The 72,089-nt window shown below is 47.4% G+C and overlaps 3 protein-coding genes across 6 annotated transcripts; 1 reads left to right on the forward strand and 2 right to left on the reverse strand.

The window, feature by feature from the left end:
* Positions 1–1,728: 1,728 nt before the first annotated feature.
* Positions 1,729–6,643, reverse strand: LOC138740811 (cystatin-like). 3 transcript variants are annotated; one of them, XR_011343171.1, is made up of 3 exons: positions 6,336–6,643; positions 3,155–3,265; positions 1,729–2,216 (listed from the first exon to the last, which is right to left on the reverse strand). XR_011343171.1 is itself a non-coding variant. In XM_069893951.1 (3 exons), the coding sequence occupies exons 1-3, from the start codon at positions 5,089–5,091 to the stop codon at positions 2,169–2,171; spliced, it is 417 nt and encodes a 138-aa protein (XP_069750052.1). In that variant the 5' UTR covers positions 5,092–5,154; the 3' UTR covers positions 1,729–2,168. The 3 variants fall into 3 exon arrangements, 2 of the variants coding, with proteins under 2 accessions (XP_069750052.1, XP_069750051.1); XM_069893951.1 differs by lacking the exon at positions 6,336–6,643 and adding an exon at positions 4,834–5,154; XM_069893950.1 differs by lacking the exons at positions 1,729–2,216; positions 6,336–6,643 and adding exons at positions 2,246–3,046; positions 4,834–5,168.
* Positions 6,644–13,660: 7,017 nt separating this feature from the next.
* Positions 13,661–32,066, reverse strand: LOC138740813 (dr1-associated corepressor-like). The gene is given in 8 exon segments (XM_069893954.1): positions 13,661–14,267; positions 14,986–15,065; positions 16,089–16,185; positions 19,684–19,732; positions 19,735–19,802; positions 21,093–21,186; positions 22,671–22,743; positions 31,617–32,066. Coding segments are annotated over 8 exon segments (645 nt in total). The 5' UTR covers positions 31,659–32,066; the 3' UTR covers positions 13,661–14,125.
* Positions 31,625–39,737, forward strand: c8h11orf68 (chromosome 8 C11orf68 homolog). 2 transcript variants are annotated; one of them, XM_069893952.1, is made up of 3 exons: positions 31,625–31,878; positions 32,608–32,731; positions 37,573–39,737. In XM_069893952.1, the coding sequence occupies exon 3, from the start codon at positions 37,589–37,591 to the stop codon at positions 38,318–38,320; it is 732 nt and encodes a 243-aa protein (XP_069750053.1). In that variant the 5' UTR covers positions 31,625–31,878; positions 32,608–32,731; positions 37,573–37,588; the 3' UTR covers positions 38,321–39,737. The 2 variants fall into 2 exon arrangements, with proteins under 2 accessions (XP_069750053.1, XP_069750054.1); XM_069893953.1 differs by having other exon boundaries at positions 31,625–31,867.
* The last annotated feature ends 32,352 nt before the right edge of the window (positions 39,738–72,089 follow it).

The following is a 72,089-nucleotide window of genomic DNA, read 5'->3' on the forward strand; positions in this document are numbered from 1 at the left end:
AATAGTTGTATATACCATCTCTAAGAACACTTTCCATTAATTTACCCACCACCGACGTCAGACTCACATGCCCATAATTACCAGGTCAATCTTTGGATCCTTTTTTGAACAGTGGAACAACATGAGCCACCCTCCTGTCCTCCGGCACTTCCCATGTGGCTGGTGACATTTTAAATATTTCCATCAATGCCCCACCAACCTCCCTTGGGGTCCTAGGGAATATTTTGTCAGAACCTGGAGATTTGTCCACTTTGATCTTTTTCAATATAGCCAACATGACCTCCTCATTAATCCTTATATTATCCATGAGCTCCCGACCAGATTTCTTTACTTCATCTGGCACAAGATTCATTTCCTTAGTGAATACTAAAAAATTTAAAATTTCATCCATCTCCTCTGGCTTCTCACGGAGCTGACCTCCCTAATCACCAAGGGATCCAATTTTATCCCTCACTAATCTTTTACTTTTAATGTACCGAAAGAAACCCTTTGGATTATTTTTAACTTTTTTTTTTGCCAAAGCAGCTTTGTATCTCCTTTTAGCCATTCTAATTTCTTTCTAAAGGTTTCTGTTACTCCTTATATTCCTTAGGCAGTTCATTCCTTCCCTGCTGTTTCTACCTGTTGTACACATCCTCCGAACAGTTGTTCCCAATATCTTTTGAAAACCAAGGTTCCCTACAGTTTCTAACCTTACCTTTAATCCTCACGGGGACAGACCGACTCTCAGAACTTCTCCTTTGAATATCCTCCATTTATCTGCTGCGGTCTTCCCTGAAAATATCTTATCCCAATCCACACCCTCCAAATCTTTTCTCACCCCCTCGAAATTTGCTTTCTTCTAATCAAGAATCTCAACCTTCGGCCCACCTCTATTCTCTTCTGTTACTAGCCCCAAAACTAATGGCATTGTGATCACTCACCCCAAAGTGTTCCCCAACGCTAACCTCTACCACCCGACCTATCTTGTTCCCTAATAGGAGATCCAAAACTGCCCCTTCGCGAGTTGGCATTTTCCTCCATCTTCCAGCTGCTCCTGTCGGGGGGGGGGGGGGGGGGGGGGTGGGGGGAGAGATGCGGGAAGATCAGTGCAGGAAGATCAGGGCCAGTGCCACCAGGCTGGGGAACAGCCTCTTCCCCCACAGCCAGTGAGAACTTTGAGTGACTGTAGGAAAGGCTCTCACAGCTGACTCTCGTGTGCACAAAGCAATCTTTATTTATTTATGTTTATCAATTAAAATTCTTGTTCTGCTTGTGTATTGTTTGTCTGTCTGCATCATGTCTGGTTGTGGGTCTACCGCTTTGCACCGAGGACCCCCACAGAACATTGTTTCGTTGGGTTGTACTTGTACAATCAGATGACAATAGACTAAATTCCTTTCCTAGTTGGTCACCGGGTACAGCGAAAAGGGTTAGTCTGCTAGCAGCATGAACCTATACAGAATTGTACAAGGTAGAAGGACATACGAGAGTGTGGTTGTGGGGCTCATTCAGGAGCTTGATGGCTGCAGGAAAGAAACTTTCTGAAGACATTGCTAGGCGATTTTCCATTTTCCTGATGGGAGGAGGGAAGGGGTGGCCGGGGTGGGATGGATCTTAGTGGGTCCAACCCGGAGATCCTTTTTTGCTGTGGGTGAGGCAGAATGACCACTTGTTGGCAAGGCAAAAAAAACTGTATCCAACATGTTAACAAACTGACTGTAAATAAAGAGGAAAAAAACCAAGTGCAAAAGTAAGGGTCCTTTAATGAGTCTCTGGTTGAGTTTGTCATTGAGGAGTCTGGTGATGGAAGGGTAGCCGCTGTTCCTGAACCTGGTGGCGCGAGTCTTGTGGCACCTGTACCTCTTCCCTGATGGCAGCAGCAAGAATAGCGTGTGTGCTGGGTGGCGCGGATCCTCGATAATTGCTGCTGCTTTCTGTCAGCAGCGTTCCCCGTCGATGGTGGGGAGGGGCTTTGCCTGTGATGCCCTGGGCTGCGTCCACTCCCTTTTGCAGGACCTTGCGCCCCATCCAGCTCCTGGGGATTTACCCATCTAAGCGCGCTTTCAGACCACCAGCTCCTCCTCTTCTGTACCGTGGACTGGTTCCGATACATCACCATTCATTGGCCGTAGCTCCTTAGCATCGCTGACCCTCTGCAAAACTCACACCTCGTGTGTAAACCCACCTCAAGGGAGGATCTGGCGCACTGGTAGCACTCCCCTTTCTTGACTCACCTTGCACAAATGTCAAACACAGACCAATCAAAAATGCAAGAACTTTACTAGGTAGTCAGTTCATAAAGATTTGCTGCTGAGTTAGCAATATTAGTACAGCAGGTCAGGAAGAGACCAACTACAATGACTGTTGAGGTTTCAGGAGTTCCAACATAATCAGCTGGGTGGGTGGGTGGATTTGAGTGAGTGCGGGTGTGTGACTGTGTGGGCATATGTGTGAGCGAATGTACGGGGGTGCGTTTGTATGGGGTGTAAGTGTGAGCACGTGTGACTGTGGGTGTGTGTATTTGTGTGTGAGCATGTGGAGGGGTGCTTGAGTGAGTGTGTGTGGTATACGTGTGTGTGAGCAGGTGTGACCGTGGGGGGGGGTGTGTGTGAGCATGTCAGGGGGGTGTTTGTGTGTGTGAGAGAGCAGGTGTGGGAGGTGTAGGTGGGTGTGAATGTGCAGGGGTACATATGGGGGTGCTTGTGTCTTGGGGTGAATGTGGGTGGGTGAGTAGGTGTGTGTGTGTGTGTGTGTGTGTGTGTGTGTGTGTGTGTGTGTGTGTGTGTGTGTGTGTGTGTGTGTGTGTGTGTGTGTGTGTGTGTGTGTGGAGAGCTGCTGATGGTGGTGTCAGGGCTGAGACAAGGTGCAAAACAAGATCAGTTCTACAATGATTCAACAGAGGTCGCAAATGGCCTTTTCAGCAGTTTTGTGGTACGGGGGGGCGGATCATCCCCCCCCCGCCGATGCGCGCACGTGTCTGGGAATCCCTCATTGCTCACTCGGTTTCCAGGGAACATCTCTCCATCGTCACCTGTGGGAGACCTACCCTGGGTGGGTACCAGACCTTAAAGAGACAGGTTTGAGAAACAGATCACTCCGACACTTTGGTGATGTCGATGACATCCAGACCCCACTCTCCCATCAGCCACGCAGAGATCAGAGTGTCACCCACCTTGGTGAGGCAAGAATTCTGGATGTTGCACCTCTGAGAGGTGGCGCTGGACTTCCTGCAATCCGTTCTCCCCAGCTCCAGACGCAGGTGGTACATTAACCCGGCCACGACCTGGCCAGGGAGAGAAAATATTCACAGGGGCACAAGCGGACTGTATCCGGGTCTCTGGGGATGGGAGGGGGGGTTCATTCTCCACCCCCACCTCCAAATCCTCTCCATCTACCCTCTGTCATCTTCATATCCCACCATTCCCTTCCCATACCCATCTCCCCTCCACTCACCCCTCTCTCCACTCCCATTACCTCACCTTCTTCATCGCACTCCTTTTCTCCCTACTGCCCTCCCTCCCCATCACCTTCAATCTTCCTCTCTCTCCCACTCTCCTCCTATATAACTTTCTTCCCCTCCTGACCTCCACCCCTCCCCTTTCTCAGGCCAATCCCCCATCTGTTTGAACACCTCCACCACCCCACTGCTTCCCCCCATCTCCACCACCTCTCTCATTCCTCCGCTCCCACCCAGGCCTCCCAACCCTTCCTCCCCCCATCTGTTTGGATGCTGCAACCACCACCCCCTCCACCTTCTTCCCCCAACCATTTCCCCCCCAACTGTTTAAACGTCTCCACCTCTCCCCCCACCTGCTCGGACTAGTTCCCTCCCCCACCTCTATCACCCCCTCCCCCTAGCTCAACCACCCCCTCCCCCACTCCCTTTCCACCCACCCCACCAGCCCCTCTACCTTTCCCCACCCACCTGTTTGGACGCCAGCACTCACATCCCATCCCACCATATCTCACCTCCTCCCACCCACAAGGCCCACCCACCTGCCTGGACTCCCCTCCCCCACCTGTTTGGATGCCGCCACTGCCCCTCCCGCCAACTGTTTGGACACCCCGTGCCACCAGGCTCCTCCCCCACCTGTTTGGACACACCTTCCCCCACCTATTTGGACACCACCACCACTCCTCCTCAGGCCCCTTCCTCACTTGTTTGGATGCCCCTCCCCCCCAGGGCACACCTGTTTGGACGCCCCTCCCTCAACCCACCTGTTTTTCGATACCCCTCCCCAAAGACCCCACCCCCATCAGTTTGGCCACCCCTCCCCCAGGCTCCACCCCTACCTGTTTGGACGGCCCACCTTCCAGGCCCCACCCCCACTTGTTTGGACGGCCCACCTTCCAGGCCCCACCCCCACCTGTTTGCACGGCCCACATTCCAGGCCCCACCCCCACCTGTTTGGACGGCCCACCTTCCAGGCCCCACCCCTACCTGCGTGGACGCCCCTCCCTCAGGCCCCACCCCACTTGTTTGGACGCCCCTCCCCCAGGCTCCACCCCTACCTGTTTGGACGGCCCACCTTCCAGGCCCCACCCCCACTTGTTTGGACGGCCCACCTTCCAGGCCCCACCCCTACCTGTTTGGACGGCCCACATTCCAGGCCCCACCCCCACCTGTTTGGACGGCCCACCTTCCAGGCCCCACCCCTACCTGCGTGGACGCCCCTCCCTCAGGCCCCACCCCCAGACCCCACCCCACTTGTTTGGACGCCCCTCTCCCAGGCCCCACCCCCACCTGTGTGGACGCCCCTCCCTCAGACCCCACCCCACTTGTTTGGACGCCCCTCTCCCAGGCCCCACCCCCACCTGTGTCGACGCCCCTCCCCCAGACCCCACCCCCACCTGTTTGTACGCCGTCACCACCCGGGCCACGACTTGGTAATATTTATCGTTCGACCTCTGGTTGTAGTCTTTCTCCGCCGCAAGCGACGCATTCACTAAGTCGTCCGCGTTCGCGGGGACGGGGACCAGGCCCCCGGGCATGGGCCCGGACCCCGGCCAGGAGCGAGGCCAGCACCAGCAACCACCCAGACGCCGCCATTGCTGTGACGTACCTTCGCTTCCGCTCGCGTCTCTTCCGCCCCGCACACCCGCCGCCATCTTTGTGCGGGGCCGGGGCGGAAGATGACAAGTTTATTGTCTGACTGCACAATGCAGGACACCTCTGACTGCACAACAATTGCAGAACAAGAGACCATGGACAGAAACGACAGCAAGGAAAGGAGATGGAGGAATTGAAATGGGGGGGTAGGGGGGCACTGGGAGGTTCCCACTATTGTGGTGCTTAGAGCTCAGGCGTTCAACGGAGCGGTCAACCCGTCTCTCCGATGTACAAGGGGATGCAGAAGGTGAAGGCGGCACACTTGGCCGCCACGCCTTCACGGTGCTACCGATTGGCTTCGAATCCGGCGCTCAGATTCACCGGTGAAACGACACTACACTTAAATCGAGCTGAGGGAAGAGGTGTGGACAGAAGCAGGGGGGGCTCTCTTCCCACCATCGTCAGCACTCGATGCAAGCGCAAGGCAATAAACATTGTGAAGGATCCCTCACACAAACTATTCTCCCTTCTGCCATCTGTAGCTCAGGCCCTTACGCCCAGATTAGGCCACAGTTTTCCCCGCCCACTGCCCCCACCATGAGGCTCCTGAATTCGCAAAACATTTGGGGGATAGGATACCATGGTCCGTGACTGCATACATCGAAATATTTTAATCTGTTTAACTTCAAATATGTTCGGTGATCCTGGAGACTCCATCTCGTCTTTTCCGTGCATGAGCGTTAAATAAAGATGGCTCGACTTGGTCTCCTGGGACTACAGGAGTAGTTACTAAGGGGGCGAGAGGTGCGGAGGGTGAGGGGGACAAGAGAATCACGGAGGGAGCGGCCACTGTAAAAATCGGAGAGGGGAATGTGCGGCTGACAGTAATTCCGTCTCCCAGACTGCTGGAAGGCTGCAGCACTGAGATTCAGAGAAGTTGATGAGGGCTGTGAGTGAGGAAACAGGTTTGGTAGGTCTCAAAGGCAAGGACTCTGAACATAGGCTTTTGTAATGAAGGATTGGTACTGAACAACGCGGAGAGTTTATTGGCGACCGAGGGGAAAGTCGGGACTGAACAACGTGGACATTTTATCGGCGACGGTTTATGGGGGAAAAGTTGGTAATTGATTAAACACTTGCAGGCAACTAATAACGAACATGGGAACAAACTGCACACACTCACAAACAATCAAGGGAAAAGTCAAATACAATTCCTACCACCCCTTGACTCTGTGCAGGCTCGGCTCTATGTTATTTACGGACAATGATCAACGCTCCCAACCCTATTTAGTGCACTGCTCACCAAGTTTCTCCAGAGCTGTTCCTCGCTCCTCAGCCAGGAGTAAAGTCGGTCCCTTGTGGATAGCAGAAGAGAAAACAGAGAGCACTTGGCACCTTTATAGCGCTGGAGGGTGCAGCCCAAGCTGTTAGCAGAGTCAAATGGCTTAGTGCCAGGGTTAATCCAATTACAATGGCCCTAAGCCAAGAACAGGCAGGCTGGAGAGTCCAGTCCAGATAATTTATATGGCTCCCAACAGCAAGTTGTGCACTAATGGGTGGGGCAGAACCAAACCTTGATTGACAGCTGGCATGTATTCCGACGAGGTGGGGGGTGTCAGTGAAATCACGTGACGGCCATGACTCTTCCAAAACATTAAGCCATCTGGAAACCAAAGGCAATGGGATGGAGTTTGAGGGGCCAGGATGTCTATGCGTTTCGTCACACACTCCCCCCACCTCCATAATTTCCATGAACAGCGTCTGGCTATGTGTCACTCTCCACACCCGGACTCTCATTCCAGGGAAATCTCCTGCCTCGGTCTCTCGAGACCCAGGTCCCATTGCGATCTTCGTCAACATGTGTGCGGATATTAGCACGCTCCTTTGTGGGTTTCCCACCTTCGGCTTCCTGGGTCGTCAGGTCCAATTTCTTTTCATCTGATTGCACATGTACAACCTGACGAGACAACATTCTCCGGTCCTCGGTACACAACAACCACCTTCACACAACCAGACATAATAGATTGGGAGATCACTCCATCTGCTACAGTGACAGTGACCCTCCAGTAGTTAACAATTTCAGTTTTGTGTCACATTCCCATGTCTTTCCATGGTCTCATGTACTGTCCCACCAACACCACCCTCACTTTGGAGGAACAACACCTGATTTTTCCAACCCGATGGCATTGATGTCGACTTTTCATCCAACTGGCCTGCTCTCCTCTCCCACCCCCCCAACCCATTCCAGTTCACTCAGCCAACCGTCCTTCCCTTGATCACTGGTGTCCCCTCTCTCTCCCTTTGCGACCTTACTCTTCTGCTTGGATGCCTGCCGACATTCTCCCATACCTTGATGAAGGGCTCAAGCCCGAAACGTCGGTTATGTATTTTTTACCTTTGCTGTATAAAGGGCATTGTTTGACCTGCTGAGTTTCTCCAGCGCTGTGATTTTTGTACATGTAGGACAAGACAAATACATCACTAAATATAATTTCATGAACACGAGAGTCTCGAAGGGTCAGCGTGAGTAGTTCCTTTTGATCGTTCACAGTTCTCGCTGCCCATGGGAAGAAGCTGTTCCTCAGCCTGGTGGTGATGACTCTGATCCTCCTGAATCTCTTCCCCTGACAGGAGCAGCTGGAAGATGCGCGCCCTCTTCAGACAATGATCATGTCGATGGGGAGGAGGGAGGCTCCAATGATCCTCTCTGCCGCTCTTATGGTCCTGTGCATGGACCGCTGATCCATTTCTCTGCAGCGACCATGCCCACATGGTGATGCAGCCAGCCAGGGCGCTCTCAAAAGAGGGTCCTGTCGAAGGTGGACATAATGGCTGCTGGTAGCCTTGCCACTTCAGGAGGTACAGTCGCTGTTGTGCCTTCTTGACATGTGAGGTGATGAGTGTCCACGATAGGTTATGAGCCCAGAGGACCCCAAAACCCAGCAGGAATAGATATTCACCAAGACAAATGGTTACTAAAACAAAAGTTGCTTTTAATTATCTTTAAACATGAAAATGGATTCAAACTTTAACTTAACTAACCTAACTTAACCCCTTTCTAATTCTAAGTGCACGTGTATGTAATGTGTGTGTAAGTTCGGAAAAGTTCTTTGATTCACAGTCCAATTTCAATTCATTCCTCCAAGTTCACTGGTTGCAGACAATTCTTACACTGCGCACAAGAATTTGACATTTATAAAGTTCACCAGGCTTTGGTGCTTGAAAGGTAAATGGTTACCACTCAGGAAGGTTTTGTCGGTTTTCAGAGAGAGATTTGTGGTTCCTTTTAATTCCCTCAGCCACTCCAGTGTCTTGCCAAAGAAACTTGTCCCATCAGGGTTCTCCAGATTATAACATCTTTCTTTCAGGTCACCACAGAGTTCCTTCTTGTTTCTCTTATTCCAAGTGAAACATTAAGACAGCCAGTTCTCTTCTCTTGCATGAACCACACAGGCTTTGACCAGGCCGTCTTCCAAAATGGGGCTTTCCACAAGCTTGCCAGCTTGTCCTGTTCCAGTCCCAGCTGCTTCTGCTGGCTGTAACACTGACACAAGATCTTTGTGTCTTTCTCTCTCACACAAAGCCTGTTTGACTCTCTTAGAATACCTCCAGACAGAAGGCGGCTTCGAGATGCTCTTTCATCTGTTGCCTTTTGTAAACAACAATCCATTAGTGAAGTCTATTGAGCACTCTCCAAAGCTCTTGCAAAAGCTCTGAGGCCCTGATATGTCTAGCATGGGGCAAGGCTCCAGTATTTCAAATAAGATCTATTTTAAAGTGTTTGTATGCGACCTATTGTAACAAACCTTTCCCAATTTATCACCCAAAAACATATCTATATACTTGATCCCAACTCCAAGAAACTTAGTACTCTCCACTCCCTCTACAACAGAGTTGTTGATGTGTTGTGAAGGGTGGTGGTTCCTGGTCCCCCTGAAATCCACGATCATCTCCTTCGTCTTGTCCACATTGAGAGTTGGGTTGTTATGCTCGCACCATTTCCTGAGAGTTCCCACCTCTTCTCTATCGCGTGACTCATCGCTGTGGCTGACGATGCCAACATCTGTGGCATCCTCTGCAAACCTGATGATGTCATTGGAGCTGGACCTGGCAACGTTGTGGGTCAGTGGTGTGAGGTGCACCAGCGATCGACATTCTGCCACCAACCCAGACCGTGGTCTTTCCAATAGGAATCCCAGGATCCAGTTACAGAGAAGGTGGGGGAGGGTCGAGTCACAGTGAGGATTCTGGGGCATGATCGTATTAAACACCAAGCTGAAATCAATGGACAACAACCAGGCGTTATTCTCTAGGTGGGTCAGGATGGAGTGAAATGACAAGGCTATAGCATCTTCTGTGGAATGGTTTCTTCTATAGGCAAAGTGGCAAACACATTGCAAATCAGCCAAAGAAACTCTTTTGTTAGCTTAAATGCAGCAGGTTCCCAAAATAATAAGTGGTGAGCAGGGATCGTTTACTGGGCCCACAATTGTTCATGATATACATTTATATTCGGGAAGGGGGACAGTGTGTCATGTATCTAAGTTCGCTGATGGCAACAAATCAAGTGGAAAAGCAAACTGTGCAGAGGGTATAGAGAGTATGCAGGGAAATATGGATAAGTTCAGTGAGTGGGCAGATGGAGCACAATGCTGGTAAACGTGAGGTTATCCACTTTGGAAGGAAAAATGGAAGATCAGAATATTATTTAAACGTCAAGTATGCAGAAGGACTTGGGCACGCTTGTGCACAAATCGCAAACTGTTGGTTTGCAGGTGAGCAAGAAGACAAGTGAGACCTCGCGCAAGATACACTAACGGTTAATCTCCAGGTGAAGAAGGCAAATTCAATGTTGGTGTTCATATCTAAAGGATACAAGAGCAGGGATGCGATGTTGAGGCTTGATAAGGCTCTGGAGTACGGAGTACAGTTTTTGAAGGATGTGCGGGCATTGGAGAGGGATTAACACGAGGACTGTTTGGACTGTACTCCTTGGAGTTCAGAGAATGGGGTGGGGGGGGGGGATGAACTTCGTACAACCATTTTGAATGTTGAAAGGCCTGGACTGAATAGGTGCAGCAAAGTTGTTCTCCCCCACCACCACCCCGGTAGAGGAGTCAAGGACTAGAGGGCACAACTTCAGGATTGAAGGGCGCCCATTTAAATTTACTTAGCCAGAGTCTCTGGAATTTGATGTCGCGGGCAGCCAAGTCATTGGGGTGCATTACAGGCAGATTGATGGGTGTCAGGGGTAATGGGGAGAAGGCAGGGGCTGAGTGGGAGAATGGATCAGCTGATGAATGGTGGAGCAGTCTCAATGGACCGAATAGTCTTCTGCTCCTCCAGATTATGGAATGTTGGGCTTCATTGTTTCATTCTCACCTTGATGAAGGGTTCAAGCCCAAAAGGTTGCTTATGTGTCTTTATTTTTGCTGTATAAAATGCCACTCCTGGACCTGCTGATTGACAGCACCACTGTGTTTTCACTTTTTGCACGGCCTCGGTGCAGGTGCTACGCAAATGTTGTCTTTGGCCCTGGGCATGCTTAGTCAGGATAGATGCAGATAGGCTATAAAAGCATCTCACACATCCAGATGCTGTGCATTACATTGATAGAGATCGAACGCACATGTTCTTCAGGCAATAGCGTAGTGAGTGTACTTAACCATAACTTTTATTGTCTTTCGGAAGATTCAATCCAGCGGATAAGTCTCACCAACGTCGCGACAGCTGCAACATGTTCTGCACCATCTGCGGCGAGCTCACGCTTAAGGCTCAAAGACACTGCATGACTGCACTTATTGAGAAAGCATGTGACAGAGTATATAGATATGGTTTTGGGAGATAAATTGGGGCAGGGTTTGTTTGTTACACACATTTTAAAACCAAAATTATTTAAAATACTGGAGCTCTGCTCATGCTGGACATGTCGGGGCCTCAGAGCCTTTGCAAGAGCTTCAGAGAGTGCCCAAGAGACTTCACTAATGGATTACTGTTAACAAAAAGGCAACAGATGAAAGAGCTTGTCGGTGCCGGATTCCGACTGCAGTGGAATTTGCTGTTCTAAGAGGGTCATGTGCTTTTTCAAGCAGAGAGACAAACAGGCTTTCACTCAGAGAGAGAGAGAGAGACACACACACACACACAGATTACTTCTAGTGTTACAGCCAGCAACAACAGCTGGGACCAGAACAAGACAAGCTGACAAGCTTGTGGAAAATCCCATTTTTGAAGACAGACTGTGAGTTCTTAGTTCAGCCTGTTCAAAGCCCTTGTGGTTCATGCAAGAGAAGAGGACTGGCTGTCTAATGTTTCACTGGGAATAAGAGAAACAAGAAGGAACTCCGTGGTGACCTAAAAGAAAGAGGTTATCATCTGGAGAATCCTGAAGGGGCAAGTTTCATCGCCAAGACACTAAAGTGGCTGGGTGACCAACGTGCAACAAATCTCTCTCTGAAAATTGACAAGAACCTTCCTGAGCGGTAACTATTTATCTTTTGAGCACCAAAGCCTGGTGAAGATTCATAAATGTTAAATTCTGTGCACAGTATAAGAATTGCCTACAGGAGTGAGATTGGACTGAGAAGCAAAGAGTTTTTCTGAACTTTCACACACATTATATACACATGTGCTTAAGTTAGGTTAGTTAAGCCAATAGTGATAAGTTAAAGTGTGATTCTGTTTTCATGTTTAAAGATAATTAAAAGCAAATTTTGTTTAAGTGACCATTTTTCTTGGCTAATATCTATTGCTGCTTGGTTTTGGGGACCTCTGTAGAATTGGTGACCAAGACAAACCCTGGGCTCCACACATTGGTTGCCAACATGGGCCATCAACCTGAGAGCTTGGCTCAGGACATAAAAGTTTCTCCAACTTTCTGCATGATACAGCAGATCTGAAGTTATCTTTGTGTTCAGCTTGAAGTTGTCTCTCATCATCCCCAATTTTTCTTTCAGGAAGCAAACCTTTTGAAAAATCTGGAGGTTGAAGATAGCAGTGCCTGTGCTGGCTGCGGCCTCAAGGAGCCACAGTCTCCAGGGAAGCAGAGCACCAAAAAAATGGGAAGACCACCCCCACCCCCCATTTGAAAGGAACAAGCAGAGGAGACGACTCAACGGGACGGTGACACCGGCGGCTGACCAGTGTGGTGGTGGTGGGGGAGCCTGCCCTGCGACTGAAGAATGCACAGGCTGTTTCCGGCCCAAGGCGAGGAACCCCACGCAGGCAACTGCAGTCAACACTGTGGCAGACCGCTAGAGAATGGCTGAAGGGGTACCGTGTATCGGAGCTGGGATGCAAGAGGGCATCAAGCACGCCAAAGGTTTGGATCTGGAGCTCAGTTTGCCGAGGGTTTGGACTGAAGTCTGTGGGAGCACCGAAGGTAAATCCGTGGACACTCAGTGACTCTGGCGGGGGGTGGGATCCCTCTTTGCTTCTCTTTCTCTGATGTATGGGGCACCAGGAAATATCTTCTGATGGAGAATGTCTGCTTTACAGTTGGCAAAGGATATTACACGAATATAAAACAGCTAAAATGTCTGGAGAGCAACCTGTTTGAAGGTTGAGGCATCTCTTGCACTGGTTTTCTTGAAAAAGCACTTAGCAATTCTTCCCTTTAAAGCAGCAGGTTATGCCTGTGGCACGCCCAACCCCCTCCCCCTCCCCACTCTGAAGGGGCAGGATTCCCTCTGTCATAGCTGGCTTGCAGCCGAAAGAACATGCAGGTTGCTGGGGACGGGCTTGTGGGAACCAGGATCTGAGAGGGCACTGAGGACAAGAAGAGGCTGCCGTCAGGTCTCGGGCGCTGAAGGCTTCCTGATCCTGAAGTTTGGACCTGGAGCCTGGGCTGCCAATGGCTTGAACTGAAGTCTGTGCGGCTGGCTGCAGAAGTGCTGGAGGCAAATCCATGGACACTAAAGTGTCCCTGAAGGGACTCTCTTTCTCCTATGGTTGGGGCGCTCACGGTAACTTTCTTTGCCTTGCAGCAGACAAAATTTGGTGCATGTACAGTAAATTACATTTTTTAATGCATTATTACGGCCAGCATGGTTAGCGCAAAGGTGTTTCAGCACCGGAGCCCGGAGTTCAAATCCAGCGTTGTCTGTAAGGAGTTTGTACACTCTCCCAGTGTTTGCGTGGGTTACCTCCAAGTACTCCGGTTTCCTCCCACCGTTCCAAATGTATTGGGCTCCTTCCCACAGGCTGTGAGACTGCTGAAGCATATCCTGTAACTGTGACCAACGTCCCAAATATTTCTGTATGTTTATTTTGATTATTTGTGATCGTGTGCGCGCCGCGGTCTGGAGAGCACGATTGGAGACGCGCAATCAGATGATGATGAACTTGAACTCCTGCAATTAATGTGCACTCAGGAAAAATGTTGGACAGGCCCTTTCTGCTTGCCACCCAATTGACCTCCAATCCCCGGTACATTTTTCCATCGGTGGCAGGGTGGGGGAATGACCGGAGACCCCCCCACCGGGAAAACCCACAGGGACAAGGTACAAACTCCTCACGGACTGCGTGGGATTCGAACCCTGGCTGGCGTTGTGACAGCGTTGGGCCAACCGCTGCGCCCTTTTGTGGGGGGAAGTGAAAAAACTCTTAAAATCAATGAGGGGAAAATGATTTAGGAGGTTACTTTCTTCCAAACTTTATTTTGCACAATATTTAAAGTTAAAAATGAAGAAAAAAAGTGGCCAACTTAATGCGAGGGCCGATGCCTTTGTATCAAGGCCCAGTTTTGTTCCTTCCCCTTCTCATCTGTCTCGACCTCTTTTTTATTTTTAAGAAGGACTATTTATTGGGGAGGGATAGGCAATTTCCGCGATAATGGCAAGGGGATAAAACCGATTTAAGAACCGTACTTCAGGGCGGTCAATAAAACGAGTGTAATGGGAGGTCAAAAGAGAGAGAGTGTGAATCCAAAACCAATCACAGAGGAAATAATATGAAAATAAAATCTTTTGGGGGTGGGGGGGGAAAAGAAGGGTTTGTGGGGAACTGGAAGTTCACGCATGTACACGCACTCTCGCTCGCGCTGGGGATAAAAATCCTGGCCACCCACCGGGCGAAACGCAACTGAGCCCTGAGCTAAGAGTCGTAGTCCTCGTCCTCGCCATCTTGGGCGTGGGTCACCAGGACGCGGGCAGGCATGGACAGGGCGTTCGTTGCCGGCGGGAACATGGGGATCGGCAACGTCGACGGCGGCGGACTGCTGAAGGCAGACTCGGGGCTGGAGGAAAGAAAAGGAAGGTTCAGAGCTTCGGGTGCATAAAACACAGGAACAGGTGCGTCTATTTATTCTTCACTGGCCGCAGACTGGGAGATGGTTGAGCACCTTTGCTCTATTCGCTAAACCAATGGGGGCATCGCATAACCCTGAGAAGAACCTTTGACGGGGATCTGCCAGCGGTCAACCACCTCGATTCCACGCCCCACTCCATCGCCACAAGACCATGAAGGCAGAGATCGACAGGTTCTTGATCAGCCAGGATATTTAAGGTTATGGGGAAATGGATCAGCTCATGATTAAATGGCGGGGCAGGCTCGATGGGCTGAATGGCCGTTACGCCTCGTGGTCTTCTGATTTATAAACCCACCACTCCCTCAACCGCCGATGTTCTGGAGAGGGTTTCTTCGAACGAGCCTCCCAGTCTCGGTGACGTTGCGCATTTTCTGCACACACTCCCATTTATCCTCGCCGTCAAGCTTTTCCTTGGAGAGATGGTGGGGAATGAGTGGAGAGACAGCAATGGGCGCCTGCCCGCTCGGCCGGACTGGAATATAGTCTGAGTGGACTGGAGCCCGAGTGTACAATGGTTTGAGCGGACCAGACTGGATCCCAGTGTGACTGGACCGGACCGGATCCTGGTCCGAGCGGAACAGAGCGCAGTCTGACCAGACCGCATCGCGGCCCGAACCGGGCAGATTTCCCCCCCGTGGCCACTAACCTCTGGATCTGGTCGCCAGCTTTGTCTGTGCTGGAGCGAGAAGCCACCTCCTCGTCTGTCTCGCTGTCTTCAGATTCGTCCTGTTGGGTGGGTGGGTGGGGGGGAAGGGGAGAGTGGGAAGGGATGAGATTCTGCTCACTTCTGCCTGGAGTCAGCCAGCGCTCCTCCACCGCGCGAGGCATCAAGTGGGGCCTGTCGACCTCGGTGTTCACCCAGAGTGGGCATCGCAGCCACGTTACCTACTCACGGTGGTGGGGGAAGGAGAAGTGGGACAGGGCTCTGCAGCTGCACCCTTCACCTGAGGCCAATGAGCTGCTGCAGGGAAGTCCAGGGGCATCTCCGCTGAGATGAACAAACCCTTCGCCGGCCCTTCTCAATTGGTTTCACAGGGTTGTGTTCAGGGAAAGAACATCGAGTGAATGGAGGAGGACAGGCCAGGACCGGCTCATGTATGGACTGGACTAAACTCCAAGTGACCAGAGGGGGGACAGACCAGGACTGGATCCCGTGTGGACTGAACTCCAAGTGACCAGAGGGGGGACGGACCAGAACTGGATCCTTTGTGGACTGGACTCCTCAGTGACCAGAGGGGTATGGACCAGGACCAGATACCGTGTGGACTGGACTGAACTCCGAGTGACCAGATGGGGGACGGACCAGGACCGGATACCATGTGGACTGAATTCCAAGTGACCGGAGGGGGACGGACCAAGACCAGATCCTGTGTGGACTGGACTGAACTCCTAGTGACCAGAGGGGGGACAGACCAGGACCGGATCCCATGTGGACTGAACTCCGAGTAACCAGAGGGGAACGGACCAGGACTTGATCCCATGTGGAGTGGATTGAAATCTCAGTGGCAGGAGTCTGAATGGAACACATTGGCCATGTCTAATAGGACCATATTTGACTGGACCAGACTGCATCCAATTCCAATGGGACTGGACGGTAGATTGAGTGGTCCAGCCCCTAATAGCCTGTGGATTGGACTAGACCCAAATCTGATGGGACCGGACTGGATTTAAGTCCACTGGAGCTGCCTGAGCGGACTGGATTTGGAGCTGGAGCAGACCAGACCGACTGGATTGCAGAACCACCCTCACCTCCTGCTCCGACTCCGTACTGGACTGCTTCTTGTCCTTGCCTTTCGCCCCTGCCCCTCCGTTGGCATTCCTGCGGCCCGGTCCGGCTTTCCTACCCCTGGAGTGACAGGAAATCAAGTTTGGGCGTGAGCTCAGGCGCGGATACCACCCCGTTTGCCCCATGCGACTGCTCCCACCCCGCTGTCCCTACAGCCTTCCGGCAGAGCCCCACCGATGACTCCCTTCGGTGGGGAGAGCACCCACTCATGTCCATCTTGTCAGCAGGACACATACAGACCTGTGAATCAGCCCACAAGCCTCGGAGATACCGCGTGCCCAACTCCCCCAAGACCATTATCCACTGCTCAACAGCATTGCTAAAAGCAGCGGTTTGGTGCATCGTTGCAATGTGGCTCCTGAGAACTTACAACTTCAGATTTATTGTCAAAGTGCATACATGACATCCCATATAACGCGGAGATCCTTTTTCCTGCTGGTGCGGCAGAATTGGCAGAGCAAAAAACTCAACACACACATGCAAACAAACTGACTGTGCAAATACAGAGTTTTTAAAAAAAAACACAATAAAGTGCACAAGTAAGACTTTAAATGAGTCCCTGATTGAGTTTGTATTTGAGGAGTCTGATGGTGGATGGGTAGCCGCTGTTCCTGAACCTGGTGGTGCGAGTCTCATGGCCCTACATCTCTTTCTTGAGGGCAGCAGTGAGAACAGAAAGTGTGCCGGGGGGGGGGGGGGGGGGAAGGAAGTGTGAGTCCTCGATGATCACTGCTGCTCTCCGATGGCAGGACCGTCGTTCTCGACGGCGGGGAGGGATTTTCCCGTGACATCCTGGGCTGTGTCCACTACTTTTTGCAGGGCTTTGCGCTCCGGGGTATCGGTGTTCCCCCCCCACATACCAGGCCGTGATGCAGCTGGTCAGCGCACTTTCTACTGCACCGCTGGAGATTTGCCGGAGTGTTCGACATCATACTGCGCCTCCGCAAACTCTCGAGGGAGTATAGAGACACATTTTCTTCATGGTGCCATTGGGGTGATGGGTCTAGGAAACGTCTTCTGAGATAGTGACTCCCGAGAACTTAAAATTTGCTCGCCCTCTCCATCCCCAATGATCACTGCAGAAAAGGAAACCTGCCTCCGTCCCTTTTCTAATCGGCCACACAGATCTTCGAGGGATCTGTTAACTGGAGGATTATCTAACAGATCAGACAGGAAACTGCTCCGAAGAGGATATTCCATGTGCTTACAGCTGGAGGATCATCTGACCAAGCAGGTTGAGTCATTTCCCCATGTCAATCAAGCGTAGCCAGTCCACAATTAAGCACACACCTTTCTATTGGCTCCTACTCCCTTCATCCACTTTTGTCCATACCTGACCTGCCCCCTCCAGCCAGCCTTGTGGAGCAGGTGGCTCTCATTCCCCAACCACCCCTTTGAGAAGGAATCCAAGCACCACTCTAGGCTGGAGACTCAGTGTTAAGGTGTGTGCTAGTCAGTACATGCCTGTAGGACTGTTGTAATTTATCCATTTGTGATTGACGAACCAGGGGATCAAAGAATCTTTGTCGTAAATACACCCAATGACCTGGCCTCCACGACTGCTTGCGGCAACAAATTCCACACATTCACCCCTCCCCCCCACCCCCACCGGCTGAAGAAATTCTTCCACATCTCTGTTCCAAGCGGATACCCTTCGCTCTTGAAGTTGGGCCCACCATGGGAAATATTCTTCCTACATCTACTCTGTTCATGTTTGAAATGTTTCAATGAGATCCCAACCCCTCATTCTCCTAAATTCCAACCAGTATAGGCCAAGAGAGAGAGCTGTCAAATGCTCCTCATTCCTGGAATCACCTTCAAGTTTGGCACATCTTTTCTTAAATGAGGAGCCCAAGATGACTCACAATACTCCAAGCAAAGTCTCATCGGTTCCTTATAAGGCCTCAGCGTCACATCCCTGCTCTTGAAGTTGGAAAGGGGGCCGAAATGATTCATGAGAACGGAGTTATAAGGAGAAACTTACAGGCCAGGACTTTTGTCCCTGGAGTGTTCAACAGTGAGGGTGGTGGGGGGAAGCGACTTGACGGAGGTTTATCAAATCACCAGGGGCATGACTCAGATTAGATGATTGGGGCAGAGGTTTTAGGTGAGAGGGCCAAGATGAGAAAGGGTTTTGAGGGGCCCCTTTCTGAGCACAGATGGCGGTGGGTTGTGTGGAAGGAGCTGCCAGGGGAATTGGTGGGTCAATTCCAATGTTGTGAAGACAGTTAGCCCCCTTTCACACCGCCCAACCCTCATAGGAAGCGGGAGAACCTACCAGGCATGCTGGAGCCTTTCCCACTGCACCATGGTTTATCTAGTTAATCAGGACGGGGGGGGGGGGGGGGTGGGGGTGCGCTCCCCTGCCTCCAGTGGTGACAATGCAAGAGCAGGTTGTGTTTTCACATGGCTAGAAGGCAATTAGTGAGTTAGCTCAGCCAGGGTCTGACATTTGCCCCGACCAAATGTCAGAATTGAACTTGCCCTGCCAGGTTGGGAGGTTCCCCCCCCCACCCCCCCCCCACGCAATTACCGGGTACGAGCCCAGTAAATTACCTGGTTCGACCCATGTGTAATCAGCAGTGTGAATAGGAAAATGGTTGCATATAGAGGAAAGGTTGGGAGGCTTATGGGCTATGTCCAGGCTAGATCAGGTAGGCACTGGATTACGTGGAGGCAAGCGCCTGAACAAAGTCATGTAATCTGAGCAATGCGCTAATAGTTTGTTTGACATTTTTTTAGTAAGTTTCCCCCAGCCTGAAGTCCCCCCATTCAGGTGACATGCCAAAAAGTGCCTGAGGAAAAGGGAACCTGGTTATGTGATTGGTTCACATTTAATTTAAACATACAGCACAGTAACAGGCCCTCCTACCAGCCCATGCCTCCCAATGAACCCACAATCATTCCCACCCACCCCCAACCACACCCCGGAGTGTTTTGAAGGGTGTGAGGAAACTGAAGTGCCTGGAGGAAACCTATACAGACACAGGGAGAACGTATAAACTCCTCGCAGAGTACAGGATTCGAACGCCGGTCCCGATCACCGGCGCTCTAACAGCATCGTGCCACGATGCAATTAGCTTGTCATTTAATGCTGATAGGGTACTACTTGTCACATGGGAGACTTTTTTTTTGGATTTGTCAAGTCAGATTGCGGGAGGGGTACACAAACCGATGTAATTGTACGCTCGGAGAGCTCCTGGCTCCCCTATTGGGGGGGAGAGGGGGACGGACAGACCTCACGTCAAGCTTGCATGTAATAACGGAGTACTTTAGTGTCCGAGTCCTCCATTCCTTTCGATACGTTTGCTGAAGAATAGAGCGTTGCCCTGGACCTGGACGAGGCGGGGGGGGTCGAAAAAATTACCATCCCTGGTCAACATGGATGAGTCGGGCCAAAGGGCCAGTCCCCCCCCCCCCCCCCCCCCCCCCCATCCCGGGCTTTACCTCACCTGAACCTCTGGTGGAGGAGTGGGTGGGGATAAAGCCTCTTCCCTTGGCCCCCCCCAGTGGGAACGTCAGGGAGCAGATGACCCATGGCGACTCCTCGGGACTAACCTGCGAGGAGCCTTGTCCCCTTCCGTGTGGATATCCTCATTTTCCCCTGCATATCTGGCACGGCAGCCACCAAATCCTTTAGGAAATCGAATTGCTGCTCCAGCTCGATGCACTGCTTCCTGGTTACAAGTGCAGGGTCAGATTTATTGTCAGAGTCCATACATGACATCACATACAACCCTGAGATTTTTCCTGCAGGCCAGGCAGAATCACCACTTACTGGTAACTGTAAATTGTACACAAGACAAAATATACATACACCGTCCTCTATAATGGGTCCATCCCATCACAAACCAGACATGGAGTGAAGCCTTACCCCCCTCCCCACCCCAACAATGTCCTGTCACACATGCCCAGGACAAGGATTAGACACAGAGTGAAGCTCCCCCTACACCATGCCCTCACACAAGCACAGGGCGGGGATTAGACTCGACACGGAGTGAAGCTTCCCCCTACACCATTCCATCACACACCCCAAGATGGGGTCCAGACATGGAGTGAAGCTCCCTCTACACTGTCTGGTCATAAACCAGGTATTAGCCATGGAATTAAGCTCCCCCTACACCATTCTGTCACACATCTCTGGTGATAAATTAAACACAGAGTAACCTTTCCCCTTGTCGTTCTGTCACACACCCCCGGGGAGGGATGAGACACAGAGTAAACTCCCCCAAAATCATCCTGTCACACACCCAGTGGAGGGATTAGACACAAAGTTACATTCCGTCACAAACCAGGGATTAGACACAGAGCAAAGCTCCCCTACTCCATTCCATCACACACCCCGGGGAGGGTCCAGACATGGAGTGAAGCTCCCTCTACATCATCTGGTCATAAACCAGGCATTCGACATGGAGTGAACCTCCCCCTACTCCATTCTGACACACACCCACGGGAGGGATTAGATGCAGAGTAGCATCTTCCAAAATTGTTCCGTCACACACCCCTGGGGAAGGATCAGACACAGAGTGAAACTCCCTCTACACCATCCCGTCACACACTCCTAGGCAGGGGCTCAAAGCTCCTCCTCCACGGTCCTGACACACTCCCCCAGGGCAGAGATTAGATATGGAGTTACACCGTCCTGTCACACACCCCGGTTGACGGATTAGACACTGAATGAAGCTCCCTTGTGCACCGTCCCATCACAAACCATGAATTAGTCATGGAGTGAAGGTCTCCTTGCACCATCCCATCACACACCCCTGGGCAGGGATTAGACACAGAGTAACCTCTCCCTACTATCCCATCTCCCACTAACTGCAACTGTGAATATTTATTTAAATATCTTTTACATTTCCTTTCCTGTCCTGGCACATTGTAGTAATTTTTAATGCTGCAGTGAGGAAGAATTTCCCTGCACCTGTATGTTGTACTTGTGTGTATGACAATAAACTCTCAGTACTCACAGGTGCGATGTTGTCATGGTCTTGGCATTCCTCGACTGGGTTACGTGACAAGCCTTGGTTAGCAGCGAGTCCAGGAACAGCTCCAATGCTCGGGCTGGCCGATCTACGTTAAGGAAATCCTCCCTGGCACCCGGTCTGCGTGCGCCGAACGTGTCGACTGCGGCCTATCAAGGAGCAACAATGGCGTGCGTTCTCCCAACCTGCCCGGAGGGAGCGGTGGACTGTGTCCATGGGAGGCCGCGGACTGCTGGCTACGGAGGCATGTTGCTCGACTTGTTCCCTAACGCCTTGCAAATAGAACAGGCAAACGGCCATTTGGCCTGTTGAACCCACACTAACCATCAAGTACCCACTTTTAAATTTAAGCGTTCAGCACTGTGACAGGCCCTTCCAGCCTACAAGCCCGTGCCACCCAAATACACCAATTAACCTACAACTCTCGTACATTTCGAAGGGTGGGAGGAAACCCTCGCAGACGCAGGGAGAACGTACAAACTCCCTACAGTCAGTGCTAGATTTGGACCCAGGTCACTGTCACTTGTAACATTCATGTTGATCCATTTTATTCTCTCACCTTTCCCCTCGCCGCCCACCAGCTCCACAATTCTATACCTCCCCTCACCCACACACTGAGGGGCACTTAACGAGGGCTCAGGGAATCATCAAGGACCCTTACCAGCTGGCCCGCAGTATCTTTGAGACCCTACCTTCAAGGAAGAGGTGCTGGAGCATTAAAATAACCAGGAACGTCAGGCTGGGAAACAGCTTCTCCCCGCAGGTTGTGTGACTGATGAACAATCTTAGAAACCCGTGAATTATTTTTATAAAGATTTACTTTGGATCACTATGTATATACGTTGTTTGTGTGTGGGGTGCACTGTATGTGGTGAGTGGTGGAGGCTGGTACAATAGAGACGTTCAAAAGCCACTTTTGGATATGTGAAAAATAGAGGGCCATGGGTCAGAGGGAGAGAAAACATACCATAAATACTCATGTAATTGTCACCCCTCCACCCCCCATTTTTGACCAAAAAAAAAAAAATCGGGTGTTTTTGTGTGACCCATGTAAAATTTGACCTCATCTGCCCGAAGCCCCAATGGAGGACCTTTGGCCTGTCGCCTGCCTACCGAGCTCCCGAAGCTTCAGTCACTCGCCTATCTGAGCTCCTGGCCTGCCCCGTCCAAGCCCTGAGTGTGGACTTGCAAGCCGTCCGAGCCCCCGGCGCCTTGATCGATGCAGGTACTTAATGAGGTCAAAATCCGTGTCGAAGTTACCCCCACCCCCTCCTTTCTTTGGCCTGAAAAAGTGGTCCAAATCATTCAACAATTACACGGGATGATACAGTAGATTGCAGTGGAGTATTATACGTAGGCTGGCACAGCATCGTGGGCAGAAGGGCCTGTAGTGTGCTGGCATGTCCTGTGCTCAAACACCCACACACAGTTTCCTGCTCGGACTATGATCTCATCTGGGGTTCAGTGTGGGTGATGGAGAATGACCCTTGGGGAAGGGGAATCCAGGACCCTGATCCCAGCCGGGGCCTTCTCTCCACCCAATGGGGCTCGTCGGGAGGATACAGATTATTACGGGAACAGCAGCAGCAACTTTTCCGATCTCTTCATCCGTTTGCATGATCTTCTTTATCCTGGCCTGGACCACGAGCAGAGTTTACAATCAGGGTCAATAACCCAACACAAAGAAATGGACCCAGACTCCCTCACCCAGATTAGACTCTGGGCGGCATGGTTGGCCTAGTGTTGAGCGCAATGCTGTTACGGGGCCAGCATTCAAATCTGGTGCTGTCTGTAAGGAGTTTTTACCTTCTGCCCATGTCTGCGAGGACTGGGATACTGTTTTAAATTTGATTAATTAATCCTCTTTCTGCACGTGACACTGTTTATTTCAGTTCAAAATGGTGCATAGAGCACATATGACAAAACTTTTATGCTGATATTGATTAACCATATAATAATCACAGCACAGAAGCAGGCCAGTTCTGCCCTTCTAGTCCATGCCAAACACCTTCTCTCCCCTAGTCCCATTGACCCGCACCCAGCCCGCAATCTTCCGCACCTCTCTCGTCGCATCATGATGCGAAAAATGTAAAATTTTCGAGGCTTTGTAGATACACAAGTTCTGGACTTGCCTTGGATTTCTGGATAAAATTATTTTCAAACTTCACCAGTTTTTTTTGGGGGTCAAATTAGAACCAAGATCCATGCCCCTTAGTTGGTCTATTTGGATTTTCTCAAGACAAGGATATAGTACTGACCTCGTCTCAGGAACGAATTTTAGCGTTCACCTCATTGATACCTAGATGGGAATTCTGATGAAATGGAAAGACAGCGCCCCACCTACTCATACTCAATGGCTGCAGGAGGTCATGTCCTTGCAAAGTTTAGAAAAAAAATGAGATCATGTTAAAGATCTTAAAAATGAATATATTTACAAGACGTTGGGCGCATTCATGTAACAAAGCACGACGTTGTCTTCGAACGTCATCTTTTGTTTCCTAAGTATTTCAGATACACAAGCAAGCCTTGTTTAGAGGAAGGGTTTGATTAATGGGGGGGGGGGGGGGGGGGGGGGAGGGGGGAGGGGGAGAGAGAGAGTTTCTTGATCCCTTTCTTCTATTTTTAAACTTTTTCTGAGATATTTTTTATAAAAGAGGTTTGATCAAGAGGAGTAATAATCTGTATTATTTCAGTATTTTTGGACCAGTACAAATTGTTTGTCTCTTATTAATCTTTCAATATATGTATTGGATCAATATGTGTAATTTTTTTATAATTAAACTCAACAAAGATATTTTAAAAGAAGAAAAATATAATTTAAACACTCTTGATAGTGGGGATTCCCGGAGACAGGAACAATAAGGGACACACTGGTCTCAATCAAATGTTGCCTGACCACTGCTGTCTGACCTGCTGAGTCCTTTCGAGGTTCTTGCTGTTTGCGAGAGATTGGTGATTGACTTTGTTCAGAGGAAATCACGTCTCCTGGATTTTTAAAAAAAATGTAGCCACCCGGCACGGTAACAGGTGTACAAACTCCTTATGGACAGCACTGGATTCGAACCCGGGAAGCTGGTGCTGAAGTTGGCTTGAGGTTTTTTTTTGAAGAGGTGACCAAGTGGACTTTAGCAAGGGATTTTGACAAGCTCTCACATGATAGCCTGGACCGAAAATTAGATCCCTGGGAAGCTTGCGAATTGGCTTGGTGAGAGAACTCAGGGAGTGATGATTTTCTGGTCACCCAGCCACGGGAAGAATGCCATTCAGAAAGGATACAGGGACAAGGGGGCAGGAGTTATTTAAAAAAAATGTATTTACAACTTGGGAGAAGCCAATTCTGGCCATTTAAACCGGCATTGCGCAATTACACCCAATTCACCGACAATAACTGTACGTTTTGAAGGGTCGGGGGGGGGGGGGGGGAACCTGCGCAGGTCACGGGGAGAACATACAGGCTCCTTAATAGACAGCGCTGGATTCAAACCCAGTTCGCTGGCGCTAAAACAGCGTTGCACTAACCATGCTGCTCCATTTTGGCCCAGCGCCCTGCCCCAAAAACACCCATGTGACCAATTAACTATCAACCCTGTAGTTCAGATGTATTGTCAAGAGTTCATCCAGCGTTTAATACACGGCAAACCTTTGTGTTTCACTCCAAGTGTGATCTAAGCAGAGTTCCATAGAACAGCAACATTACCTCACGATTACATTTACCTACGCTGGGAAACAGTCCATCTTTACCCAAGTGGCAATATGAGGTCCCCCCTTGGCTTCTAACCCTCTCCAGTCTTTCCCTAGTCTATTCACCCCATCGTCAGATTTTAGATTTATCGTCAGAGTAAGCACATGACATCACATACAACCCTGAGATTCCTTTTCCCTGCACACGTGGCAGAATTGCCACTAATTGGTGGTGCAAAAGATAAACTGGACACAGCATAAAACATGTAAACAAATGAAACTGTAAACAGATAACAAATGTAAACAAACTGATTGTGCAATACAGAGGTCACAGAGGGAACATACAAACTCCTTACAGACATTTGAACCCAGTTCACTGGCACTGTAAAAACATCGTACTGAAAGCTATGCTGACCGTATAAAGAGAGGCTGGGACTATTTCTTTCTTGGAGTGAAGAGGGCTGAGGGGTGGCTGAAGAGGTGGGTAGAATTATGATGTTTATTTGCTGTTTGTTTATATATTATATAAATATAAGCTGCCACGTCCCAGCTTGCTTGGCCACGGCACACGAACCATGGGTGTAAAGGGTGGGGCCAGTACTGCGCGCACTGCACTCCACCTAAAAGCTCCTTTGCGCAGGCCCGAGGACAGGTCCACGTTCTCCCCCTCCACGTCCTCCCCCTCCACGTCCTCCCCCTCCACGTCCTCCCCCTCAAAAGATGCTCACAAACTCAAGCTAGCATGCTGGAACATCAGAACCATGCTAGACAAGGCTGACAGCCACCGACCTGAACGTCGGTCTGCCCTCATTGCACATGAACTCCTCAGACTTGACATCGACATAGCCGCTCTCAGTGAAGTCCGCCTGGCAGATGTAGGCAGCCTCCAAGAACGCGGCGCGGGCTACACACTCTACTGGTCTGGCAAGCCTTCGGATGAACGACGCCTATCTGGAGTAGGCTTCATGGTCAAGAGCTTCATTGCCTCCAAACTCGAAAACCTTCCGACAGGCCTCTCGGACCGAATCATGTCCATGCGACTCCCACTTCAAAACAAGCGTCACATCACCCTCATCAGTGTCTATGCTCCAACCCTCCAGGCGGAACCAGCAGAAAAGAACAAGTTCTACACCGACCTGCGCAACCTCATCCAACGTACCCCTACAGCCGACAAGGTTGTCATCCTGGGCGACTTCAACGCTCGTGTCGGCAAAGACTCAGAAACCTGGCCAGGAATCCTGGGCAAGCATGGCGTCGGCAAGTGCAACGACAATGGGCGCCTCCTGTTGGAGCTCTGCGCAGAACAGCGACTTGTCATTACAAACACCCTTTTTCAGCAGAGGGACAGCCTTAAGACCACCTGGATGCATCCCCGATCCAAACACTGGCACCTCCTGGACTACATCCTGGTGCGAGAAAGTGACAAACAAGATGTGCTCCACACCAGGGTCATGCCTAGCGCGGAATGCCACACTGACCACCGGCTGGTTCGCTGCAAGCTCAACCTTCACTTCAAGCCAAAGCCCAGGAACAATAAAGCCCCCAGAAAGAGGTTCAATGTTGGAAACCTGCAGTCAGACGAAGCGAGAGGAAACTTCCAGGCAAACCTCAAAGCAAAGCTCGACGTTGCAACCCGCCTCACGGACCCGTCCCCTGAAACCCTCTGGGATCAGTTGAAGACTACCATACTGCAATCCACTGAAGAGGTACTGGGCTTCTACTCCAGGAAAAACAAGGACTGGTTTGACGAAAACAGCCAGGAAATCCAGGAGCTGCTGGCAAAGAAGCGAGCTGCCCACCAGGCTCACCTTACAAAGCTGTCCTGTCCAGAGAAGAAACAAGCCTTCCGTCGCGCATGCAGCCATCTTCAGCGCAAACTCCGGGAGATCCAAAATGAGTGGTGGACTAGCCTCGCCAAACGAACACAGCTCAGCGCGGACATTGGCGACTTCAGGGGTTTCTACGAGGCTCTAAAGGCTGTGTACGGCCCCTCACCCCAAGTCCAAAGCCCGCTGCGCAGCTCAGACGGCAAAATCCTCCTCAGCGACAAGATCTCCATCCTCAACCGATGGTCAGAACACTTCCAATCTCTTTTCAGTGCCAACCGCTCAGTCCAAGATTCCGCCCTGCTCCAGCTCCCTCAACAGCCCCTAAGGCTAGAGCTGGATGAGGTTCCCACCCTGGATGAGACATATAAGGCAATCGAACAACTGAAAAGTGGCAAAGCAGCAGGTATGGATGGAATCCCCCCAGAAGTCTGGAAGGCTGGTGGCAAAACTCTGCATGCCAAACTGCATGAGTTTTTCAAGCTTTGTTGGGACCAAGGTAAACTGCCTCAGGATCTTCGTGATGCCACCATCATCACCCTGTACAAAAACAAAGGCGAGAAATCAGACTGCACAAACTACAGGGGAATCACGTTGCTCTCCATTGCAGGCAAAATCTTCGCTAGGATTCTACTAAATAGAATAATACCTAGTGTCGCCGAGAATATTCTCCCAGAATCACAGTGCGGCTTTCGCGCAAACAGAGGAACCACTGACATGGTCTTTGCCCTCAGACAGCTCCAAGAAAAGTGCAGAGAACAAAACAAAGGACTCTACATCACCTTTGTTGACCTCACCAAAGCCTTCGACACTGTGAGCAGGAAAGGGCTTTGGCAAATACTAGAGCGCATCGGATGTCCCCCAAAGTTCCTCAACATGATTATCCAACTGCACGAAAACCAACAAGGTCGGGTCAGATACAGCAATGAGCTCTCTGAACCCTTCTCCATTAACAATGGCGTGAAGCAAGGCTGTGTTCTCGCACCAACCCTCTTTTCAATCTTCTTCAGCATGATGCTGAACCAAGCCATGAAAGACCCCAACAATGAAGACGCTTTTTACATCCGGTACCGCACGGATGGCAGTCTCTTCAATCTGAGGCGCCTGCAAGCTCACACCAAGACACAAGAGAAATTTGTCCGTGAACTACTCTTTGCAGATGATGCCGCTTTAGTTGCCCATTTAGAGCCAGCTCTTCAGCGCTTGACGTCCTGCTTTGCGGAAACTGCTAAAATGTTTGGCCTGGAAGTCAGCCTGAAGAAAACTGAGGTCCTCCATCAGCCAGCTCCCCACCATGACTACCAGCCCCCCCACATCTCCATCGGGCACACAAAACTCAAAACGGTCAACCAGTTTACCTATCTCGGCTGCACCATTTCATCAGATGCAAGGATCGACAATGAGATAGACAACAGACTCGCCAAGGCAAATAGCGCCTTTGGAAGACTACACAAAAGAGTCTGGAAAAACAACCAACTGAAAAACCTCACAAAGATAAGCGTATACAGAGCCGTTGTCATACCCACACTCCTGTTCGGCTCCGAATCATGGGTCCTCTACCGGCATCACCTACGGCTCCTAGAACGCTTCCACCAGCGTTGTCTCCGCTCCATCCTCAACATCCATTGGAGCGCTTACACCCCTAACGTCGAAGTACTCGAGATGGCAGAGGTCGACAGTATCGAGTCCACGCTGCTGAAGATCCAGCTGCGCTGGATGGGTCACGTCTCCAGAATGGAGGACCATCGCCTTCCCAAGATCGTGTTATATGGCGAGCTCTCCACTGGCCACCGTGACAGAGGTGCACCAAAGAAAAGGTACAAGGACTGCCTAAAGAAATCTCTTGGTGCCTGCCACATTGACCACCGCCAGTGGGCTGATAACGCCTCAAACCGTGCATCTTGGCGCCTCACAGTTTGGCGGGCAGCAACCTCCTTTGAAGAAGACCGCAGAGCCCACCTCACTGACAAAAGGCAAAGGAGGAAAAACCCAACACCCAACCCCAACCAACCAATTTTCCCTTGCAACCGCTGCAATCGTGTCTGCCTGTCCCGCATCGGACTTGTCAGCCACAAACGAGCCTGCAGCTGACGTGGACTTTTTACCCCCTCCATAAATCTTCGTCCGCGAAGCCAAGCCAAAGAAGAAGATATATTATATAACCATTTATGGAGTGGAAACAGGCCATGTTGGCCTTTTGAGTCCACACCGGTTCACTAGAACAATTCCACTAGCTCAAACCTCCCACTCACTGCCAATAACCCTCCAACCCCCTTACCTCCATGTACACATCCAACCTTCCCTTAAATGACAGAAGGGACCCTGATGCAACTATCTAATTCGGAAGTTCATTCCATTCTGCCACCACTCGCTGAGTGAAAAAGCCACCTCTAATATTTCTCCTAAAGTGTTGCCCCCTTACCTTTAACTCATGGCCTCTTGTTCCAACCTCCCCTGCCCAAAGGGCAGTCTAGTCTTTAGTCTAGTCTATCTATTCCTTTCATAATTTTAAATACCTCTATCAAGTCCTCTCTCAGTTGTCTACGTTCCAATGAATAAAGTCCCAGTCTCCTAATCTCTCCCTGTATTCCAGATGCTGTAAGCCAGGCAACATCCTTGTAAACCTTCTCTGCACCCTCTCCACCTTACCTATATCCTTTCTATAATTTGGAGACCAAAACTGAGCACAGTACTCCAAACCTGGCCTCACCAATGCCTTAAACAGCTGCAGCATCACCTCCCTGCTCCTATATGCTACACTATTGTCTGTCTGTATGTATGTGTGCTATGTCTGGTCGTGTGTCTGCGCATTTTGCACCGAGGACCGGAGAACGTGGTTTCATTGGGTTGTACTTGTACAACCAGATGACAGTAAACTTGACTTGACTTTTAGACTGGTGCACAGAGGGGAAAGGTTTGGAGAGTTATGGATGATCTAATGCAGGCAAATAGGATGAGTTCAGGCTGGCAAACTTGTTTTGCTGAGGATTAGAATGTAAAAGTAGGGATCCGAAGTTGAGGTTTTATAAGGCACTGGTGAGACCTCGCGTGAAGAATTGTGAGCAGTTTTGGGCTCCTCATTTAAGACTGGAGAGAGCTCAGAGGAGGTTCACTGGAATGATTCTGGGAATGAAAGGGTTATCACATGAGGAGCGTTTTACAGCTCTGGGGCTGTACTCTTTGGAATTTAGGAGAATAAAGAAGGATCTCATTGAAACATTTCAAATGTGGACAGAATAGATGTGGAAAGGTTGTTTCCCCATGGTGGGAGAGTCCAGGGAAAGAGGGCACAACTTCAAGATTGCAGATGTCCAGAGATGTGGAGGAATTTCTTCAGCCGGAGGGCTGTGAACCTGTGGAATCTGATGCCACAGGCGGTTATGGAGGCCAGGTCATTGGTGTATTCAAGGCAGAGATTGATAGGTTCTTGATGAGCCAGGACATCAAAGGATACAGGGAGAAAGCTGGGCAGTGGGGCTGAGTGGGGAAAATGGATCAGCTCATGATTAAATGGCAGGGCAGACTTGCTGGGCCGAGGAGCCGATTTCTGCTACGGTCTTTCACTGTGACTCTCCACGTGGAATTTTATACACAAATCACCCTACTGACGATTAAATTCTAGCTTTGCCTCTTTGTTGGATATTTCATGTTATAGATAGAGAATTTAGGTTAAAAAGGGCTTAAGTTAAAATGTGATAATTAATCATAAAAGGGGAAGCCAGAATAGACAGGGAGCTTACCATAAAAGTTTAGCTGGACAATGTTATAACAAACAGAGATCTTTCATGGTCACAGAGAGACATGTAGGAGCCAAAGATTGATAAAAGAGTGAAAAACAGAATTTAGTGTGTGTAGAGTTCGTAGTGTACGTGACTAACATGATAATTACAAATGCAAGTGTACTTAGAATGATTTTGCAAAAACTAACCAATTAAAACAGTGTTAAAGAGGAGGGGAAGGACAAGCAAAAAAGGTATAAAAATCAATGCATTGTATGTATCAGGGCTTGACTTGGCGAGAAGCCAGTTGAGTCCAACTCTGCAGACTTGTAAATAAAGCTTGTCGTGTCACCAACTTTAAAGAGACTCATGTGTGAGAATTTGTACTTCTGACATTTCACACCATATCTCTACTTCCATCAAGATCCTGCCTCTTACAATATGGTGGTATCCTATATTTTCAACACAAGCTTCCTAAAGTCCTTCGATTCCATTCAAGAACCTTGATGAAGGTATATCTGAAGGGATCCTCTTTTGCTTCTCTTTCTACTATTGTTAGGGGCGCTGGGCAATCTCACGGCAATTCTTTGTTTGCCTTATGGCAGGGAAAGGTTGAAGACTATCATGTATGTTACATTTTTAATGTATTATTACGTGACAATAAGAAGAACCTTGGGCCCATCACCCATGACTGTTCATCCAGGGACTTGTCACTCACCCAGTATCTGCCTTCCAGCTTTTCACACCCCACTCCTTGACCAGCCTCCCCTCCCCCTCACCACCCCTACCTTTCCACCCTCCCCCGACCAGCCTCACCGCCCCTACCTCTCCACCCTTCCCCGACCAGCCTCACCGCCCCTACCTCTCCACCCGCCCCCTCACCAGATTCACCATCCCCCTACCTCTCCACCCGCCCCCTCACCAGCCTCCCCACCCCAATAAGCAAACCCTGCCTGACCAGCCCACCTCCCAACACTCCCTCCCACCCCCCCTTATCCCCGTGCTCCAACCCAGTCTCTGCCCTCCCCTCAGACCCATCCTTGCACTTCTGCAAGATCGCCACCGCCAACACCACCACCTGGAGCATCCCAGATCTCGGGCTCCGATACCCCACCCCACCCACCCCTTCCTTGAGCCCGGGCCCTGGGCCCCAGACCCCGGCCTATCCCGGACCCCAGACCCCGACCCGGACCCCGAGCCGCCTCAACCTGTCCTGAGGCCCAAGACCCGCCCCAGAATCCAGACCCCCTCCGGTCTGTCCCGGACCCTGGGCCCCCACTCACCGGCGGGAAGCGGGCGTTGTATTTCTTCTTCTTCGACGGCATCTCGGCCCTGAGGAGGCGGTGGCAGTGGACGGGGGAGACGGGCTGTGACGACACGGCGGGAGCGCCGCCGGCAGGGTCTTCCGGCGGGTGCGGGCGCGCGGGGGCGGGTGATGCAAGGCGGCCAGCGCGCTGCCTGGCTCGGACGCCTCCCTTCCTCCCCCACTCCTGACTGCGGCCGACTCCGAGCGGGGCCGCGGGCCCGACGCCGGGTGAGGCGGAGGTGAGGGGCAGACGGAGCGAGGGGCGGGCGCTGCGGCGAGGCTCGGGGAATGGCGATACCTGGCCGGGGTGGGGGGGGGGGGAACCCACCCGACGGTTGCTAGGGCGACGAGCCCTCTCCACCCATCGTGACGGTTGCTAGGGAGACGACCCCTCCACCCATAGTGATAGTTGCTAGGTAGACGATCCCTCCACCCATAGTGAGGATTGCTAGGGAAATGCCCCTCCTCTCGTGTATTGGTTGCTATGGAGACGACCCCTCCACTCGTTACAGTTGCTAGGGAGACGACCTTCCTACCATGGTTACGGTTGCTAGGGAGGCGACCACTCCATCATGGTTACGGTTGCTAGGGAGACGCTCCCTCTCCCGTGGATTGGTTGCTGGGGAGGCGATCCCTTCATCATGGTGACGGTTGCTAGGGAGATGCTCCCTTCTCCCATGGATTGGATACTAGGGAGACACCCACTCCCTTCAGATCCTGAAGTTCCAGCAACATCCTAGTAAATCTTCTCTGCCCTCTTTCTATCTTATCGATAATCTTCCTGCAGTTCGGTGACCAAAATTGTGCACAATCCTCCAAATCTGGCCTCCCCAACGACTTGTATGACTGCACCTGTTCAAACTGTGTTTCGTTAATCAGCACCTGGTTTGGGGTGGGTTTGAATGTCGCTCGGGGTGTTGGCCATGGTGCCGCTGGCTGTGCACGTGATCCATGTCACTTCCCTCCAGGTGAAGATCGACCCCAGACCTCTGCTATCCTTCTGCTGACCTTCCGCCTTCAGGGAGTGGAACCTGCAAGGGTCTCCTGGCCACAACAGAGGACTTGGCCCCAGAAGCAGCCAGCCAATTAGTGGTGAGTCGAGGTTTTAAAAAACCCCCTCCCCCCCCACCCACTCTCCTTCCACATTAGAGTAGATCTTTGAACACTTGACAAATGGACACAAATTATACATTTAACCGCATTTTTAAAAATGCATCATCCCCTCAAAATTGATCATCAAACTCCAATACATGGGACTTAACACCTCATTGTGTAATTGGATCCTGGATTTCCTCATCTCCAGGCAACAATCAGTGGGAATATCTCCTCCACAATCTCTGGAGCATGTTCTTAAACCATCCTGCTCTACTCACTTTACACCTATGACTGTGTGGCTCAGAATGACAACACCACCATCGACAAATTAGCTGAGGTTCCCACGGTGGAGGGTTGTATAAAAAGGGGGGATGAATCAGCGTACAGGAAGGAGGTTGAAAACTTGGCCAGACGGTGCACCAACAGCAACCTTGCACTCAGTGTCACCAAAACCAAGGAGCTGATTGTTGACATCAGGAAGGGAAAATCAGAGGTGGATGATCCAGTGATCATTGGGGGGATCAGAGGTGGAGAGGGTGAGCAAATTTAAATTCTTTGGAGTCACTATCTCGGAGAATCTTTCCTGGACCCAATACGCCAATGACATCATGAAGAAAGCCCAACAGCGGCTCGACTTCCTCAGGAGTTTGCGGAGGTTTGGTATGACATTGGAAACCTTGGAGAATTTCTACAGAGGTGCAGTGCAAAGTGCACTGACCAGCTTCATAGTGGTCTGGTATGGGGACACCAACACCCTTGAGTGGAAAGCCCCGCAAAAGGTAGTGGACACAGCCAAGAACATCCCAGACAAACCCCACCCACCACCACTATCAAGAATGTCTACAGGGAACGCTGCATCAGAGAGCAGCAGCGATCATCAAGGATCCTCATCACTCAGCACACGTTCTGTTTTTGCTGCTGCCATCAGGAAAGAGGTATTGGTGCCACAAGACTCGCACCACCAGGTTCAGGAATAGCTGCTACCCCCCTGCCATCAGAATCCTCAATGACAAATTCAATCAGGGACTTGTTTAAGGGCCCTTATTTTTGCACCTTATTGATTTTTTTTCTCTCCTCTGCATTGCACAGTCAGTTTGTTTAATTTGTTTATTTGGTTACATTTGTGCAGTCTTTTTTGCACTGCCAATAATTCTACCTACCGACAGGGGAAAAAAAAGATCTCCGGGATTGTATGTGATGTATATACTCTAACAATAAATCTGAAAGACAGCTTCCAAGTGCCTTACTGTTGCTTTGCAAAACATGAGAACATAATTACAGCAAGAGGCATGGCCACCTACAGTTATTCTGGCACAAGGGAATCTGCCTCACTTCCAGTTTACCAATTCATTCAAACAGGATTTTCTATACATGTTGGTAAATGTGATGTTATCCACTTTGGAAGGAAGCATTTATTCTGTCTCTGCCCCTCATAATTTTAAATATCTCTATCAAATCTCCCCTCGTTCTTCTACGCTCCAGGGAATGAAGTCTTAACCTGTTTAACCTTTCCCTGTAACGCAGTTCCTGAAGACCCAGCAACATCCCAGTGCAACATCTCTGCACTCTTTCAATCTTATTGATACCTTTCCTCTAGGTAGGTGACTGAAACTACAGACAACACTCCAACTTTACCCTCACCACTGTCTTAGTGGGAATCTCCTAATTGGCAAGTGATTGAATCCTGTTGCCGTGCAAAAGGACTTGGGAGAGCTTGTGCATGAGGTGGGTTTACAGGTATTGAGAAGGAAAATGGAATGTTGACCTTCATTGCTGGAGGCATTGAATTTCGGAGCAGGGAGGTCATGCTGAGACAAGTGAGGGGTATAGGTGAGGCCGCATCTGGAGAAATTATGTGCAGTTCTGGTCTCCTGACTCGAGGGAGGATGGACCGGCTTTGGAGTTGGTGCAGAGGGGTTCACCAGGTGGATTCCAGGGATGAGAGGATTGGCCTATGAAGAGAGATTGAGTCGTCTGGAGCTGGACTCGCTGGAATTTAGAAGAAAGAGAGGGGATCTTATAGAAACGTATAAAATTATGAAAGGCAAGATAGTGGGGGAGTCTAGAGCTAGGGGACATCGCCTCAAGATTCAGGGTAGTAGTTTTAGGATGAGCGATGAGGAGGGTGGATGAACCTGTGGATTTTACTGCCCATTGAAGTAGCGGAGGCGACCTCAGTAAATATCTTTAAGACAAGGTTGGATAGATTTTTACAGAGTAGGGGAATTAATGGATATGGGGAAAAGGCAGGTGGTGGGAGATGAGCCGATCATCAGATCAGCCGTGATCTCATTGAACGGGGGAGCAGGCACGACGGGCCGGATGGCTGACTCCTGCCCCTGTTTATATGTTCTTGTGCTCACATCATAGGGTGAGAGGCCTGTACTGTGGTTGATTATTCTATGCTCTGTACTGGGGGTGGGGGGGGAAGAAAACCCTTGAATGTAACACCAAGGTAAGTGGAGCAGCAGATAGTGAAGAAGGAATGGAAAGGCTGTAAACTTACATAGATTAGGGAAAAGAAGTGGCAAATGAAAATACAACCTTGGAAAGTGCTCGGTCATGCACTTTAGTAGAAAGAAATAAAAAGGGGCGACTATTGTATGGATGGGGAGAAAATTCAAAATTCTTTGGTGCAAAAAGATTTGGGAGTCCTTGTGCGGGATACTTTAAAGCAGAGGTTCTCAACCGTTTTCTTTCCACTCACATCCCACTTTAAGTAATCCCTCTGCCATCGGGGCTCTGTGATTAGTAAGGGGTTGCTTAAGGTGGGATGTGGATAGGAAGGGAAGGTTGAGAATCAGTGCTCTAGACCCGATGGTTACTGAAATATTTGGCTTGAGAAAAATTGTCATTGGCCCATTTCCTTCAGGAGCTCTGAAACGATGCACATAACAAGTCCATGAGGGACGATTAAGACAGTGGTTTTCTTTCCACCCACAACCCACCTTAAGCAATCCCTTACTAATCACAGAGCACTGATGGTATCAGGATTACTCAAAGGGGTATGTGAGTGGAAAGAAAAAGGTTGAGTCAGAAGAATAATGTTAAGATAGTTGGTCTTCTGAAAGATTTTGAAGGTCCAGACCCAGTCCAGTTTTTTCAAAAGTGGGTTCCTGGGAACAATGCATTTTCCAAATGGTACTGCCTTAAAGGTTAACCCCCAGGTCGAGCGGATGGTGAAGAAGGGAAATTTATATCTTGAGGAACAGGAATACAAGAGCAGTGATGTGATGTTGAGGCTTGATAAGGCGCTGGTGAGGTCTCATTTGGAGTACAGGGTACAGTTTTGGGCTCCTTTTTTAAGGAAGGGGTGGAGGGGAGGGAGACTCCAGTGATCCTCTCTGTCATATCTACCTTGTCTGAGTCTTTCAACATCCGAGATGCTTCTGAGGTTTCCCCACCCCATTGTTTTTCTGAACACCAAGGAGTACAGTCCAAGAGCCGTGAAAAGTTCCTTCTACTGTACAGTTGTACACTAATCCCTTTTCTCTGAACCCTCTCCAATGCCAGCATATCCTTCCTTAAAAAAGGAGCCCAAAACTGTATGTGTGCTCCAAATGGCCATCGGTTCACAAGTTCAGAATCAGGCTTTAATGTCATGAACAAGTCATGAAATTTTTTGTGGCAGCATCACAGTGTAAACATTAATATTATAACCATCTTACAACATTAGTTTAAAAAATAAAAAATAATAGTGCATGAAAAGTCAGGCTGTGGTTATTGATCATTCGGAAATCTGCTGGTGGAGGGGAAAAAGCTGTCTTTGTGCCCATCTACAGGCTCCTGTACTTTTTTCCCCGATGGTAGCAGAAGAGGGCCTGGCCTGGGTGGACTTTGAGGATAGAGGCTGCTTTTTTAAGACTGCCTCATGTAGACATCCTCGATGGAGTGAAATCTGGTGCCTGTGATGTTGTAGGCCGAGTTAACAACCCTCTGGAGTTTATTCTTGTCCTGGTAGTTGGCACCTCTGTACCAGGCAGTGATGCAACCAGGTGGAATACTCCCCCACAGTACCACCAGTAGAAGTTTACGAGAGTCTTTGGTGATGTAACCGAATCTCCTCAGGCAAAGTCTAGCCACTGGCGAGCCTTTGTGATTGCATCAACGTGGAGGCTCCAGGACAGATCCTCGGAGATGTTGACACCCTGGAATTTGAATTCCTTGGCCCTCTCCACTACTGAGCCCTCAATGAGGACTGGGTCGTGTTCCTCTGACTTCCTCCTGTAACGACAACAAGCTAAATACTTCAAGGTTCAAGTCTCCTTTTATTGACACATAATATACATGACCTTCCTCAACTTTTGCTATTTGACGAACAAAGAGTCTTCATGAGCATTGCCTGGTGCACCCAACAATCGGAGAAGGAGCAGCAAAAGCGAGTCATTTCAGAGACACCAAGTGTCCATGGATTCCTGCAGCCGCACAGACTCCAGTTCAAACCATCGGCAACCTGAGCTCCAGGTCCAAACCTCCCGATGTGGTCAGGGCTTTGGTGCCCAGGGCCCTCACGAATCCAGAATAGATGTGGCAAAGTTGTCTCCCATGGTAAGGGACTCCAGGACCCGAGGGCACAACTTCAGGATCAAAGGGTGTCCATTTAAAACAGAGAGTGGTGAACCTCTGGAATTTACTACCACGGGCCGCTGCGGAGGCCAGATTGTTGGGTGTATTAAAGGCAGAGATTGATAGGTGTCTGAATGGTCAGGGTGATGGGAAGTGGGGCTGAGTGGGAGAATGGATCAGCTCATGATGGAATGGCAGGGCAGACTCGACGGGCTGAGCGGCCCACTTCTGCTCCTATATCTTATGAACGGCTCATCCTCTCTTCGATGCAGGGTTCCCGGCCCCAGGATGAGTGACCGCGAGGAGGACGAAGCGCCTGAGGAGTGCCAGGAGGAGGAGGACTATGCGGCCGAGGCCCTGGCCTGGGACATGGAGCCCTGGGCAGTCTTTGACGGGCGCAAGACCCCCCGGGCTGAGTTCGATGACTGGCTGGACAGCAACAGGCCGTCCAGGTGGCCAGGGGAGGGCGCTGAGCTGCCGACAGGCTGGGTCACCGTCCGCGGGCCGGGCAGCCCACCGCCAGCCGAGCCGGGGGATGCGGCTGGCCTGCAAGAGGACTGGGAGAGGCTGCTGTCAAGCGGGAGGGCCGTCACCCACCAGAGCGTGTGGGAGCTGGCGCAGAACCGGCGGGTGCTGGGCGGCAGGTGGCTGATGCGGCTGGACACGGGCTTCAAGGCGGACCAGGCCTGGGGCAGGGTGGCCAGGGCAGTGCTGGACGGCAGGCTGCCCGCCGCTGCCGTCAGCCCCCTCTGCCCGCCCTCGGGCACCCAACACGTCATCTGCGTGCCCGGCGATGACTTCACTGACCTGGCACAGGTGGTGGGCCTGGACGCCACCATTCGTTCCCTCGGCATCAAGTGCCCACTCTCCTACAGGCCCGACGCCTACAGGCACCTGGGCCTGTATCGAGGCAACCACTGGAAGCTGTGCCCCACCATCTACGAGAGCCATTACGACCTAGAATGCATTCCCCGCCGTTCCCGCATCCTGGACAAGATGAGCATGCAGGAGTTGACCTAGTTCCGTCCATCCTGCCTGCAAGTTTAAAAAAAATAATGTACAGATTTAACAGAGAGAAAAAAAACAATCAAAGAAATGGACATTGGCCTCGGTGTCTTGTCGCCATTGAAACACTACAACACAGAAATAGGTAAAACAAGGAGGTCTGCAGGTTGGATATGTTGGGGAACTCAGCAGAGGCACTTACGCTAAAGATGCAAAAAAGCTAAAGTTTCAGGCCTGAGCCCCCCCCCCCCCCCCACCCCCCCTACCACGGATCTCCCCGTCTCCGGCAGCGAGACCTGGATGCAGGCTGGGAGATCGTTTCGCGGAGCACCTTCAAATGGCAGAGATCTCCTGGAGGCCAACCCATCCCAATTCCACGCCCCCACCTCCCAAATGTCGGCCACCCATGGAGGAGGAACGGACCTGATATTCTGTCTGGGCACCTTCCAACCCAGATGGCATCAGCTTCGTAGAACCGTATTAGCCTGAGACTGTGTCAAAACATCATTCCACTCGTCCTACTGACTTGCTCCCATTCCGTCACCCTCCCAACCACTCCCATCTAATTTATTCTTAAAACACAAGATCGAGCCCGCATCCACGATGTCAGATGCCACTGAGTGAAGAAATTCCCCCTAATGTTCCCCCAAAACCTTTCCCCCCTAAACCAGTGGTTCTCAAACTTTTTCTTTCCACTCACATCCCACTCTAAGTAATTCCCTCTGCCATGGGTGCTCCGTGATTGGTAAGGGATTGCTTAAGGTGGGATGTGGATGTTTGAAAACCACTGTTTTAATTGTCCCTCATTATGTGTACGGTTTCAGAACTCTGTCTACACCCCTTATGATTTTGTAAACCTCCATCCAACCTCCTCTCATTCTTCTCCAGTCCCAGGAATCAAGTCCTAACCTGTTTAATCTTTCCCTGTAACTCAAGTCCTGAAGACCCAGCAATCATCGACTTATCTGGTTTCTGTTAGGTTCCCTCCCTCATCTCTCTCTCTTCCCAGTTTCTGTTAGGCCCCTCCCTTGTCTCTCTCCCCTCCTTCCCTCTGTCTCCTTTCTTTCCCTCTCCATTTAGTTACCCCCCCATCACTCCCCAGCTTCTTTCCCTTGCGCCCTCCCACACCCCATATCCACCTCTTGCCTGTGCCCCTCCCCCCTTCCCACCCTCTGCCGTTCTATTCCAGTGCCTGCCTGGTTCTTGCTCGCTGATGGGCTCAGGCCCGAAATGTTGGTTGTTTACCTTTGCCATGAAGAACTCTGCGTGAGCAGCTGAGTTTCTCCAGCCTCCTTTGGTGTACAGGTGCTCCCCAACGTATGCTTGGGGGGTGGGGGGGAGCGGGGGGGGTGGGGGGGGGGAGTTCCTGCCAAGCCCATCGCAAGTTGAAAAAGAACACCGCACTTACCATTTTTTTATAATTAAATTTTGAATGCCTTAATGGAAAGATGATGGGTTGTTAACTCGTGTGCGTGATCACACGGCGAGCGTGGTTGAGTCAGCATCACAGGAGAGTACGATACTCTCACATGATGCTGAGAGAGCAGCGTGTCACATAATCACAAGCGCGGGAGCGGATTGGAGTTTGAAATTGAAAGTACGGTTCGAACCATTGAAAGACTGCATCAGAAGTAGGGGAGCACCTGCAGTAAACAGGCCCTTCGGCCCATCTAGTCTTTGCCAAACTATTATTCTGCCTCGTCCCAATGACCTGCATCCAGACCATATCCCTCTGGGCCTCTCCCATCCTGGTTTGTCAAAATCGAGCCTGCAATCAGCTGACAGCTCGTCCCACACTCTCCGTATGCAATCAACAGCATGGTACAGGCTCTTTGGCCCATCATGTGGTGCTGAATCCTATAATGTCCTCTGACAATTGCCTAGAACTTCCCAATGGCAGAGCCCTCCATTTTTCTCAGTTCCATCTAAGGGTCTCTTAAAAGATCCTATTAGTCCCTGCCTTCACCATCATTGTCAGCAGTACTTTCCTTCCACCCATCACTCACTGTGAAGAACCTACCTCTTACATCCCCACCTGTACTTACTCCCAAGCACCTTAAAACGATGCTCCCTCGTGTCGGTAAAAAGCTTCTGGTCATCTGCTCAATCAACGCCCCTTGCACACCTCTTATCAGGTCACCCCCTCATCCTCTATCACTCCAAGGAAGTCCATGTTCATTCAACCTACCCTCTCCAATCCATGCAGCGTCCTTGTAAATCTCCTCTGCACCCTTTCTATTGCATTCACATCCTTCTTGTAGTGAGATGTCCAGAACTAAACACAAGACGTTCCCCTAAACATCTCACTTTTAACCCTTAACCCAAGTCCTCAGTGGAAAAATGCCTCCTTCCACTTATTCGGTCTATAGCCCTCATAATTTTGTAATACCTCGATCAAATTTCCCCCTCATTCTCGGACGTAACAGGGAATAAAGTCCTGACCCGCTCAACTGTCCCCGGTAACATCCTTGTAAATCTCTGTGCTCTTTCAACTTCGTTAAAGTCACTTTCTTTTTTTTAAAAAAAAAATCGCAGTAACAGGCCCTTCCGGCCTATGAGCCCCGGCCACCCTAAATACACTGCTGTGACCAATTAATCCCACAACCCCAAGCATTTTTGGATCATGAGAGGAAATCCACGCAGACAAAAGGAGAACGTACAAACTCCTTACAGTGTTGGATTCAGACCCGGGTCACAGGTGCTGTAGCAGCGTCATGCTAACCTCTCCGATAACCCCGCGCCAAAATGGTTAAGTCAGTTGTAAAACACAAAGTCTGCAGTACAAACAGTGCTGGAAAAACTCAGGTCAAACAGTGCCTTTTATAGAGCAAAGGTACATTTTTACGAGCCCAGAGGACCCGAAAGCCCAGTAGCAGTAGATATTCACCAAGGCAAATGGTTACTTAAACAAAAGTTGCTTTTAATTATCTTTAAACATGAAAATAGAATCAAATGTTAACTTATCATTATTAACTTATTTTTACCTAACTTACCCCCTTCTAATTCTTTTATTTTTTGAAACTTTATTTATTAATTTTAACATATAAAGAAAGTCAGTAATTCATATACAAAAAAAATACAAAACGAAGTAATACAAATACAAAGTAACATAATTAATACAATACCAATCTCAAAATCTCCCCCTGACAACTAAAAACTAAGACTAAAAGAAAAGAAACTATTTTTAACCCCTAAACCCCCCCTCTCCACCCCCACAATAAAGAGTGAAGAATTAATAGTTAGTATAATAAGAGAAAAAAAAATAAAAAAAAATCTTAAAAAGAAAATCAATATATATATATTAAAAAAAAATATTAATTAAGTATTAATTATTAGTCCACAAAATTTTTATTATATAAAACTATATAAAAAAATCAAAAACAAACAAAAAAAACTTAAAACGAAAAAAAAAGCCAACTAATAAAAAAAACTAAAAAAAAGGAAAGAAAAAAAACATATATATAGAAAAAAATATATAAATGAAAAGTTTTTTTTTAAAAAGAAAAAAAAAATTAATTCAAACTTATTTAAATTGTATATAATCAATAAATGGAGTCCACTTTAACTCATAAAAAGACATCTTATCTTGTATAGAAAATGATATTTTTTCCATGACCAAACAAAACTTCATCTCTGAATACCACCTATCTAAAGACAATACATTTCTATTCTTCCAAGTAATCGCTATACATTTCTTAGCCACTGCCAACGCTAAATAAATAAAAGAAATCTGGTAATTATCTAATTCTAAATCAATCAATGGTTGCATATTTCCTAATAAAAATATATCAGGGTCTAATACAATATAAAGATTATATAGATTATTAAATACAGATTGAATACCTTTCCAAAATTGTTGTAACCGATCACACAACCAAACAGCATGTAAAAAAGTACCAGAAACCTGATCACAACGAAAACAAAGATCTGACTTACTAAAACCAAATTTTTTTAATTTTTTGGGTGTTAAATATAATTGATGTATAAAACTATAATTGATCATCGCCAATCTAGCATTGATCAATTTTTGAACACTGTTACGACAAATTTCAGACTAATCTTCTTCAGTTATTGTTAAGCTTAAATCTTTTTCCCATTTCATTTTATCTTTATCCCAATCTATTTTACTTTCACATTCCAACAAAATACGATACAAGCCTGATCTATAACCCTTTTTTGGAAATGAGAGCACGTATTTCTCAAAATCAGTTTCAGACAATAAATTCATTTGGCAACCACATACCTGTTTTACAAAAGATCTTAACTGATAATACACAAATATAGAATGACCACTTATATCAAATCTCTTTTGCAATTCTACAAAAGAACAAAAATGACCTTCGAAAAAACAGTCAGATAAATTATGTAATCCTTTCTCCTCCCATTGTTTCAAAATAGTATTAGATACCGTGAAAGGAACAAGTTGATTATTAAATAATGGTAATCTTCCCGACCACTTATTTTTCAATCCCATTTTATGTAATTTACTTGTCCATAAATTCATTAAATGTTTCTATATTGTTACATCATAAGTTCGTAACAAATTTTTATTCCATCGAAATAAAAATTCATTTGAAAATTTTTCAGAAATAACTGCCATTCTATCTGTGCCCAACTAGGCGTTTCTTGTGTGGCCATTAATACGCTAAGAAATCTAAATTGAGCTGCTTCATAATAAAATTGAAAATTAGGTAGTTGTAACCCTCCAAATTGAAAATCCCACATCAATTTTTTCAACGCCACCCTAGGGAATTTTCCTTTCCACAAAAAATCCCTAATTACCTTATATAAGTCATTAAAAAATCTTTTTTGTAAACAACAGGGAATTGATTGGAATAAATATTGTATACGAGGAAAAATATTCATTTTTATAATATTAATTCTTCCTAATAAATCCAAAGGTAAATCTTTCCATTTAACTAAATCTGCCTTAATCTTCTTCATTAAAGGAAGATAATTAAGTGAATATAAGTTTTGGTAATCAGTATTAACGTTAATTCCCAAATATTTAATTTGTTTCGTCCACTTCAAATTCGTAATATTTCTAAACATTGAATAATCATCTTTACTAATTGATAAAATTTCACTTTTAGTCCAATTAACCTTATAACCAGATAATTGACCATAAATCTCTAAAGAATCTTGAAGTGCTGGCAGAGAAACATCAGGATCCACCAAATATAGCAAAACGTCATCCACAAATAAATTTATTTTATAATCTTCATTCAAAACTCTCATACCTTTGAAACTTTCATTCTGACGTATTAATTGTGCTAAAGGTTCAATAACTAAAGCAAACAAAGCGGGTGATAATGGACATCCTTGTCTAGTAGATCTTGTTAAATTAAAAGATTCTGAAAGCAAACCATTAGTAACAACTCTAGCTTTCGGGCCATTATACAAAGCCCTAATCATACCAATAAATGAGGGACCAAACGAAAACTTCTCAAGTACTTTAAATAAAAACTTCCACTCTACTCTATCAAATGCCTTTTCTGCATCCAATGAAACCACCATTGGATAATTCTTCTGAGATTTAGATCTATTTATTAAAGTAATTAATCGTAAAATATTATCCGAAGCATACCTATTTTTAATAAAACCTGTTTGATCACGATATATTATCTTTGGTAAATACTGAGCTAACCTATTAGCCATAACTTTAGCCACTATTTTATAATCTACATTTAACAATGATATAGGACGGTAAGAAGCTACCTGTAAAGGGTCTTTATTTTTTTTGGTATAACTGTAATTATAGCATTAGAACAGGAGTCAGGTAAATGAAAAGTATCATAAAGTTGTTGTATTACATTCTTAAATAAGGAAGATATATCAACATAAAAAGTCTTATAAAACTCAATAGAAAAACCATCTCCACCGGGCGCTTTTCCATTTGGCATATCTTTTATAGCCATTTCAATTTCATTATCCATAAAAGGTTTATCTAATTCCTGTCTATCTTCTTGAGTTAACTGTGGTAAATTAATATTTTTCAAAAAAGAGTCTATTGCATCTTCTTTTATCTCTTTACATTCAGTCAAATAAAGTTTTTTATAAAAATTACAAAATTCATCATTAATTTCTTTTTGACTAAAAGTAATACCCGATTTATTTCTAATAGCTGATATAATCCTAGATAACTGTTCTTTTTTTAATTGCCAAGCTAATACTTTATGAGCTTTCTCACCCCATTCATAAAATTTATTTTTTGAACGATTCAACAGACATTCAAATCGATATGACTGTAACTTATTATACTTCAACTTTAAATTAGTTAATTGGATCTTTTGAAATTCAGTAGCTTTCTTTTGAAATTCTTTTTCACAGATTGTTATTTTCTTCTCCAAATCCTCAGTTTCTCTAACTCTCTCTTTCTTCAATTTAGATGCATAACTGATAATTTGACCTCGTAAAAAAGCTTTCATTGCATCCCACAAAACAAACTGATCAGAAACAGAATGAACATTATTAGCAATGAAATCCTCAATTTGTTTTTTCAAATAAACAATAAATTCTGGCTTTTGTAGTAACATAGTATTAAATCTCCATCTTAAAGTATGTTGTGTAACTTGAGAACTTTGATATTCCAATAATAACAATGAATGATCCGAGACTAACCTTGCCTTATAATCCACAGATATAATTTTATCCTGTAAATGTGCCGAAATGAAAAAATAATCAAGTCTTGAAAAAGAATTATGTCGAGAAGAATAAAAAGAAAAGTCTTTCTGTGTAGGATTAAATCTACGCCAAATATCAACTAAATTCAAATCTTTTATCATATTAGCCATATGTATCGCCATCTTTGATTTCTTAATTACCTTTGGATACTTATCCAATAACGGTTCTAATACCATATTTAAATCCCCCCCAATCATCACATTGGAATTAGCTTGTCCCAATAATAAAGATATTTCTGTAATAAAAGCAGAGTCTTCAACATTTGGGGCATAAACATCAATCAAAGTCCAAGCTTCATTAGAAATCATACAGTTCAACTTAAGTTGTCTTCCTCCATTTTTCTCCTCGTCTTGCAATTGAAACGGTAAATTCTTATGTACCAAAACCGCAACTCCTTTTGCCTTTGAATTAAATGAAGAATAGAAGACTTGTCCAACCCAATCCCGCTTAAGTTTCAAATGTTCTTTATCTGTCAAATGAGTTTCCTGTAAAAAGGCCACATCTACTTTAAATTTTTTTAAATAAGCAAGTGCTTTCTTACGCTTTATAGGATTATTCAAACCCTGAACATTAAGAGAAGCAAACTTAAATTTCGACATATCTTTCAACAATTAGAAAAAAACCCCCCAACTCTTACCCCTTTACCCTCTCTTAATACAATCAAAAAAAAAGAAAAAAAAGAGAAAAAAAAGGAAAAAAAAATTTTTTTTATTAAACCAAAAAAAAAACCCCTTCACTCTTTAATCTGATAATACAAAAAAAAAGAAAAGAAAAACCGGGTAGGAGTTTAAAAATACCTCCTCCCGTCTAAACCGCACAATGCGGTAACTCCCCCCAAAAAAAATGGGTGTGAGATAACTCACACGTAGCTGATGACTGCTGGAAAATACTGCCCATCCAGCCCCCTCTCCCAACCCCCATATCATATTAACATAATCATTATCTAAAACCATCTCCAGAATTTTCTTTTAATCAATTTAATCTCTACGGCCACCCTTATCTCCATCTCTTCTTGGGGATCATTTCCCTTCTTCCATCTCCAAATTTTTCTGAACAATTTTATCTCTCTTATCTCCCTTATCTCCATTTCTTCTTGAAAATCGACTCCCTTCTTCTGTCTCCATTCTCTTTGGAGACCGTGGTGGACTACGTCTTTCTTGAAATTGCGTAATTGACAAAGATTGAGCAAAATCCATAGCCTCCTTAGGATTATGAAAAAATTTGGGTTGATAACCATCTTGAAAAATCTTCAATACTGCTGGATATCTAAATGTTGCTTTATATCCTTTTCTCCATAACACTTCTTTCACAGGATTAAATTCACGCCATTGAAACATAACTTCTTGACTCAAATCCGGATAAAAGAAAACACGATTATTTTCGACCATCAAGGGGGAACTTCTTTGTTGTGCATTTCTTATAGCCGTGCTCAAAATTGTCTCTCTATCGCAATAATTTAAACAACGAACCAAAACCGATCTTGGATTTTGGCCTGAAAAATACTTTCTTCTTAAAGCTCTATGGGCACGTTCCAAAATTAAACCGTCCGGGAACTTATCCCATCCTAACACCTGCGGGATCCATTCAGTAAAAAATTTTCTTGGATCCGGTCCTTCCATACCTTCTGGTAAACCAACAATTTTTATATTATTCCATCTAGATTGATTTTCTAAATAATCAACCTTTTTCATCAGATTCTTATTCTGAATTTGTAAATCTTCAATTGTTTTATTTACTTCTTGCATTTGTTCCTGTACTATATCCATTTCATGATCAACATCTTCAAATTTTTCTTTCACTTCAAGCTTGAAAGCTCCATAATCAGCCAACTGTTTAGTGATAGTTTCCGTCAAAACCTTAAGCTCAGTATTAGTTTGAACTACAACTCTGGATAATTGTGTCATTGTAAGATATATCTTAGTTTCAAAATTCTGAAAATACATATCCATTTGAGTAGATTCAACTACAATAGGCTCCTGCCGTTTCTGTTTCACTGAAGGATCTTCTATTTCTTCCCTCATTTTAACTTTAGCAGTTTTTCTTATAGTTTGGCTGCGTGTAGAAACCCCTGCCACAGCCTCCTCAGCAGTATCTGGAGGTCTGTGGCTAGGGATATTCTTACCCCATATTTTATCAAATACTTCTTGTAAATCGGGTTTTAGTAAAGTCTCCTTTGTTAATAGTACATCTTGCAGCACTGGTGCTTTATCCAAGGTTAAATCTCCACTCCCTGTCGGATTTTCAGCAGACAGCGTCTCAGCTGGTTGTAGGAGTAAAGGTTCATTCATAATATTTATAGCTAGTGCTGATTCTCGCACATGTGCCCGGCTAGCCCTTTGTTCTAAGGGCTGCCGGGCGCCATCTTCAAAGAGTCCTACCGACAAAGAACTGGACTCCGCTGCCGAACCTCGGATCTCCTCTCCTGGGTCCATCTCGCACTGTAGTCTGGCTTCCCGTGTGCAGGTAGGCTTGGAATCTTTAAGTCCTGGAAAATGTAGTTTCTTGACAATCTGTTGCCTTTTTTTTTACTTTTCTTCAACAACTGTACCATCAGGGATTAGCCTAACACCTCTAACTATTTTTAAACTTTTAAAAAGTTTTAACGGGCATTTCTAGACAAAACAATAACAAAGAGTCGGGAGAGGACTGGAAGGCACGTCTGATCCTTATGCCATCTTGCCACGCCCCCCTTCTAATTCTAAGCGCACATGTGTGTAATGTGTGTGTAAGTTCAGAAAAGTCCTTTGGCTCACAGTCAAATCTCACTTCTTATTCTTCCAAGTTCACTGGTTGCAGGCAATTCTTTTACTATGCACAGAATTTAACATTTATAAAGTACACCAGGCTTTGGTGCTTGGAAGGTAAATGGTTACCGCTCAGGTTTTCAGAGAGAGATTTGTTGTTCCAGGACATCCACAACTGATATATTTGCATCAGCCACTCAAGTGTCTTGCTCTCGAAACTTTCCCCCCACCCCCCTCAGGGTTCTCCAGATGATAACCTCTTTCTTTTAGGTCTCCAGAGAGTTCCTTTTAGTTTTACTTATTCCAAGTGAAACATTAGACAGCCAGTCCTCTCCTCTTGCATGAACCACAAGGGCTTTGACCAGGCCATTTTACAACTGGGCTTGGCTGTTTGTCCTGTTCCAGTCCCAGCTACTTCTGCTGGCTGTAACACTGTACAAGTGATCTCTGTCTCTGTCTCTCTCTCTCTGAGAGAAAAACTGTTTGACTCTCTCTGCTTGCAAAACCTCATGACCCTCTTGCAACAGCAAGCTCTCCTCCAGACAATCTGTGGCTCCAGCAAGCTCTTTCATCTGTTGCCTTTTGCAAACAACAATTCATTAGTGAAGTCTCTTGAGCCCTCTTCAAAACTCCTGCAAAAGGGCTGAGTAGCCGATACATCTAGCATGGGGCAGAGCTCCAGTATTTTAAATAAGGTCTGTTTTAAAGTGTTTGCATGTGACCTACTCTAACAAACCTTTCCCAATTTCTCTCCCAAAACTTATCTATTTACTCTGTCACAACATAATCAATGTTTTCTGGCTTGAGCCCTTCATCGAGGTATGAAAATGTAGGCAGGCACCCAAACAAAATGGTGGGAGGGAGGGGCAGAGGGGAGGAGGTAGATGAGGGAGGGAGGGAGGGCACACCAGCAAAAAGAGGGAGGGGGTGGCTGTGTGAATGGAGAGCTGGAGGAAAGGATGGGGAAGGGAGGGAGAACAGGGAGTGGTCCAGCAGAAACTGGAGAGGTGAACGTTAATGTCATCCAGTCGGAGGGCACCCAGATGGAAAATTAGGGGCTGCTCCTCCCGTTTACAGGCAGTCTTGGTTTGACTGTACAGTCCAGCACTAAAATAGTCTTCTCTGCTTTCTGTCAGACCATTCCCCGCTCTCCCTTTTCCCCATCCCTGGCTCCAGTTCTCCACTCAGAGCCATCCCCCCTCCCCCAGCCGCTTGCTGCTGTGCCCTCCCTCCCTTATCCACCCATTACCTCCTGCCTGTGCTCCTCCCACCCCCACCACCTTGTTCAGACACCTGCTGACATTTTGTTCAAGCCCAAAATATTGGTGATGTATCTTTATCTTTGCTACGTGCACTGTTTGACCTGCTGAGTTTCGCCAGTTTCGTGTTTTTACTTTGGCTAAATCAGGAATTGCTTCTGACATTTTGCATGTTTTTTAAAAATATTTTATTTATTAGAAATCAAAGTACAGAATTAGAATTAACAAATTATCAAAAAGCAATTTACATGGTTATATAGAAAAAAACTCAAGATCTAATAGAAATCTACAAACCTAATCCCTCCCCATAACCTAAATCTACCCCCCATTCCCCATTAAAAAACAAGATAAGAACAATTTCAATCATTTATTTAGCATTCAACCACACACGACCAATTTGAGATTTTCAAATTAAAATAATCCAAATGTTTTAAAATCTATAATATTGATCTCTTAAATGATAAGTTATCTTCTCCATCCTCATTTCTGACTGCCACCTTTGTAAGCCAAGCTCCATCTGATCTTTCCATGAAACGGCTATATATTTCCTTCCTGCCGCTAAAGCCAATCTCAAAAATGCCATTTGAAATTTTATCTACTTTATGGAACAAAGCCATTTTAGTAAGGACCCCAATTTAAAAAGAACTTTGGGTCAAGAGAAAAATATTTCAAGATTTCCTGCCAACAGTCTCTTAATTTAGCCCAAAAAAACCTTTAATCTTATCACATGCCCAGACTGAATGCAAAAAGGTACCCTTCTGCTCATTGCATCGAAAACTCAATTTATATGGTTTAAAACGTTCAGGAGTTAAATATAATTAATGTACAAGTTACCAACCTAACGTTAACTAACTTTATCATAGTACCTATATTAATCTTCCTCCAATTATCTGTATCAAACTGAATCCCCAAATCTTCATCCCATTTATGCAAATCTACCTTAGCCATTTTCCATTGTAATAATTTGTACATTTCTGAAATAAATCCTTTCTTTACTCCATCTCGAATAATGATTCTTTAGGTAATTCCAAATATCTCCCTAAACTATCATATAACATTGATTTAAGTTGAGAATAACAAAAAAAAAGAGTATTATTAGGAATTTGGCATTTCTCCTTCAACCTCTCAAATGTTCAAAAGTGACTCACCTCAAAACAATCATTTATCGTTGTTATTCCTTCGTGGTTCCAAATTTTAAGAAGGTCCATCGTGAAAGGCAAACTCTTCTTTTGCAACAAAGGCGTATATCTGGATAATCCACCTGGCATTCCTATAATTTTAACTAACCTTCTTCCATATACTGATCAAATGAAACAAAACCGGAGATTTATAATTATTAAGTTTTACTCATTCATTTATAAATAAAATGTTCTCTTCTTAGCTCTCTAATGCTGCATTTCAGTAAAAATAACCAGGGCATATGCAGTTAAGGGGAGGGGATTGAGGTATGCAGAGGGTCATGGGGGTTATGGTACATAGTTCATTGAAAGTGGATTTCCATGTAGACAGGGTGGTTAAGAAGGCATATAGTATGTTGGCCTTCATAAATGATAGTATATAGGAGCTGGGAGGTGACGCTGTGGCTGTTTAAGGCATTGGTGAGGCCAGGTTTGGAGAACTGTGCTCAATTCTGGTCTCCAAATTATAGAAAGGATATAGATAATGTGGAGAGGGTGCAGAGAAGATTTACAAGGATGTTGCCTGGCTTACAGCATCTGGATTACAGGGAGAGATTAAGGAGATTGGGACTTTATCCATTGGAATGTAGAAGGCTGAGAGGGGACTTGATGGAGGTATTTAAAATTATGAAAGGAATAGATAGACTAGACATAGACAGACTCTTTCCCCTGAGGGCAGGGGAGTTTGGAACAAGAGGGCATGAGTTAAGGGTAAGGGTGCAAAACTTTAAGAGAAATATTAAAGGATGCTTCTTCTCTCAGCGAGTGGTGGCAGAATGGAATGATCTTCCAGAAAAGATAGTTGCGGCAGGGTCCCTTCTGTCGTTTAAGAGAAGGTTGGATATGTACATGGAGGTGAGGGGGTTGAAGGGTTATGGGTGGAGAGCGGGAAGGTTGAGCTAGTGGAGTTGTTCAAGTGAACCGGTGCGTACTCGAAGGGCCGACATGGCCTGTTTCCACGCTGTACACAGTTATATGGTAAATATCTAACCAAGTAACTAAATCAAACATTCTATTGATAATTTTCAGTTGAACTGCTTTATAATAATTCTCAAAATGTGATAACTGCATACCACCTCATTCATATTTTCAAGTTAGTTTAGGCATTGAAACACGCACATTTGGAGGAGTCACGTGATGGAGTAGTGGCCGGTAGGGGAACTCCAGCCCTCTCCAGAAAAGTTAAAAAAAGGTAGAGAAAAAACAAAGGCACTAACACAGAAACCATAACAAATTGAAAGTGAAAGTGTGGAGAAAATGGCAGCAAAGAAAGAAAAACCAAAAACAACGGGAAGAAAAGCAGAAGGAAGGACATCGGAGGAGGAAGGTGAAGGCCTTACCTGAATGAGGAGGCCCGCCATGGAGGGAGAAGCCCGCTCCCTGAGGTCAGTCGAAGCCCCGAACTCGGGACTACAAAAATGGCTCACGGAGCCAAACAAAAGTGCGCAACCGTGCAAGACAAAAATAACATTGACGGGAGGGGGGACCAGCTGAGGAGTCGATCTCCACTGCTGAAACAGACAACTACAACACAACAGCAGGAGGAAAACATAGAAAATAATGAGAACAAGAAGGAAGAGAATAAAAATAAGAAATCAAAGAAACAACAGATGACCAACCCAGAGGAAGAAGACCAACACCAAGACACTTCTAATAAAAATAAGAAGACCAAAAATACCCAACAAAATAAAACAAACAACCCAACAAGAAAACCAGAAGAGACAGAGGTAAAGGACACAGATCCTGGAGTGGACTCAGAAGAAGAGGAGGAAGAACAGAGAGAACTGGAAGATGAAGGGAAGGGCAAGTACATGGATATATATTTTTTTAAAGAATATATGGAAACAGTAAAAGAATGGTAGTCACAAGAATTCAGTGAAATAAAAAGTACAGAAGAAAAAGTGAATAGATCATGACAGATATAGGAAAAAGAGTAGACAAGGTGGAAGAACGAGAAACAGCCATAGAAATGGAAGTAGATGACTTAAAAAAGAAATGTTTGTGTGCAAGTAGATATATATATATATATATATGTGTGTGCGTGTATGTATATATAAATATTTTTTTTGGCTTGGCTTCGCGGACGAAGATTTATGGAGGGGTAAATGTCCACGTCAGCTGCAGGCTCGTTTGTGGCTGACAAGTCCGATGCGAGACAGGCAGACACGGTTGCAGCGGTTGCAGGGGAAAATTTGTTGGTTGGGGTTGGGTGTTGGGTTTTTCCTTCTTTGTCTTTTGTCAGTGAGGTGGGCTCTGCGGTCTTCTTTAAAGGAGGTTGCAGCCCGCTGAACTGTGAGGTGCCAAGATGCACGGTTTGAAGCGATATCAGCCCACTGGCGGTGGTCAATGTGGCAGGCACCAAGAGATTTCTTTAGGCAGTCCTTGTACCTCTTCTTTGGTGCACCTCTGACACGATGGCCAGTGGACAGCTCGCCATATAACATGATCTTGTGAAGGTGATGGTCCTCCATTCTGGAGACGTGACCTACCCAGCGCAGTTGGATCTTCAACAGCGTGGATTCGATGCTGTCGGCCTCTGCCATCTCGAGTACTTCGATGTTAGGGATGAAGTCGCTCCAATGAATGTTGAAGAACTAAGAAGGGAAAGAAAGGGAAGAAAGGAAGTAAGAAGGGAATTAAGAGAGTGACCTTTGTTATATATGAAGATTAACATTTTTTCTGGGGGGGGGGGTGGGTGGGTGGGGAAGAATTACAGTCACTGCGAAATCAGTTGACACTTGCGAGCGGATTCGAAAATCCAAATGGAGAGGGGAGATGTGGTTGCCCGACAAGGGACAAAGGGCAACTCAGAAAGGGGAGGGACTATTGGGGTTAAAGGAATTTTAGATATGAGAATAGTGGAAATATTTTATGTTTTAGAAATGTTGTCTTATAATGTGTTCAAAAAAAGAAAGCAGAAATGGATAAGAAAGGAAGGTGGTGACGAGGAAACTGAAAGGAAAGATAAGCAAAGTATGAAATGGCTATGTTGAACTATATGACTTTAAATATTAATGGAATACATAACCAAATCAAAAGGAAGAAACTGTTAAATTTACTGAAAAAAAAATTGATATAGCATTCGTACAAGAAACACATCTAACTGAAGTGGAACACAAGAAATTAAAGAGAGATTGGATAGGACATATAACAGCAGCATCATATAATTCAAAAGCCAGAGGAGTAGCTATATTAATCAATAAAAATGTACCAATCAAAATAGAAGAGGAAATAATAGATCCAGCAGGGAGATATGTAATGATAAAATGTCAGATATATTCAGAATTTTGGAATTTACTCAATGTATATTCACCTAATAAAGAAGATCAAAAATTTATGCAAGATATCTTTTTGAAGATAGCAGATATGCAAGGGAACATACTAATAGGAGGGGATTTTAACCTTAATTTGGACTCAAACATGGATAAAACTGGAAAAAAAAACTAACAGAAAGAACAAAGTAACCAAATTTATAATTAAATCGATGCAAGAAATGCAACTTTTGGATATATGGAGGAAACAACACCCAAAGGAAAAGGAATATTCATACTATTCGGGTAGACATAAAACATACTCAAGGATAGACCTATTCCTGTTATCAGACCACATTCAAGGGAGAGTTAGGAAAATGGAATATAAAGCTAGACTATTATCGGACCACTCACCCCTGTTATTGGCAATAGAGCTAGAGGACATCCCACCAAGAATGTAGAGATGGAGATTAAACTCCATGCTACTTAAAAGACAGGATTTTAGAGAATTAATTGAATGACAAATTAAAATGTACTTTGAAATAAATACAGAATCAGGGAAAGATCAGTTTATACTATGGGATGCAATGAAAGTGTTCATCAGAGGGCAAATAATAAGTCATGTAACTAAGATGAAGAAGGACTACAATCGGGAAACAGAACAGTTGGAAAGGGAAATAACAAATATAGAAAAATAATTAGTAATAAAGGAAGATACAACTAAAAGAAGAGAATTGGCAGTTAAAAAAATAAAATATGAAACACTGCAAACATATAAGGTGGAGAAGAACATAATGAAGACAAAACAGAAATATTATGAGCTAGGAGAAAAATGCACAAAATTCTAGCGTGGCAGCTTAAGACAGAACAAACTAAAAGAATGGTATTGGCATTAAGGAAAAAGGACAAACAAATTACATATAATCCAACGGAGATCAATGAAAACATCAGGGAATTCTACGAGCAATTATATCAAACTGAAAACGAAGGGAAAGAAGACAAAATAGATGAATTTCTAACTAAAATTGAACTACTGAAATTACAAACAGAGGAGCAAAATAAATTAATAAAACCATTTGAAATAGAAGAATTACAGGAGATATTAAAAAAAACTACCGAACAATAAAACATCAGGAGAAGATGGTTTCCCAATAGAATTCTATAAAACATTTAAAGACTTATAAATTCCTCCCCTTCTGGAAGTAATCAACCAGATTGATAAAACACAAAGCATACCAGATTCATGCAAAACAGCAATAATTACAGTAATACAAAGACAGGGAAAGATCCACTTGCACCAGCGTCATATAGACCAATATCTTTACTTAACACAGATTATAAGATAATAGCTAAACTATTAGCAAACAGATTTGCCGACTATGTACCAAAAATAGTAAATCTAGACCAAACTGGATTTATTAAAAAAGGACGAACAGACAATATCTGTAAATTTATTAACTTAATTCATGCAGTAAAAGGAAATAAAACTCCAATAGTAGCGGTTGCTTTAGACGCAGAGAAGGCCTTTGACAGAGTAGAATGGAATTATTTATTCAAAGTACTACAAAAATTCAGCCTACCAGAGGAATACATTAATTGGATTAAAGCATTATATAAGGGGCCATTGGCGAAAGTGTCAGTAAATGGATGTATATCAAAACAATTTAACTTAAGCAGATCAACAAGGCAGTGATGTCCACTATCTCCCTCGCTGTTCGCGTTAGCTATAGAACCAGTAGCAGAACTGATAAGAACATAAAATAAAAGGGATAAAAATAAAAGAGAGGTAATATAAAATCAGTCTATTTGCAGATGACGTTATAATATACTTAACAGAACCAGAAATATCAATAAAAGAATTACATAGGAAATTGAAGAAATATGGAGAAGTATCGGGGTACAAGATCAACGGAAATAAAAGTGAAGCAATGCCAATGAATAATGCAGATTTCACAAAGTTTAAGAAAGAATCGCCATTTAGATGGCGAACACAAGCAATTATAAAGACTTACCACCAACACTGATAGGAAGGATAAACTGTATTAAAATGAATATTTTCCCAAGGATACAATACCTATTTCAGTCATTACCAATGCACCTAACAGAGAAATTCTTCAAGGAGTCAAAGAAAATAATAAAGGAAATGCTTATGGAAAAGGGGGAAACCGAGGAAAGAACTAGATAAATTAACATAATGGTACAAAGAAGGAGGCTTACAACTACCAAACTTTAAGAATTATTATAGAGCCGCACAATTAAGATGCCTATCAGATTTTTATCAAACAAGGGAAAAACCAGATTGGACCAGATTAGAACTAGATAAAATAGGGGAGAAGATACCTGAACATATACTATATAAATGGGATGAAAAATTGGCGCAACGTAGGAATTCACCGGTATTGCATCATCTGCTCAACATTTGGAAGAAGATTCATGTAGAAAGGAATAAAACAAATTATCAACTACCAAAACTAATATTGACGCAAAATCAATTAATCCCTTTTACAATAGATAACCTTTCCTTTAGAGAATGGGAGAAAAAAGGGATCAAAAGAATAGAAAATTGTTTTTCAGGAAATAGATTATTATCCTTTGAACAAATATAATATAACTCAAGATACAGTGTTGGGAAGATCTAAACCAGATATTAAATAAAATCATAAAAAGCAATATACCAAAAAACCCAGAGATCTTTCTTCTAAGTAATATAAGAAGTAAAGAACTTGGACTCGATTTGGATGAAGCACAAAAAAGATTTGTTATGATAGCCCTAGCTGTAGCAAAAAAATGTATTATGTCAACCTGGAAATTAGAAGACAACTTGAGAATACAACAATGGTATATAGAAATGAATAAATGTATTCCATTAGAAAAAATAACATATAATTTAAGAAATAACATTACAATAGTCGAACAAATATGGGAGCCATACATGAAACACAATAGAGAAATCCTACCATGGACTTCCAACACCTAAAATGACAGAAGGAGAAGATAACGAAAAGAACTGACTCAGTAACATTGTTTAATGGGTTTAATGTATCTTATAGATTGAACTTTAAATAAATGGGGAAGGGAGTGAGGGAGGGAGGGAAGTGAGGGGGGAAAAAGGGGGAGAAAATGACACTATATATTTAAGAAGAAAAATGTCTGTATGTATCTTGGTCATTATGGTTTATAGTATGAAAAATAAAAAATTTAAAAAAAAAAGACGCATCATCTTTCCCTTCCATAAAAATGTCCTCACCTCAACATTTAAATCCCTAAAAAGATTTATTTGGTATTTTACAAGGTATACTCTGAAAAAAAAGTTGTAATCAGGAAATATAATCATTTTTATACAATTCATTCTTTTTACTTTGGTTAAATCAGGAATTGCTTTTGACGTTTTGCACATTCAGTGCAGTTTGGAGATTCCAGTCCGATTGATCAGGCCCTTAATGCGTGCCAGCTGAATGGTTTGATCAGTGTGTGCAGGAAGGCACAGGGTGTCCGTCACCTGGCCCCAGCTAGCCTGCAATCTGTGCCCCCACACTGTGGGGGGTGGGGGGGTGGGGGGAAGAGTGGTGGGGAGGTGGCAGAGTCTTTGTGGGATCGGGGCACCAACCTTGACCAGTTCCTGACCATGGTGGACAGGGGTGAAGGACCCAGACATCGCTCCCTGTCAAGCAGGAAGGATGGTTGGGGGAGGGGGGTTAAGGTAAGACCAGTAGGCCACTTGGCCCATCCATCCTGGTCCCACCACTCTACAGCACCTTGGTGCGTTCAATCCACACTTCCCTGAGGTTCGCCAACTTCGAAGCAGAGTCATGTCCACTCACCTCCTTTCTATCCCACTGCCCCCTCCACCCCCATGTTACGTGAGATTTAAATCAGGTTAATGGAGAAACGAGTCCAGTCACAGGTTAACAAATAAACAATGATATTTATTGCACACGCGGGGAAATTGTATCAGAGAAGAAACAAAACATGATACTAAAACTCCATTGGCATTCACTTCGGACAGAGCAAACTCCAATACCTCCTCTCTCTATTATTCTTCTTTGGCTTGGCTTCGCGGACGAAGATTTATGGAGGGGTAATGTCCACGTCAGCTGCAGGCTCATTTGTGGCTGCCAAGTCCGATGCGGGACAGGCAGACACGGTTGCAGCAGTTTCAAGGGAAAATTGGTTGGTTGGGGTTGGGTGTTGGGTTTTTCCTCCTTTGTCTTTTGACAGTAAGGTGGGCTCTGCGGTCTTCTTCAAAGGAGGTTGCTGCCCGCCGAACTGTGAGGCGCCAAGATGCACGGTTTGAGGCGATATCAGCCCACTGGTGGTGGTCAATGTGGCAGGCACCAAGAGCTTTCTTTAGGCAGTCCTTGTACCTCTTTGGTGCATCTGTCTTGGTGGCCAGTGGAGAGCTCGCCATATAAGATGATCTTGGGAAGGCGATGGTCCTCCATTCTGGAGACGTGACCTACACATACACACACACACACACACACTCTCAATTCCCTGTACCAATGGGGTGCAGTTCACTGCTAAGTATTCCCACATAATACTACTGTCCCGCTCTGTGTAGTGCACACCTTATAACCTCCGGCAATGTTCACGCCTGGCATAGAGCAGCGTTCATAATCAGGATCGAGAAGCAAAGAGGTCATGTGACCCCCACAGCCCACACTCCCACCAGGTTCCAGACGGAGGGGTCACACGAACTTCCACAACACCCCCCCCTTCACCTTTTCCCCTGATCCGACACTCCCACCGATGGAAGGATCTCGAGAACATCCCTCTTCCACTACCTGTTTCAATATGACCCGACCACTTCATCGCTTCTCTGCATTTTGGCCACGATCCAAATATGAAGATTGCCTACCCCCCACACCCCCTTCGTTCTCTTCAACCCCAGAGCGCAGATCCAGTTTCTTCAGCCCTGTTCAGAGGGATGGCCCCGACCTATTCACCCAGCTGAACAACCTCAAACATCAGCATTTCCCCTTTTCAAAAAGAAGCAGAGCAAAACTTAGAACTCCAGGGGTGGTTAAAATAAACACGCGCACACCTACAGAACACACTCCCCCCCACACACAGACAAATGCACACCTACACAACACACTCCCCCCCCCACAGACACGCACAACAACACAATAGACACAAGCACACCTACACAAAACACTCCCCCCACACAGACACACTCCTCCCACACACAGACACACGAACACCTACACAACACACTCCCCCCACACACAAACACACGCACACCTACAGAACACACTCCCCCCCACACACAGACACACGCACACCTACACAACATACTCCCCCCCACACACAGACACACGCACACCTACACAACAAACTCCACCCACACAGACACACGCACACCTACACAACACAGACACACGCACACCTACACAACACACTCCCCCCCACACAGACACACTCGCCCCACACGCAGACACACGCACACCTACACAACACAGACACACGCACACCTACGCAACACACTCCCCCTCCACACAGACACAAGCACACCAACACAACACACTCCCCCCGACAGACACACTCACACCTACACAACACACTCCCCTCTCACACAGACACACGCACTCCTAAACAACACAGACACACGCACACCTACACAATAGAAACACGCACACCTACACATTAGACACACACACCTACACAACACACTCACACCCACACACAGACACCTACACACTTACACAACCCACTCTCCCCACACAGACACACGCACACCTACACAACACACTACCCCACACACAGACACACGCACGCCTATACAACACATTCCCCTCCACAGACACATGCACACCTACACAATACACTCCGCCACACACACAGACATACGCACACCTACACAACACAGACACACGCACAACTACACAACACACTCCCTCCCACACAGACAAACGCACACCTACACAACACAGACACACGCACATCTACACAACACACTAGCCCCACACAGACACACTCGCCCCACACGCAGACACGCGCATACCTACACAACACAGACACACGCACACCTACACAACACACTCCCTCCCACACAGACGCACGCACACCTACACAACACAGACACACGCACACCTACACAACACACTCCCCCCACACAGACACACTCGCCCCACACGCAGACACGCGCACACCTACACAACACAGTCACACGCACACCTACACAACACACTCCCCTCTCACACAGACACACGCACTCCTAATCAACACAGACACACGCACACCTACACAATAGAAACACACACACCTACACAATAGACACACGCACACCTACAAAACACACTCACCCCCACACACAGACACATGCACACTTACACAACACACTCCCCCCACACAGACACTCGCACACATACACAACACACTCCCCCACACACAGACACACGCACGCCTACACAACACATTCCCCTCCACAGACACATGCACAGCTACACAACACACTCCCCACTACACAGACACACGCACACCTACACAACACTCCACCCCCACACAATCATCTACACAACACATTCCGCCTACACAGTCACACGCACACCTACACAACACACAACCCCCAACACAGACACACGCACACCTACACAACACTCCCCGCCACACAGACACACACACACCTTCACAACACACTCCCCCGCACACACAGAAACACGTGTACCTACACAACACAGACACACGCACACCTACACAATACAGACACACGCATACCTTCACAACTCTCCCCCACCACAGAGACACACGCACACCTACACAACACACTCCCCCCCACACAGACACACGCACACCTACACAACACAGATACACGCACACAGACACACGCTCACCTACAAAAGACACTCCCCCCACACAAACACACATGCACACCTACGCAACACACTCCACCCATACACAGAAACATGCACACATACAGAACTCTCCCCTAGCAGAGACACACGCACATACACAACACACTCCCCCCACACACAGATACACGCACACATACACAATACACTCCCCCTACAGATAGACACATGCACACCTAAACAACAAACACACTCCCCTCCACAAACAGACACATGCAAACCTACACAAGACAGACACACGCACACCTACTAAACACAGACAAACGCATACCTACACAACAGACACATGCATACCTACACAACAGACACATGCACACCTACACAACAGACACACGCACACCTACACAACACAGACACACGCACACCTACACAACAGACACATGCACACCTAAACAATAGACACACTCCCCTCCACACACAGACACATGCAAACCTACACAACACAGACACATGTACACCTACACAACACAGATACAAGCTCACCTACACAACAGACACACGCACACCTACACAACTGACACACTCCCCCACACACAGAAACACGCACACCGACACAACACACTCCTACCCATACAGACACATGCACACCTACACAACACAATCCCCCCACACACAGACACACGCACACCTACACAACAGACACACACACACCTACACAACACAGACACATGCACACCTACACAACATACACATGCACACTTACACAACAGACACACTCACCCCATACACAGACACATGCACACCTACACAACACTCCTCCCCCACACAGACACCTACACAACACACTCCTCCCACACAGACACACACACACCTACACAACACAGACACACGCACACCTACACAACAGACACATGCACACCTACACAACACAGACACACGCACACCTACACAACAGACACACACACACCTAAACAACAGACACACGCACACCTAAACAACAGACACACTCCCCTCCACACACAGACACATGCAAACCTACACAACACAGACACACGCACACCTACACAACACAGACACAGGCTCACCTACACAACAGACACGCACCCCTACACAACAGACACACGCACCCCTACACAACAGACACATGCAAACCCACACAACACACTCCCCCCAAACAGACACACACACAGCTACACAACACACTCCACACACACACACACGTGCACACCTGCAAACACACTCCCACCCAGACACACGCACACCTACACAACTCACTCCCCCCGACACACGCACACCTAAACAACACACTCCCCCCACACAGACACACACACCTACACAGCACTCCCCCATACACTGACACATGCACACCTACACAACACTCCCCCCATAGACAAGCACAGCTACGCAACACACTCCCATACACACAGACACACGCACACCTACGCAACACAATCCCCCACCACACACAGACACACGCACACCTGCACAACACTCCTTCCCCACACAGACACCTACACAACACACTCCCCCCACACACAGACACACACACACCTACACAACTTTCCCCCCATAGACACGCACACCTACACAACATACTCCCCCCAGACACACGCACACCTACACAACACAGACACACACACACACCTACACAACAAAGACAAAATGCACACCTACACAACACAGACACACGCACACCTACACAACAGACACATGCACACCTACACAACAGACACATGCACAACTACACAACAGACACATGCACACCTACCCAACAGAAACACGCACACCTAAACAACAGACACTCTCCCCTCCACACACAGACACATGCAAACCTACACAACACAGACACACGCACACCCACACAACACAGACAAAGGATCACCTACACAACAGACACCCACACAACTACACAACTGACACACTCCCCCCACACACAGAAAAACGCACACCGACACAACACACTCCTACCCATACAGACACATGCACACCTACACAACACAATCCCCCCACACACAGACACACGCACACCTACACAACAGACACACACACACCTACACAACACAGACACACGCACACCTACACAACATACACATGCACACTTACACAACAGACACACTCACCCCACACACAGACACATGCACACCTACACAACACTCCTCCCCCACACAGACACCTACACAACACACTCCTCACACACAGACACACACACACCTACACAACACAGACACACGCACACCTACACAACAGACACATGCACACCTACACAACACAGACACACGCACACCTACACAACAGACACACACACACCTAAACAACAGACACACGCACACCTAAACAACAGACACACTCCCCTCCACACACAGACACATGCAAACCTACACAACACAGACACACGCACACCTACACAACACAGACACAGGCTCACCTACACAACAGACACGCACCCCTACACAACAGACACACGCACCCCTACACAACAGACACATGCAAACCCACACAACACACTCCCCCCAAACAGACACACGCACAGCTACACAACACACACCACACACACACACACGTGCACACCTGCAAACACACTCCCACTCGGACACACGCACACCTACACAACTCACTCCCCCCGACACACGCACACCTAAACAACACACTCCCCCCACACAGACACACACACCTACACAGCACTCCCCCATACACTGACACATGCACACCTACACAACACTCCCCCCATAGACAAGCACAGCTACGCAACACACTCCCATACACACAGACACACGCACACCTACGCAACACAATCCCCCACCACACACAGACACACGCACACCTGCACAACACTCCTCCCCCACACAGACACCTACACAACACACTCCCCCCACACACAGACACACACACACCTACACAACTTTCCCCCCATAGACACGCACACCTACACAACATACTCCCCCAAGACACACGCACACCTACACAACACAGACACACACACACCTACACAACAAAGACAAAATGCACACCTACACAACACAGACACACGCACACCTACACAACAGACACATGCACACCTACACAACAGACACATGCACAACTACACAACAGACACATGCACACCTACCCAACAGAAACACGCACACCTAAACAACAGACACTCTCCCCTCCACACACAGACACATGCAAACCTACACAACACAGACACACGCACACCCACACAACACAGACAAAGGATCACCTACACAACAGACACCCACACAACTACACAACAGACACACTCCCCCCCACACACAGAAACACCCACACCTACACAACACACTCCCCACATACAGACACACGCACACCTACACAACACACTCCCCACACACACAGACACGCATACCTATACAACACACTCCCACCACACAGACACACGCACACCTACACAACAGACACACACACACCTACACAACATAGACACACGCACACCTACACAACAGACACATGCACACCTACACAACAGACACATGCACAACTACACAACAGACACATGCACACCTACCCAACAGAAACACGCACACCTAAACAACAGACACTCTCCCCTCCACACACAGACACATGCAAACCTACACAACACAGACACACGCACACCCACACAACACAGACAAAGGATCACCTACACAACAGACACCCACACAACTACACAACAGACACACTCCCCCCCACACACAGAAACACCCACACCTACACAACACACTCCCCACATACAGACACACGCACACCTACACAACACACTCCCCACACACACAGACACGCATACCTATACAACACACTCCCACCACACAGACACACGCACACCTACACAACAGACACACACACACCTACACAACATAGACACACGCACACCTACACAACAGAAACATGCACTCTTACACAATAGACACACTCCCCCCCACACACAGACACATGCACACCTTCACAACACTCCTCCCCCACACAGACACCTACACAACACACTCCATCCCACACAGACACACGCACACCTACACAACACAGACAAACGCACACCTACACAACACTCCCCCCACACAGACACACGCACACCTACACAACACAGACACACGCACACCTACACAACAGACACACGCACCCCTACAGACACACTCCCCTCCACACAGAGACACATGCAAACCTACACAACACAGACACACGCACAGCTACACAACACAGACACAAACTCACCTACACAACAGACACACGCACACCTACAGAACAGACACACTCCCCCCACACATAGAAACACGCACACCTACACAACACACTCCCCATACAGACACATGCACACCTACACAACACTCCCACCACACACAGACACACGCACACCTACACAACAGACACACACACACCTACACAACAGAGACACACGCACACCTACACAACAGACACGCACACTTACACAACAGACACACTCCCCCACACACAGACACATGCACACCTACACAACACTCCTCCCCCACACAGACACCTACACAACACACTCCCCCCCACACAGACACACGCACACCTACACAACACAGACACACGCACACCTACCCAACAGTAACACGCACACCTAAACAACAGACACACGCACACCTAAACAACAGACACTCTCCCCTCCACACACAGACACATGCAAACCTACACAACACAGACACACGCAAACCCACACAACACAGAAACAGGATCACATACACAACAGAGACCCGCACAACTACACAACAGACACACTCCCCCCCACACACAGAAACACCCACACCTACACAACACACTCCCCACATACAGACACACGCACTCCTACACAACACACTAGCCCCACACAGACACACTCGCCCCACACGCAGACACGCGCATACCTACACAACACAGACACACGCACACCTACACAACACACTCCCTCCCACACAGACGCACGCACACCTACACAACACAGACACACGCACACCTACACAACACACTCCCCCCACACAGACACACTCGCCCCACACGCAGACACGCGCACACCTACACAACACAGTCACACGCACACCTACACAACACACTCCCCTCTCACACAGACACACGCACTCCTAATCAACACAGACACACGCACACCTACACAATAGAAACACACACACCTACACAATAGACACACGCACACCTACAAAACACACTCACCCCCACACACAGACACATGCACACTTACACAACACACTCCCCCCACACAGACACTCGCACACATACACAACACACTCCCCCACACACAGACACACGCACGCCTACACAACACATTCCCCTCCACAGACACATGCACAGCTACACAACACACTCCCCACTACACAGACACACGCACACCTACACAACACTCCACCCCCACACAATCATCTACACAACACATTCCGCCTACACAGTCACACGCACACCTACACAACACACAACCCCCAACACAGACACACGCACACCTACACAACACTCCCCGCCACACAGACACACACACACCTTCACAACACACTCCCCCGCACACACAGAAACACGTGTACCTACACAACACAGACACACGCACACCTACACAATACAGACACACGCATACCTTCACAACTCTCCCCCACCACAGAGACACACGCACACCTACACAACACACTCCCCCCCACACAGACACACGCACACCTACACAACACAGATACACGCACACAGACACACGCTCACCTACAAAAGACACTCCCCCCACACAAACACACATGCACACCTACGCAACACACTCCACCCATACACAGAAACATGCACACATACAGAACTCTCCCCTAGCAGAGACACACGCACATACACAACACACTCCCCCCACACACAGATACACGCACACATACACAATACACTCCCCCTACAGATAGACACATGCACACCTAAACAACAAACACACTCCCCTCCACAAACAGACACATGCAAACCTACACAAGACAGACACACGCACACCTACTAAACACAGACAAACGCATACCTACACAACAGACACATGCATACCTACACAACAGACACATGCACACCTACACAACAGACACACGCACACCTACACAACACAGACACACGCACACCTACACAACAGACACATGCACACCTAAACAATAGACACACTCCCCTCCACACACAGACACATGCAAACCTACACAACACAGACACATGTACACCTACACAACACAGATACAAGCTCACCTACACAACAGACACACGCACACCTACACAACTGACACACTCCCCCACACACAGAAACACGCACACCGACACAACACACTCCTACCCATACAGACACATGCACACCTACACAACACAATCCCCCCACACACAGACACACGCACACCTACACAACAGACACACACACACCTACACAACACAGACACATGCACACCTACACAACATACACATGCACACTTACACAACAGACACACTCACCCCATACACAGACACATGCACACCTACACAACACTCCTCCCCCACACAGACACCTACACAACACACTCCTCCCACACAGACACACACACACCTACACAACACAGACACACGCACACCTACACAACAGACACATGCACACCTACACAACACAGACACACGCACACCTACACAACAGACACACACACACCTAAACAACAGACACACGCACACCTAAACAACAGACACACTCCCCTCCACACACAGACACATGCAAACCTACACAACACAGACACACGCACACCTACACAACACAGACACAGGCTCACCTACACAACAGACACGCACCCCTACACAACAGACACACGCACCCCTACACAACAGACACATGCAAACCCACACAACACACTCCCCCCAAACAGACACACACACAGCTACACAACACACTCCACACACACACACACGTGCACACCTGCAAACACACTCCCACCCAGACACACGCACACCTACACAACTCACTCCCCCCGACACACGCACACCTAAACAACACACTCCCCCCACACAGACACACACACCTACACAGCACTCCCCCATACACTGACACATGCACACCTACACAACACTCCCCCCATAGACAAGCACAGCTACGCAACACACTCCCATACACACAGACACACGCACACCTACGCAACACAATCCCCCACCACACACAGACACACGCACACCTGCACAACACTCCTTCCCCACACAGACACCTACACAACACACTCCCCCCACACACAGACACACACACACCTACACAACTTTCCCCCCATAGACACGCACACCTACACAACATACTCCCCCCAGACACACGCACACCTACACAACACAGACACACACACACACCTACACAACAAAGACAAAATGCACACCTACACAACACAGACACACGCACACCTACACAACAGACACATGCACACCTACACAACAGACACATGCACAACTACACAACAGACACATGCACACCTACCCAACAGAAACACGCACACCTAAACAACAGACACTCTCCCCTCCACACACAGACACATGCAAACCTACACAACACAGACACACGCACACCCACACAACACAGACAAAGGATCACCTACACAACAGACACCCACACAACTACACAACTGACACACTCCCCCCACACACAGAAAAACGCACACCGACACAACACACTCCTACCCATACAGACACATGCACACCTACACAACACAATCCCCCCACACACAGACACACGCACACCTACACAACAGACACACACACACCTACACAACACAGACACACGCACACCTACACAACATACACATGCACACTTACACAACAGACACACTCACCCCACACACAGACACATGCACACCTACACAACACTCCTCCCCCACACAGACACCTACACAACACACTCCTCACACACAGACACACACACACCTACACAACACAGACACACGCACACCTACACAACAGACACATGCACACCTACACAACACAGACACACGCACACCTACACAACAGACACACACACACCTAAACAACAGACACACGCACACCTAAACAACAGACACACTCCCCTCCACACACAGACACATGCAAACCTACACAACACAGACACACGCACACCTACACAACACAGACACAGGCTCACCTACACAACAGACACGCACCCCTACACAACAGACACACGCACCCCTACACAACAGACACATGCAAACCCACACAACACACTCCCCCCAAACAGACACACGCACAGCTACACAACACACACCACACACACACACACGTGCACACCTGCAAACACACTCCCACTCGGACACACGCACACCTACACAACTCACTCCCCCCGACACACGCACACCTAAACAACACACTCCCCCCACACAGACACACACACCTACACAGCACTCCCCCATACACTGACACATGCACACCTACACAACACTCCCCCCATAGACAAGCACAGCTACGCAACACACTCCCATACACACAGACACACGCACACCTACGCAACACAATCCCCCACCACACACAGACACACGCACACCTGCACAACACTCCTCCCCCACACAGACACCTACACAACACACTCCCCCCACACACAGACACACACACACCTACACAACTTTCCCCCCATAGACACGCACACCTACACAACATACTCCCCCAAGACACACGCACACCTACACAACACAGACACACACACACCTACACAACAAAGACAAAATGCACACCTACACAACACAGACACACGCACACCTACACAACAGACACATGCACACCTACACAACAGACACATGCACAACTACACAACAGACACATGCACACCTACCCAACAGAAACACGCACACCTAAACAACAGACACTCTCCCCTCCACACACAGACACATGCAAACCTACACAACACAGACACACGCACACCCACACAACACAGACAAAGGATCACCTACACAACAGACACCCACACAACTACACAACAGACACACTCCCCCCCACACACAGAAACACCCACACCTACACAACACACTCCCCACATACAGACACACGCACACCTACACAACACACTCCCCACACACACAGACACGCATACCTATACAACACACTCCCACCACACAGACACACGCACACCTACACAACAGACACACACACACCTACACAACATAGACACACGCACACCTACACAACAGACACATGCACACCTACACAACAGACACATGCACAACTACACAACAGACACATGCACACCTACCCAACAGAAACACGCACACCTAAACAACAGACACTCTCCCCTCCACACACAGACACATGCAAACCTACACAACACAGACACACGCACACCCACACAACACAGACAAAGGATCACCTACACAACAGACACCCACACAACTACACAACAGACACACTCCCCCCCACACACAGAAACACCCACACCTACACAACACACTCCCCACATACAGACACACGCACACCTACACAACACACTCCCCACACACACAGACACGCATACCTATACAACACACTCCCACCACACAGACACACGCACACCTACACAACAGACACACACACACCTACACAACATAGACACACGCACACCTACACAACAGAAACATGCACTCTTACACAATAGACACACTCCCCCCCACACACAGACACATGCACACCTTCACAACACTCCTCCCCCACACAGACACCTACACAACACACTCCATCCCACACAGACACACGCACACCTACACAACACAGACAAACGCACACCTACACAACACTCCCCCCACACAGACACACGCACACCTACACAACACAGACACACGCACACCTACACAACAGACACACGCACCCCTACAGACACACTCCCCTCCACACAGAGACACATGCAAACCTACACAACACAGACACACGCACAGCTACACAACACAGACACAAACTCACCTACACAACAGACACACGCACACCTACAGAACAGACACACTCCCCCCACACATAGAAACACGCACACCTACACAACACACTCCCCATACAGACACATGCACACCTACACAACACTCCCACCACACACAGACACACGCACACCTACACAACAGACACACACACACCTACACAACAGAGACACACGCACACCTACACAACAGACACGCACACTTACACAACAGACACACTCCCCCACACACAGACACATGCACACCTACACAACACTCCTCCCCCACACAGACACCTACACAACACACTCCCCCCCACACAGACACACGCACACCTACACAACACAGACACACGCACACCTACCCAACAGTAACACGCACACCTAAACAACAGACACACGCACACCTAAACAACAGACACTCTCCCCTCCACACACAGACACATGCAAACCTACACAACACAGACACACGCAAACCCACACAACACAGAAACAGGATCACATACACAACAGAGACCCGCACAACTACACAACAGACACACTCCCCCCCACACACAGAAACACCCACACCTACACAACACACTCCCCACATACAGACACACGCACTCCTACACAACACACTCCCCACACACACAGACACGCACACCTATACAACACACTCCCACCACACAGACACACGCACACCTACACAACAGACACACACACACCTACACAACACAGACACACGCACACCTACACAACAGACACACGCACTCTTACACCACAGACACACTCCCCCCCACACACAGACACATGCACACCTAGACAACACTCCTCCCCCACACAGACACCTACACAACACACTCCCGTCCACACAGACACACGCAAACCTACACAACACAGACACACGCACACCTACATAACAGACACATGCACACCTACACCACACAGACAAACGCACACCTACACAACACTCCCCCCACACAGACACACGCACACCTACACAACACAGACACACGCACACCTACACAACAGACACACGCACCCCTACACACTGACACATGCAAACCCACACAACACACTCCCCCCACACAGACACACGCACACCTACACAACACACTCCCCACACACACACGCGCACACCTACACAACACACTCCCACCCACACACACACCTACACAACACACTACCCCCGACACACGCACACCTAAACAACACACTCCCCCCACACAGACACACACACCTACACAACACACTTCCCAAACACACAGACACACAAACACCTACACAAAATACTCCCCCCAGACACACGAACACCTACACAACACAGACACACGCACACCTACTAAACACAGACAAACGCATACCTACACAACAGACACACGCACACCAACACAACAGACACACGCACACCTACACAACACAGACACACGCACACCTACACAACAGACACATGCACACCTAAACAATAGACACACTCCCCTCCACACACAGACACATGCAAACCTACACAACACAGACAAACGCACACCTACACAACACAGATACAAGCTCACCTACACAACACAGACACACGCTCACCTACACAACACAGACACACGCTCACCTACACAACACAGACACACGCTCACCTACACAACAGACACACGCACACCTACGCAACTGACACACTCCCCCCACACACAGAAACACGCACACCGACACAATACACTCCTACCCATACAGACACATGCACACCTACACAACACAATCCCCCCACACACAGACACACGCACACCTACACACAGACACACACACACCTACACAACACAGACACACGCACACCTACACAACATACACACGCACACTTACACAACAGACACACTCACCACACACACAGACACATGCACACCTACACAACACTCCTCCCCCACACAGACACCTACACAACACACTCCCCCCACACAGACACACGCACAACAACACAATAGACACAAGCACACCTACACAAAACACTCCCCCCACACAGACACACTCCTCCCACACACAGACACACGAACACCTACACAACACACTCCCCCCACACA

Source organism: Narcine bancroftii, chromosome 8 (assembly GCF_036971445.1).
Source record: "Narcine bancroftii isolate sNarBan1 chromosome 8, sNarBan1.hap1, whole genome shotgun sequence".
Classification (NCBI taxonomy): Eukaryota; Metazoa; Chordata; class Chondrichthyes; order Torpediniformes; family Narcinidae; genus Narcine; species Narcine bancroftii.

Coding starts and splice junctions, on each gene's coding strand:
- c8h11orf68 (XM_069893952.1), top strand. CDS start 37,589: ATGAGTGACCGCGAGGAGGACGAAGCGCCTGAGGAGTGCCAGGAGGAG.
- LOC138740811 (XM_069893950.1), bottom strand. CDS start 5,091: ATGGCGGCGGGTGTGCGGGGCGGAAGAGACGCGAGCGGAAGCGAAGGT. Junction 3,266..4,833: donor TGGTGACGGCGTACAAACAG/GTGGGGGTGGGG, acceptor CTCCCTGGCCAG/GTCGTGGCCGGGTTAATGTA. Junction 3,047..3,154: donor AGAATTCTTGCCTCACCAAG/GTGGGTGACACT, acceptor TGTCTCTTTAAG/GTCTGGTACCCACCCAGGGT.